The following is a 59482-nucleotide window of genomic DNA, read 5'->3' as shown; positions in this document are numbered from 1 at the left end:
GGCCCCATAGCAACCACACCCCCAACACCCACGGTAGTCATGAGCCTGCCGGGCACGCTGGGTAGAACTTTGACCCATTGAGCCTGTTCTGGGCTTTCAACTGGATGGATTTGAACAACATCACATAATGAAACTTAATAACTTGATGTTTTAAACCCGGGCACTTCAGCTAGTTAAGTATAAAGGAACGCGTGTAGTGTTGGACACATTTGTGCCCTTTCCTTAAGCAGGAAAAACTGCATCCATGGTCTTGTTTGGTGGAGAGATAGCCATATACTGAGCACCAGACAATAATGTTAAAGAAGCTGAACTATTGTAGTAGCAAAGACGCACCTCTTCAAGGTAATCGAACCATAAGGGACCCATATACCATGTCCCCACAAGTAACTGACTGCTGCTGGAATCAATAATTGTCCAACCCACAGGTGTTTTGCACTCAGTAGATCTTTAAAATGGGATATAGTCAGCATCCCGGCGTGCGGGATGCCCACGAACAAAATACCGGCGCCGGAATCCCGACCGCCAGCATCCCGAAGGTAAGTATCGGGTGTTAGGGGGAGGGACAAGTTTAGGCACTAGGGGGAGGGTTAAGGTTAGGCACTAAGGGGGAGGGTTAGGTTTAGGGTGCTGGGCAGGGGAGGTTAGGGTTAGGCACTGGGGGGGGAGGTTAGGGTTAGGCTCCGGGGAGGGGTAGGGGTAAGGGTTAGGTTTCTTACCTTATGCTGTTTGGATTCTGAATGTCAGTTTGCCACTGTCTGTATTCTGACCGGCGGCATCCCGGCGGCCTGGATCCCATACCCTTTAAAATAATGCAGCACTTCCTGAAGAATTACAGTGCCCTTAATTCTCCCAACAGTGGCTGGAACGTGGGATGGGATCATTCCCCTTCCTAACAGGAGTATGCTCATAGCTCCTCTTAACCTCAAGCAATCCTTGAGACTAAACTGGTATAGATGTGATGGTAAAGGAGGTCAGGTAACTGGTTTGCTGCAGTCCACGCTGGTGGGTGGTAACGTCAGTACACAGGCAAAGTTTAGCAAGGATGTGGCAATGGAATTGGTGCTATGCAGAGTTTTGCAAATGTGTCATTACACCTAATCTTTTGCACCTACTGTAGTATAGGCCTGGTGTAAGTGTGCACTGATCATGATAATGGCTATAAAACCTAGCATATAGATGAATGTGGTCTGGTCATAGACAACTCAGCAATGCAGGAGCAATTACTTGTGTTTAACTATGCATTGACTCCATGTTGTCCATTGACAGACCCTCCAACATGACCCATGCCATCAGGTACAAAATGCTCTGCTCCTGGACATCCCTATTAATTTATAATTGCAGCCACCTTTGTTGAAACAATAAAAAATGCAATAAAAAATATAGTGGTTGCTCACATCAGCTTAATGGTATTGCACAGGTGCTTGTAAAGGGCGGGGTTTACTCTGAACCACAGAAAAAAGGGTATTCCCTCCAGCACACTGCAACAATATCAGCAAAAATACTTGAACCCTACATAATAATAGGAATTCAGAGGTATTGGTTACATACATTTGCAAATATATGATTAAGCGCCGGGACAGCATCAAGGCTCATCTATACCGGCGTCCCTAACATTCAGGGGTTCACATCTGAGGCGCAGAGCACCCCAAAAGAATCCAGCCAAGGACCATCCCCAGGGCATCACACGAAAAAGGTAAAAAGGTGATAGTGAAGTGTAAAGTATAGATGTGTAAAGATAATCAATAAGTGTTAATATAGTAAGAAAGAATAAAAATTACATGAATAATAAACAAACAAATAAAAAGGTGATTTGAAAGTGTATCTATGTGAGTTAAGTGGTGATGCCCTTAAGAAGCCCAGCCAGATCAACCCCGGGCTCCCCACTCCTAAAACGCTCACCCCAAAATAATTCATGCTACCTAATAGTAGCACCCACTCTGGGTCACATAATTACATATTAATGTACTGCATAATAACAGCACATATAAAAAACACCCTTATCAATTAACTAGTTCAACATAGGTGACTGCAATCATAAATTAGGTGGGAAGTCCAGGAGCAGAGCATTTTGTACCTGATGGAAAGGGTGATGTTGGAGGGTTTGCATTTATGCTGCCTTATAACAAAAATACACCATTGTGCGCCACATTGGGGGTGTAGCCACATGTCATACTCCCATTGTATGTCACTGTGGGTGTGCCCGACGTTTCCGGAGCTGCTGGGAGGTCCGCAGCCTCCCTCCGTACTATTTGGATGTAGCGCGCATCCATTCATAAAGCGATTTGCCCACACTTCCAGAAGGGCAGTATTCTCAGAGTTACGTCAGACTATCAGCTGCCTTATCACCCTCCTACAGTTTGGAAGAAAACTTTGTTAACTCTCTCTCCGGATGTTATTATGTCTAAAGTAACCAAAACAATGATTGCTAAACTAGAAAGGGAGACTGCAATGCTGGGTACAGAGGAGAACCCTGCAACACAACTATATAATCAAATTCCATTTTCTGACAGGACTCCAGAGGAACTGAAGACTGACACTTCGTGTATCAGGATCTGTACAAGAAAGATGTAACATTTCATGTACATACAGTAAGAAGATAATGAATACTGAGGGGTCCATTCAATTAAGCGCAAATGGGGCAGGTTGCCATTGCAACAGCTTTTAAAAAGCGGCACAGTACCTTCTGTCACCCCCCTTCTGGGCCAGATCTCACCCCGAATTTGTGCATTTTTGTATACAGCCCTATATGTAAATCGACGCGATGTACGGCTGCGCACATATTTGCCCATCACGGTACCCTCGACACCACTCATATTCCTTCACACCTCTATGGGGTGTGAGTGAAAAGTGGCGATGTAGACTGACAGATTAAAGTTTACTTTTATCTATTATCTTATATGGCAGGAATTCGGGATCGGTATGAAATAACCGCTGGACCTATGTCCAGCGGTTCAAATCCCGACGCCGCAAGCCCGGCACCAGTGAAGATCCTGACTGCGCTAAAGGTAGCTATTATCTAATCTACCCCCCTAACCCTTCTTTAGGGGTGCCTTACCCTAACCTCCCTCCCTAGTGCCTAACCCTAACCCCCCTCTAAGTGCCTAAACCTTACTTCCCCTTCCCCGTTGCCTAAACCCAACCCTCCCGGGGGAGTGCCTAACCCTAACCTCCCACCGTGGGTGCATAACCCCCCCTTCCCTTAGCCTAACCCTCCCGGGGGGGGTGCCTATCCCTAAGTCCCGTCTTCCCCGGGAGCCCCTAACCTAACCCTCCCCCCACGGCTGTTCGCGCCAGGCTTACCTTCGATCGTTATGCCGGGCGTCGGGCTCCCGGCGTAGGTAAAATGACAGGCGTCGGAATCTCGATGCCTGTCATTAGACCCCTGCCGGGATTAGACAGTTGGGAAGCCGGTGGTCGGCATTTCGACCGTCGGCTTCCTGACTGCATCCTCTGGAATTGAAAATATATAGCAACTGGGGAATCTGCCTTAGCTATGGAGGATATTATGGATATTAGTTACTGAAGATATTATGGAGATAAGGAGTCCATAATTTGAGGGTATTTCTGATAAAGAGTTCTGCTAAACATGGTGGAACAATCACATTGGGACAGCAGTCTGAGAAATGTCCCTTAATCTCCTCTACCAAGAAGTGCAGGGCACCACAGTTCACACATTGCACGTCCATAGAAGCCAAAGAGTAGTATTGTGGGTGAATATGTCATGAGCAATGCAAGCAGCACATCAGTTGATCTTGTTATAAGTTTGGTTGTGACAATAATATTCTTGACTGTCAGATTTTTGAACTGCATGCTCTGGGCGACCTATAACCCTGAACCTAACTCTCCCTCCCTCCCCCACGTCAACGTCCTTGAGGCCAGCATGGAGAAATGAATAATTAAATAACACAGCAGTCGGTGACTGAGGTCCTCGCAAGACGCACTGATATAAGTGACTGCAAATACCTAACACAGGCCCTGATTCAGAGCCAGACGCTCTGACAGAGCGCTTGCTCTGAATCAGGGCAGTCCCTGCTCCTTTTTGGAGCGGCCTCCTGGCCGCTTGCATAGCTGATGGGTGGCCACCCACAGCTATAGCGAGCGGCCAAAATGATGGTCGCGATGGTCAAGACCATCGCGACCATCGGGCTTGCGACAAAACCCTGCGGTAGGGTCTCGCTGCTGCAAGCCCAGGAGTGCTTTTGGCTCTATAAGAGCCAAAAGCACTCCCACTGACATCACTAGTGATGTCAGTGGGGCCGGACCCACACGGTAGGCGTTCCCATGGGAACGCCTCCGTCTGGGCAGCCACGCCCCCGGCACGCCCACCAAAGGGGGCGTGCTGTCAATCACCATCGACAGCACGCCCCCTTTTGGTGCGTGACCCTTAACGACGGCTTGGCCATCGTTATTCGGGTCTCGCGCATGCGCACGATGGAGCCGCCTCCGTCGTGCGCATGCGCACTTAGGCACCGTCGACCCGCTTGCGAGCGCTCAGCGCTCGCAAACGGGTCAGAATCAGGCCCACAGTTCCATTACCAGAGAGCAGGTCACATGTTCCAGGTCATCCAGCAGGTGCACAGGGAGAGTTCACCAACATCACATTTTCCAGAGCACAATGGTGATGTATTGTGAATGGCGGGCGGGCGGACGTTTTGCCACATAACTCTGAAACAAAGCAACCAATTACAACGACAATATTCTTCTGCAAATCTACGGACCAAGGGCCTTATTCAGATTAGGATGGAATTGCAACACTGCTCGCAAGCAGCTTTCCAATTCCATCCTCGCAAGTATGGGAATGCAGCAGGAGGCATCACGCCTTCTGTGGCATTACTTATCTGAGCTGCATTGTCCAATGCACCATGAGCTAATTTGCTATAAAATCGGCAGACTAAGTGACCCATGGGGATACGTGCACTGCTGAATAATGCCCCAAGACCTTTAATTTGGTATATGATGTGCCCTGCTCAGACAACGGCATCATAGAAATATGTCACTCATAAAAGTCATCCTTCTGCTATAAATATAGACAAATGAAAACTACCTTACTGGTGGGTGATAGCTCCACTTGATGTATAAGCTGACTTTATGCAAGTACAGGTAATTGTAGACATGCACTTACATGCTGAGACAGCCATCAATTTCCAGTATCAGTAATGGCCTCCATAGCCAATTTCTACCGAATCAAGAGAAAATTCTTTTAACCCATTTCATTGAAACTAATGTCTCTGTCTGTTTTGCCCATAGCTAAAATGGCGTGCCCTGTGTCGGCCGGTGACGTCATATTGTGCGCTCCGACTGCGGGATGACGTGTCCGTACTGCTTCCACGGTCATGGTGTGCGGCGTGGATGGGGCTGTGCTTTCTCGCTAAGTTTCCAGTTTCATTTCTCCGGCTCCCTGTCACCCGCCACATCCACCTCGGGCCCCCCGCCGCCATGAGGAACCACCTGCCGGACCGGTGAGTGGGATCTGCGGGGCCGGGGGCACAGCATGGAGGGTTCAGCCTGGAGAGCAGACATATCAGGGGGTGATGGCCCGTTGGTGGGAGAGAGAATATGTGCTCAGGACCCCTCATAGGAAGCTTGGGCAGGACATTCGTCATTATATACTGTATGTGATATATAGAGCATGGAGGGCATATATTTAGAAGTCGCATATGCCTTGTTTTTTCTTTTTGTACATTAATTGCTGTCGAAAGCTATAAGAAGAATCTTGCTACTTACTATTAACCGTTTCTTCAGGCTGCTTATTAATGATTTATAATTCTGCATAGTCTTGTGACTATGGCAACCACAGTCACAGTGAGCAGAGAGTCTTTGAAGTGCTCCTCTGAGCGCTGTGTGCTGTAAAATGCCCCCTTCCCTGCTCGGTGTACTGTAAAATGCCCCCTTCCCTGCTCGGTGTACTGTAAAATGCCCCCTTCCCTGCTCGGTGTACTGTAAAATGCCCCCTTCCCTGCTCGGTGTACTGTAAAATGCCCCCTTCCCTGCTCGGTGTACTGTAAAATGCCCCCTTCCCTGCTCGGTGTACTGTAAAATGCCCCCTTCCCTGCTCGGTGTACTGTAAAATGCCCCCTTCCCTGCTCGGTGTACTGTAAAATGCCCCCTTCCCTACCCCCTTCTTCTCTCCTCAGATGACATGATGGGAGCATGTGTTACTTGCAACCATAGCTGTTTTTTTGTTTTGTTTTGCAACCCCCAGAGAGATTTTAAAAAAATGTTATGATTTGTAGGATAACAGCTCATAAAATGACATTATATTTCATGTGCTATATAAAGGAACCTATGGGGGATACTGGCTGCTTTAAAATAGGAATATGATGATAATGGTGGGAAATAAGTAATTCTGAACATCTGTGAGCAAATTTTGATTGTTAAGAATAGAGCCAGGTAGGATGGGGCTATTTACAATTGTAAAGCGCAACGGAATATGCTGCACTATATAAGAAACTGTTAATAAATAAATAAAATAAATAAATTTATTTTAAGATGTATGTTTAAGGCAAGGTTGCACATAATGTAAGGATGAAATTAAGTTGGTAAAGTGAAAATCGGGAAGAACTGCTCCTGGTTGAACCCCAGCAGATTTTTCACAAGATGTAGTAGATATAATTCTAGATTATATTCATTCATAGGAGGCAATGTATAAATGCAGAATAAGAGAAATCAAAATGTGCTGACTTATTTGCGGATTTATTTTTCCATGGCGGATCAGGTTATGGAGGTAGGACTAAAGCTGGCCACACATCTAAAGATTATCTGTCCAACCAGCCAACTAGTTGATTGGTTGGAATGAAAATCTGGTAAGGAGTTAAAGCACATGACAATCAGCAATTTGCTCCCAAACGCTGGAAAATGGACAAAAACTGTTGTTTTGAACAAATAGTTTAGATCAAACATTTAACAAACTTGTCTGACGACCATTTTCACCTGTTTCCTGTCATTTAGGAGCAAATTGCTGATAATCAGTTACTCCCATACCTTACCAGATTTTCATTCCAACCAATCAACAAGTTGGCTGGTTGGATGTAAGTTGGTCTAGTGTGTGGCCAGCTTAAGTACTGGTCTTGCCTATTGAGTATGAAAAAGGATGGGGAGGCGGCAGAAATGATCACAGGGTGCATGGCATTCAACTTGGAGAATGTAGAGGTGTGTACACACTGGGCGATATTACTGAGCGATTACACGATGATGTAATCGTGCAAACACTCAGTAATCGTGTACTATAAAGACAGAAACGACCAGCGATGCGCGCTCCCGCTAGTCGTTCCCGACATTGTCCATCGCCTGAACATGCAGGCCAATTTGTCGATAACGACTGATTGGCCATGCTCAGGAATGATGGAGATTGCCTACACTGAACGACTGATCGTTCAATGTAGGCACTACAGGGGATCAGGAACGACTGTACGATTACGATGTCGCCCCAATGTGTATGCACCTTAAGTCTTGTTAAATAGATGGGTTGGGTACAGGATTCCGGTGCTCGGGATCCCGACTGTCAAAATCCTGACGCTGGTATCCCGTTAGGGTTAGGATACCGACACTTGTCGGTAGGTATCCTAACCCTCACTGCACCCTGAACCTAACCCACCCCCCCTAGTCCCTAACCTAGTACTTACCTTCGGGATGCTGACGCCTGTATTCTCAACATCGGCATCCCATGTGCCGGCATATTGACCGGATCCCAAATAGATAATGGGCTACAAGTGAATGATAGAGCAAACTAATATACCTGGCGTATATGTCTTACTGGTTTGCTTTTATTGTAGTTGGACAGAGTACGTACCAGTTGGAAAACGTATACCCGGAACACGTTTCATTGCTTTTAAAGTTCCTTTGAAAACAGTAAGTCCTGAGCTTTTTAATTCACATCCACTTATTACTTCTGATGTAAGTGTTGTTGTGTAGTCAGTGTCTTCTGCTCTTCATTTTCAGAAGTATGATAACAAGCTCGAGCCCCGGCAACGGTTTTCACCTACTGATCTTATCACAGAAATTGAGAAACAAAATGAAGCGCTAGGACTGATTGTGGACTTAACATGTACCGATCGATATTATTTCCCAGAGGTAAAACATAATTGCTATTAATTAAATATGCATTATAAAGCACTTAAGTACATTTGAAAAACATTACATTGTAACATATTTTCTTCATAAATCAAAACATTTAAGTTTTCTTTTCTAAAGGAGACCATTAGGGGAGGGGGGTGGAGTAGGATGTGACTTGTGTTTTACTACAGCATCAAAGACTTAAGCCAGTATCTTGAATAAAGTTAATTAAGTATCAAAGAACCCTAATCCTATAGAAAAAAAACTATATTAAGCTATTATCTATAGGTGAGTCAGTGCACTTTACCTACACTTCCAAATTGTTCAAGACACTTTTTTTAAAAGAGGTAAGTAGGATTATATGGGAATAACAATACTTTTTTTTTCCTTCCAAAAAGTAAATCTTTCAGGTACAGATGATGAGATCGGCTATTTATATAGCGCATATATATTCCGCATCGCTTTACAGAGAATATTTGGCCATTCACATCAGTCCCTGCCCCAGTGGAGCTTACACTCTATATTCTCTACCACATGTACACGGACACACTTCATTTTTTGTCAGGAACCAATTTACTATATGTTTGAATTTTGGAAGGAAATTGGAGTACCCAGAAGAAACTCATATAAGCACAGGGTTAATATACAATCTTCACACATTAAGTCTCTTTTTTTTTTTTTTTTCTCCTTGGCAAGTAAAGATGGTTGGCAGGAGGCAAGAGTGCCACCTGCATGCCATCGCAGCTGCCCCTTGCCAGACCCAGTAATATTACATATTGGGCAGGCCCAGGGACATTTCTATAACATTTACCACTAAGTCATATCTAGGCACAGAACTACATTGTGTATACAAAAGAGAAGGGAGATTCCGCACAGAACCTTAATATATTGATTAAAGTAAATCAACCATCTATTATCTAGATACTTATTGTATCACCATGTTATGTTCGTGGTGCTCCCAAAGCCCAGTTTAATACATACATTAAACAGAAAAAAGAGGAAGAGAAGGGCTAGTTGCTGGGGCACTCTTCATGGATATTCATATAAATGTTAAAATATATCCTTTTATTATGCATCTGTAAAATTATAGGGGACCCATACAAAGTAAATGCTATCAAGTTTTATGTATTAAGCACCTGCAGCAAAAGGACTTATATTCCATAAAGGAGCCTTTCGGCAAACTATTATTAAAACTACATTCCACTGGGTTTCAGTTGATTTTTAATTTGGTAAAAAATTGACACTTCACATGTATACTATTTGCACAGATAGGTGGTTTTAAAATGCTCTGCCATGTCCATTCTAGTCCCAATTACACTCTTTTGACCTACAGCACCTGGTATTCCCAAGTGGTCTCCCATCCAAGTACTGACCAGGCCTATTACTGTTTAGCTTCCAAGATGAGACGAGATTGGGCAAATGTCATTAAGCTGATGTGAGCGACCACCATACTTTTTGTCCCCCCAATAGATGAAAGAAAAAAAAAAAAGGGGGAATTTTGTCATGCCTGTAAAATACTTTTTAATTTTTTTGCGTCTGTGCAAGACACTGGGCGCCCACCCTCCCCTACCTGGCTGACTGGAGGTTTTGCCGTTCCGGCATCCAGCCTATTACAAGTTGGTGTGTTAGGAGAACACACACACGCACACTCTTCCGTTCCTGGTCCTTGGGCTTGTTAAGTATAACTGGCTTTCTGGGCTTCAGACTTGGGTATAGGGGAGTAGTCTCTGCTGCTCCCAAAGAAATTAACTCTTTGGTGCCTAGACTTTCAGCTGTACCTATACCCACAGTCTCGGTGTCCACCATGGACTCAGAAGAGATGTTTTACAGGTAAGACATAATCCCCTTTTACACTTTGTGGTCTTCATCTTTTTCTTAAAATATGCATCTTACAACACTAATGCAACTAAAGTATGATGCAAGGGTACACCGACTACTGGGGCTGGCAATATATTTACTTCTGTGGGCAACCAAGTCTCAAATCTGGGTATAAAAAAGGCAAAGACCGTTCTGATAAGAGTGGCTGTGCCATGCCTCGTGCAACTATCTGTGCCTTCATACACACTTTAGTACTTTTTTCGCAAAGAAATTTGCATAATCTAGGGTGCCTGGTACACTGAGAACAACTTTATATGCGGCTATGATGCGAATAAGGACACAATTCAGGAAAGTGCAATTCGCTACCCATGGCTGAGCGTCTAAGTTGCTACATACATCTTGCGTCATATATCGCAAAAAAGCTAGGTGAATGAGGACACATCTGTATATCTGGTATGGACAATATTTCATAAAAGGTCTCCATGCACTGCCTGGAATTTCTGTGGGCCTGTTATCTGGAGTATTTTGTGTACATGGGGAACGTCTTGAAACCGGTCATATTAATAACATTGGAGGTAATAGTCTTAGCAGGCAAAGAGCCACTTTACGTGTTAAATTATAGACGGTACAGAGAGCCCTAAACTCTTGCCCTGGCATTGTGATCTGCGTTTTATAAGAGGGCACCAACTAGCAATGGGCAAATGTTACGTTTTGTTTGCCAGGTTTAATGTCACAGCTGAGCTGGTCGGTGGAGGAACCCCAGACAACCTCTAGAACACATGGATGACATTGGGTAAAGAATAGTGCCTTGCAATTTGTATTTCCCATCATAAGTAGTTATGACCTGCCAGAGAATCTGGACCGTGCGGAAATAAGGGACATGTAGACGTGGACAAATTTGTTGGTACCCTTCCATGAAAAAAGAACCGCCCATATTTTTATCTAAAATAACTTGAAACTGACAAAGTAATTGTCATCCATCATTGTTTAATTGAAATCCGACTTGGATGGGTCCCTTCTTCAGACCTTACGTTTCAGTTATTTCCATGGATGTTCAATAGGATTCAGGACAGGGCTCATAGAAGGCTACTTCAGAATAGTCTAATGTTTATTTCTTATACATTCTTGGGTGCTTTTAGCTGTGGTTTGGATCATTATCCTCTTGGAGGACCCATGACCTGCGACTCGGACAGAGCTGTCGAGCACTGGGCAGTATGTTTTGCTCCAGAATGCCTTGATAGTCTTTTGTTGTGCCTTGCACATATTCAAGGCATTCTGTGCCAGATGCAGCAAAGCAATCCAAAAATAGAACCACGCCTCCTCCATGTTTCGCTGTAGGTATGGTGTTCGTTTCATTAAAAGCTTAATTTTATCATCTGCGAACATATAGCTCCAATTTTGACTTGTCTGTCCAAAGGACATTCTCCCAGAATAAGTGTCTTGTCAGTATTCCTGTCCTAGCTTTTATGGTGTGTTTTGGAAAGTGGAGTCCCCTCGGGTCTTCTAACATGGAGGCCACTGTCGCTCAAAAAGTGTCAGATGGTGTGATACTGCTGTACCTTAACCTTGAGTTCAGCTTGTATCTCTTTGGAATTTTGCCTTGGCTCTTTTTCTACCACTTTCACTATCCTACTGTTTTTTAGGGTCTATTTTTTATTTTATTTTTTTTCCTTTTGTGACTGCGTCCAGGGAGGGTGGCTACAGTCCAATGGACATTAAACTTCTTAATATTTGCAACATGCTTGTCTATAATTTTATTTCTCATCTCCTCAGACAATTGTCTCCTTTTTTGCTTTCCTTGGTTCATGTTCAGTGTGGTGCACACAATGATACCAAACAGCAGGGTTATGCAGAGAACAGAAAATGCAGGTGCACACTCTAAGCACTAATACTGATCATGAAAATTGTAGAGATTACTACAATCGTTTTGAGTATTAATAAGGTTTCTTGAAAAGTTAGGCCACAAATGCATTGCCACATACCAGGTCATGGTGAGCCTCATCAGGTGGGTCCCTAAACTAGACTTATGGTACTATGCAAAAAAAGAAAATGCAGGTGCACATCCCGCCATCCCATTACCAACTACTTTTCTCCATTTTAATAGGCGGACTGACTAGATGATTGAAGACACGTGTGATGCAAATTCAAGAAAGCAATTAGTTTGAAATATCACTATAATTAAATTATAGCATTCCCGCTAGGCTAAAACAACCTGCCGGGTGCCGTCCCCACCTGCGGATGGGAAAAACAGCGGTGCACTGGTCACCAGCATCTATTCCCTGACACAGGAGAACTTGGGGGCAGCCAGGCATGTCCGTAAGTGCCGGACATGCCCTCATGTGATGAAAAGGGGGCACATCTTAAAAACTCACCTCTTTTCTTGTGGCCATGCCCCCTTTTCGGGTCGAGGAGTGCACCTTTCTAGGACCAGCGCTGGACCTAGAATGAACACTAAATAATTTTATTTCTGGGGTGTACCAACAAATCTGTCCAGCCCATTTTAGAATATATTTAGAGAATAAGCAAGAATTGTTGTTTTTCACAGTATTTTTGCTTTATATGACATGACCTACCAAAGGCATGCAGGTACAATTGCTTTTACTGTAATCCGTTTTCAGGTGGAATGAACCATTGTTTCAGTGATTTGTAAGGGCACCAGCTAATCAACTTCTGTAAAAAGAGTAAAGGAATGGCCATGACAGATGGAGGATAATCTAGGTTGTTACATACCCTGGGGATCTAAAACATTCTTGCTGTCCTGTATCCAGGCCCGCTCAAGGGTGTTCTGATAAGTTTACAGTTTTTAATCAAACAGATCATTTGGTGTTATTAATAGAATACTGGCAAAACTACTCCCTGAATCTCCATAAACTGCGTGATCTCAAATTAACAGTTTATTTCCTGGCGCACGTTTTGAGCTCCTTCTCTCTCTCTTTCAGGAGTTGCCTAGAACAATAAAGTATCATAAAATCTTCACAGCCGGACAACAAATACCCAGCGATAATGTTTATTATGAGTTTAAAAGTATTGTGAGCCAGTATCTGAGACAGAACTCTGAAAACAGTAAGTCCTTTTCTGTTCTGTTTGTTCCAGACCACAGATAGCAAACCCTTGTTCTGCTCTCCTCCTTGCCAAGCCTATAATGCACCACATAATGATATTTTTCCATTCCTCTCATTTAAAGCATGGGAAAACTGTTCACAGGTGTGTGTATTTCTTTTTCTCTCCCTAAAAAAGCTAACTGCTGATAGAAAATACAATGACACGTCCAACCTAAAGTGAATGTCGCGTGCCTGACTGCTTCCAAACTAAATTGAGAATGAGAAAAACTTTATTTATTTATTTTTTTAGCATTTGTTACTTTGTAATCCGTTGTTTCTCAGACACAGACTGCAAATGTTTTACATATACAGAGTTGTTTCTGTCAGTACTTTCTTTATCGAGGTCCACAGGGATACCATGGGGAGTGTGGTTGGAGTGATCCAGTTACCAAAGGTCAAAGTTTTAGCTCCCAGGATGCACCGGTCCAACTCCACATATACCCCACCACAGGCAGACAGGTTTATGTTTGGTGCCGGCAGGACCTTTTAGAGTGGGGGACTTCTTCGGCAGCCCCAAGCTTGATTGTTATGAGTTTATTTTCTTTTTTTTACATCAGAGCAAACCGTGCTAGACGTTCTGATGGGCGCCTGCGCTACTGCTCCATCTGCCCCCGCCGGTGCCGCAACACTGGTGAGCGGTCCGGTGATTACGGCAGGCGCCAGCGGAGCTCGGCTAGCTGCTCCACTGGATCCCAGGGCTGCAGCCGGACAAACGGGGAATACCGGTAAGGCGATTCCCCGGTCGCGTGTTTATGCAGTCCTTACCTCCGGTTGTGGAGACCAGATGGAGGACGCTGTAGTGGGGCGTCTAGTTGGTCCGCACACCCCACTATCGGGGCAGTTAAGTCCTGGCGTCATTTGATACAGCAGTGGGAAAGTAGACGCTCCCCTGGCGGCCCTTCCCCCAACCGGGAGCGCGAGCCCTCACAAGAGGTTTCCCGCCTATGAGCTTCTCCTCCTCCCTGTTTGAGACGCTCAGCAGCCATTACGCAGGGCTTTTCTGAAGCTACAGGTCTCAGGATATTCAGGTCCAGTCTGTCCTGGCATTGGAGCCTGGGGATTTTATGGTTTCTCTGGACATTCAGGATGCTTACCTGCATGTACCTATTACTCCAACCCACCAACTGTTCCTACGGTTTGCTGTCCTGCAGTAACATTACCAGTTTCGGGCGCTGTCCTTCGGTCTGTCAACAGCCCCTCAGGTCTTTACCAAAATAAATGGCAGTTATGGCGGCTCACCTCAGGCATCAGGGAGTCAGAATCCTGCCATACCTAGACAACCTCTTAATCTTGGCGCATTCACCGGCTGTGTTGCAACGCCATCTCCAGCTGACTGTGGACTGCCTGCAAACACATGGCTGGCTCGTCAATTGGAAAAATTTCCCCCATCTCTCTATCCGATACAGCAGATGGTACATCTGGAGACACTCCTGGATTCTCGAATACAAAAGCTCTTTCTGCCAGTGGACAAAATTTCGACAGTCCACCTGTGTGTGCGCAACTTGCTTCACAATCGAAGGGTATCCATTCAATTGGCAATGCAGGTCTTGGGGTCCATGGTATCCAGCTTTGATATGGTGGAATATGCCCAGTTCCTCTCCAGGCCCCTTCAACAACTAATTCTCTCCCGGTGGAACGGGCAGTATCATCTGATACGGTCCTCCTCTCTGGAGGTTCGGCTTTCCCACTCATGGTGGCTGCAGATGTCCCATCTGAACAAGCATTGCCCCTTCAGGATTCCAAATTGGGAGCTTCTCACTACAGATGCCAGCCAGGGTTCTCCGAAAGTTCAAACAAGAAGGCGGCACGGTGATACTAATAGCCCCAGCCTGGCCCAGGTGCTGTTTGTTCACCGACCTACAAAGTCTTTCCATAGACTCTCCTTTTCCACTTCCTCTACGCCAGGATCTGTTAGCGCAGGGCCCTTGCCTGCACCCGGACCTACCTCGTCTGTCTTTGACTGCGTGGCTCTTGAGTCATCCCTCTTAAGAGCCAAGAGTTTCTCTCACTCTGTGGTCCAGAGGATGCTCAGGGCGCATAAGCCTTCCTCAGCCCGCATCTATTACAGAGTTTGGCACTCGTACTTTCAATGGAGCTCCCCCAGAGGCTATGACCCTACAGTTTTTAGGGTCTCCCCCAGTGCTTGTCTTTCTCCAGGCTGGGTTAGACCGGCTTCCGCCTGGCATACCTTTAAGAGTTCAGGTTTCTGTAGTATCAGTCTGTTCCAGCAAAGGATCACTCCCCTGTCTGATGTTAGAACCTTTTTTCAGAGTGTTCTCCACCTTCAACCTCCGTATGTTCCTCCGGTGGCCCGTGGGATTTGTCCTTTGTTCTCCGGGCTCTACAGGCTTCTCAGTTTTGAATCTCTGGGCATAGTAGACCTCAAGTGGCTGACGGCGAAGACACACTTTCTCCACACTATCTCCTCTGCCCGCAGGGTATCTGATTTATCAGCGCTCTCCTGTCGCTCCCCCTTCTTGATCTTGCATCCGGACAGAGCGGTCCTCCATACCCAGGCTGGTTACCTTCCTAAAGTGGTATCCCGGTTCCATTTGAATGAAGAGATTGTGGTTCCGGCCTTCCAGTCCTCGTACCTCTCTGCGGGTGATGCCTCCCTGGATGTGGTTCACGCTCTTCGGATCTACGTGGATCGTACCAATGCCTTTTGGATATCAGATTCTCTCTTTTTGTGTTGTACGGCTTTCTCAAGCAATGCTGGCCAGCTAATACTCTCTGGCTCCGCGTGACAATCTCTCAGACCTACACGCAAACTGGTCTTCTTGTTCCAAATAGGATTACAGCACATTCTATTCTGCTTATGGGACCCTCGTGGGCAGTTCGATGTGGCGCTTCTGCTGAACAATTGTGCAGGGCGGCCAGGTGGTCTCCCGTCCACACCTTTCTCAGGTTCTACGCCTTTCATACTTTTGCCTCTCAGGTTGCTTCCTTTGGACGTCTGATTCTCCTTTCTGCTCAGGATCGTCCCCACCCTAAGGGGAAACTGCTTTAGGACGTCCCCATGGTATCCATGTGGATCCCTATGAACCCTGAAGAAATGAACTTATGGTAGACTTGCCTTTGTTAACTTTCTTCGAAGTCCATAGGGTCCACAGGGCACCCACCCTGTCTCACCTGGCTTCAATGGGTATTTCTACTTCAGGGTCCATAGGGTATCCACAGGATACCTTGGGGTATAGGTGTGACGTCAGTCGCAGGGCACCAAAGAGTTAAGCTTTCAGCCTCCCAGGATGCACTAGGTCCCCCTCCTATACCCCGCCCCCGGGCCAAGGCACCTCAGTTTAGTTTGGTGCCCGGCCGGAGTCGGGTGCACCTGTTGGAGTGGGGTCTAGAAGAGCCCCTGAAGCTTTTTCTTCATGCAGCTGTGGCTGCACATCTGGATGAACAGCATGGACAGTCAGTCCTGACGTCCATGCTGTCTTCCCTACACCCCGCCGGTACCAGAACGCCGGTACTGATCCGGGGATGCTGGTGGGCGTCTGGGGTCACAGCTAGCGGTGACCCCAGATGCTCCGGACCATGGCCGGATTCAAGGGGGACAGAGGTAAGCAGCGGGGTCCCGCGGTGGGTCCCCGCTGATCACATGGTCCTAAGTCCCCAGGCAGGGGGCTCCCTGGGGACTGGCTGCAGCGTGGAGCCAGGCGACCAACCTGCGCTTCCACTACCCCCTGGGACAGCGGACCGCAGCAGAGCGGTAGCGCTGCGGCGTCCCAGGGGTTAAATGCATGCCAGGGGAGCGCGCCTTCCCTGTCTCACAGCCGGCGCCTCCCCCGCTGCACACAGCCCTCTCTGCACTGTGCTGACTGGTCCTGTGTCAGCGCTCCTCCCCCAGGCCAGCTTCTCTCTGCTCCTCGACGGCCATCTTCTCTGCAACGCATGGTGAACGCTGCTGGAAGTCTGGAAGGAAGCATCGTGGTCTGGGTCCCCCCGCATACCTCTCCTCCGCTGTGGCTCAGGTCTGTGTATGCAGCGCTGTGTCCTACCAGGCCCTGTGTCTGTGTAGTTGAGTGATCAGCGCTGTTAGTGCAGGAATTGTTATTTCTCTGCATTGTATGTGACTGTGCTAGCGCTGCCTGTAACTTTTCTTCTCTAAACTGTCAGCTTTATTACTGTCCCTGTTCTTTCTGCTAAAGCCCTTGCGGTGCGGTGCTGCAGGGTGGTCTCTCGCCTATTTAATACTTAATTGGTGAGAGAGGTCACATACGTGGTGCCATCATGTCTGAAAGTGATTTTCCCCTCCGGCTACAGTGTACCACGTGCAAAGTACCGTTAGCGGAGGGGGAGGGTAGCGCGGAGGGCCTTTGCCGGCAGTGTTGTCCATGGCGCGGCCTATTACGGTTACAGCACCGGTACAGGAGCCGCCCTGGGCTTGTTTCGCTCAGGCGTTACCAGCTTTAGTGGGCCAGTTAGCTCCGCAGCCCGCGTTTACTCCGATGGGTTTGTCCCAGCAGTCTGTGGTGTCGTCACCCATGCAGGGGTTCCCACGACAATTGGTGGTACCCCACAGTCTCCCTATTTCCCCGCTCCCGGGTTCTCAGGAGCCAGCGTGGGTTAACTCCCTGACGAGTTCTTTACAGCACTTGTCGGATGTATTGCAAGGGGAGTCTGTGATGCGGCCTCATAAAAGGCCGGTGGCGTCTCTGTCCGCTCCTTATGAGGATGACGAAGGGACGTCTGATGATGGGGAGATTCTGGATCCTTACGATCAGGAACCTTTCCATACTAAGGACGCTGATGCTAAGTCCAAAGTATATATTCCTGGACTTATTCGGGCGGTCCGCACAGCCTTGGTGATTGAGGACGAAGTTCCCCCAGCGGCTAAATCTAAGTATGCCTTTTTCAAAGATGTGAAGGGCGATGCCACAGTCTTTCCTCTTTCGGGTCAGTTGGTGGACCATTTAGAGGAGGCGTGGAAACAACCTGGCAAAAGATACCAGCCGCAGAGACGCCTGGCGGTGGCTTATCCGTTCGCGGATAATTATTTTGCTAAGTGGGAATCCCCTCCACAGGTGGATTCTCACGTGACCCGTCTTGTCCGTAGTGCCACATTGCCGATGCCATCCATGTCCTCCCTTAAGGATGCTACGGACCGCAAGGTAGAAATCTGCCTGAAGTCCGCTTATTCCCTTGCAGGGGGGGCAGCACGGCCGGCTATGGCCATTTGCTGGGTTGCCAGAGCGATGGAGCGCTGGGCGGATTCATTAGAGGCTTCTTTTGAATCCGACTGTCCGGCCGAACAAGCGGAGTTGATTGGCAATCTCCGTGATTCGGCCACCTACATCAACGAGGCGGCTCTAGACATTAGTACTCTGGTGTCTAGAATTTCTTCAGCAGCGGTAGCTGCTCGTCGCACCTTGTGGCTGCGATCCTGGAAGGCGGACGCAGATCCAAGAAAGGTCTGGAAGCGTTGCCGTTTACCGGAGAAGTTCTCTTCGGTCCGGATCTGGATAAGATTGTGGCCACGCTGGCGGCAGCCAAATCTGCTTGTCTCCCGTCGGCCGCTGCTCCTTCTGGTTCTGGACCATCGTCCTTTCGGTCATCTAGGGCCCAGGGCAGGCCCAAACCACAGTCGTTCCCTCGACAGGCTGGCCCTAAGAAATCGGTCAAGCCCCGGAAACAGGCATGGAGTACCAGACGTCCGGCCCCCAAGCCAGATGACAAGCCTGCGGCCTGACGGTCCGGGTCTCCCCTTGGGGGATCCCAGGGTGGGAGGCCGCCTGCTGCAGTTCTCCCGGTGTTGGTCGTTCACTACGACAGACACTTGGGTTCTGGAGGTGGTCTCTCACGGGTACGCCCTCTCCTTCCGGCACAGACCCCCGGCTCGATTCTTCACCACGGGTCTACCATCAGACCGGAACAAGGCTACGGAGCTGCGGAAGGTATTGCACACTATGCTCCAGGCTGGAGTTATAGTGCCTGTTCCATTCTCCCAGAGGGGCCAGGGTTTCTATTCAAATCTATTTTTGGTACAGAAACCCAATGGGTCATATCGTCCGATTCTCAACCTCAAAGCACTCAACAAGTCTTTGCGGGTCCCGAAGTTTCGGATGGAGACCCTACGGTCCATCATTCTGGCGCTGGAACCTGGGGACTACATGGTGTCATTGGACATACAGGACGCTATGGCGGTCATGGCGGCTTCTCTGCGGCTGCAAGGAGTCCGCATGTTGCCGTACTTGGACGACCTGTTATTGGTGGCAGGATCTCCAGAGCTCCTGTTACACCACTTGGACCTGACCATTGCACTGCTGCAACGGCACGGCTGGCTAATTAACTGGCAGAAGTCCACTCTAATCCCGTCTCGGAGGATTCTGCATCTTGGAGCCTTATTGGACTCGGGACAGCAAAGGATCTTCGTGACGGAGGACAAGATCTCTGCTTTACAGTCAAGGGTGCGCAGTTGTCTGCACAGCCGCCGGGTGTCCTTACACTCGGCGATGAGGTTACTGGGCTCCATGGTGTCGGTGTTCGACATGGTGGAATACGCCCAGTTTCACTCTAGACCTCTGCAGCACCTGATCCTGTCCAAGTGGAACGGGCTGCCTCAGTCTCTGAAGTTCCAGACGATTGTGCTCACCCCGGAGGTTCGCCTGTCCCTTGCGTGGTGGTTAAAGATGACCCACCTCAACAAGGGACGTCCGTTCTGGGTTCCAAATTGGGTCCTGTTGACAACGGACGCCAGTCTTCGGGGCTGGGGAGCAGTTTCGGGTCCACACTTGTTCCAGGGCAGGTGGACACCGACAGAAGCGGAGCTTCCAATAAATATCTTGGAACTCCGTGCGGTCTTCAATGCTCTCCTGCAGGCACAGCGGTTTCTCCAGGGTCACCCGGTGCAGGTCCAGTCGGACAATGCTACCACCGTGGCCTACATAAACAGGCAAGGAGGAACTCGCAGTCGGGCGGCTCTCGTAGAGGTCTCTCGGATCCTGGTTTGGGCGGAGCGCAATCTTCCGGCCATATCAGCGGTCTTCATCCCGGGAGTGCTAAATTGGGAGGCGGACTTTCTAAGTCGCCAGGACGTTCATCCAGGGGAATGGTCCCTGCACCCGGACGTTTTTCAACTACTGGTGGACAGGTGGGGTCTTCCAGAAATCGACCTCATGGCGTCCCAGCACAACAACAAGTTGCCGGTGTACGGGTCTCGCACAAGAGACGAAGGGGCGTCTCTGGTGGATGCTCTGTCCGTCCGGTGGACGTTCAGGTTCGCATACCTGTTCCCTCCGGTCTCCCTTCTTCCACGGGTAATCCGGAAATTCAAACAGGAAGGAGGGACGCTCCTGTTGATAGCTCCCGCGTGGCCCAGACGGCACTGGTTCTCAGACCTTCAGGGTCTGTCCGTGGACAGTCCTCTGCGGTTGCCGCTACGACCGGACCTTCTGTCTCAGGGTCCTTGTCTTCACCCGGACCTGACTCGGCTGTCTTTGGCGGCGTGGCTGTTGAGACGGCCATGCTGAGGTCCTGGGGGTTTGCCAGCTCTGTGGTGTGTACCATGTTACGAGCTCGGAAACCGTCTTCCGCGAGGATATACCATCGCGTGTGGCATACGTTCTTCCAGTGGTGTCGACCGAGAGGTTATGCACCGCGGGAGTTTCGTCTGTCTCGGATTCTCGCCTTCCTGCAAGCGGAACTAGATCATGGGCTTCGCCTTGCTTCTTTGAAGGTACAGGTTTCGGCCCTATCTGTCTGGTTTCACCGTAGGATTGCTACAATCCCGGATGTGCGCACCTTTATGCAAGGTGTTCTCCGTATTCAGCCGCCCTTTGTTCCACCTGTGGCGCCTTGGGATTTGGCTGTGGTCCTGAGGACTCTCCAAGGACCGCCGTTTGAACCACTGGGCTCAGTGGATATTAAATGGCTAACAGCTAAGACTGTTTTCCTTCTGGCCGTTGCTTCAGCCAGACGTGTTTCTGAGTTAGGGGCTCTTTCTTGTAGACCCCCTTTCTTGGTTTTTCATGGGAACAGGGCAGTGCTCCGCACTCGGCCCGAGTTTCTTCCCAAAGTTGTTTCCCAGTTTCATGTTAACGAGGAAATAGTTGTTCCGGCCTTTAACTCACCGGGTCTTTCCGTGGGTGAGGCCTCTTTGGATGTTGTGCGGGCCTTAAGGACTTATGTGGACCGCACTTCTTTGTTTAGGAAGTCGGACGCTTTGTTGTCCTCTATGGCTTCTGTAAAAAGGGTTGGCCTGCTTCAAAGCAAACTTTGGCAGCCTGGATCCGTATGGCTATTTCTGAAGCTTATCTTCATGAAGGCCTACCGGTCCCTCCTTCTCTGAAGGCTCATTCCACTAGGTCTGTGGGTCCTTCGTGGGCAGCTTGACGTGGTGCCTCGGCAGTTCAGATCTGCAAGGCTGCTACGTGGTCTTCTGTCCATACCTTCGTGAGGTATTACAGGTTTGACACCTTCGCCTCTCAGGATGCTTCCTTCGGGCGGCGGATTCTCCTTTCTGCACAGGAGCGTCCCCACCCTTAAAGGATACTGCTTTGGGACATCCCCAAGGTATCCTGTGGATACCCTATGGACCCTGAAGTAGAAAATATGAGATATGGTAAGAACTTACCCTTGTTATCTCTATTTCTACGAAGTCCATAGGGTTCCACAGGACTCCCGCCCTGTCGCACCTGTGCTGCAGATGGGCTTTGCTCTGGTCACCGGTTTTCCGTCTCCCTCTGGTGAGAATGTGATTCTTGTATGTGTCCAGATCTTTGTTCTCTCTCTTCCTTCTCCTCCTCCGGCCTATGGCTTGGTAACTGAGGTGCCTTGGCCCGGGGGCGGGGTATAGGAGGGGGACCTAGTGCATCCTGGGAGGCTGAAAGCTTAACTCTTTGGTGCCCTGCGACTGACGTCACACCTATACCCCAAGGTATCCTGTGGAACCCTATGGACTTCGTAGAAATAGAGATAACAAGGGTAAGTTCTTACCATATCTCATATTTTTCCTCTTGGTCACGGATTCCTTCTTCTTTTGAGTGTGTTTCTTGTGTATATTATGCTTTCTCATCTCTCCTGCCTGGGGTGGGGTATATGTGGTGGAGGACCGGTGCATCCTGGGAGCTAAAGCTTTGACTGTTTGGTGCCCAGATCACTCCAACAACACACACCCCATGGTATCCCTGTGGACTTCAAAGAAATTGTGTTAACAAAGGTAAGTCTACCATAACTCTTGATTTTTGTATTAAAGTATTTATTATTTTGTATACCTAATATGACTAAATTGACAGCAGCTTGGTCTGTAGGTTTGACGGTACCCCCAAAAATCATAGTTCTGTTTGATGTATTTGCTGTGCTGTACCTAGGGATGGCAATCGATGGTACCATCAGTGGTTGACATCGATAAAATGAAACCCGGCTGGCAGCGATCACTGGTTTCATCCACCGATGGTCATCCCTGCCTTAATTACCCTACAGTGGGCCAATCATGGAGTGGGGAGCGGCTTAGTGGCCGATGACGTGGGCGGAGCTACGCTCTGCATCCCGACTCATGAGACAAAGGAAAAAAATGCGTTGCTCTGTACCTTCGATGGTGGAGAACAATTGGATCTCCTCCATCGATGTCAAAACCATTGACCATTGGTGGTTAGATATCAATGTATTTGTTAATAGTCAATGGCTATCCCTAGCTGTACAGTGTTCTCCCCAGAACTTTTTTTTCCAGTCGTGTGGCATCAAGAAGTAGCTGGGTGGTGGCCTTAAGTCCTGACTTTATAATAATTTAAGCTTGGAGTACTATCCCTGGCTCCAATACGGTGCATCCCTGTACAACCTACTGCCTGGCACTTCCTCCCACCCCAATGCACCACGTTCAGTCGTCCAGAACCCTCACTGTGTCCTTTATAGCCGGAAGACACAGATGCCAGGCGCACTGAGAGCCAGGGGTGTATCTAAGGATCCCAGAGCCCCTGGCAAAGTAAGGGACTAGCGCCCCCTCCCCACAAATAAATTAGTTGCTCCCTTTCCAATCACATATAAAAATAATGATCGATAATGAAAGAGGCTGGTGCCTTTTTTTGGGAGACAAGGTATGTAGCAGACGTAGAGCAGCAGCACTCGCAGGACTTCCAACACAATAGAGGTTATATACACATAAAGCTATATCAACTTTTCAGTTTAATAAGTCTGCCAATCATTATGCTCTGCGGCCGCACTAATGACCCAGGGTCCCTCTCCCTTCAGCAGTAGCACATCACCTTCGGATCACATCATTAACGAACATCGGATCTCCGACACACTGCTGGCCAGGGTGTACTCTCCCTCTCCTAAATCCGACTTTACCTGCCATCCTTTTTTTATGAGATACCGCTGTTTCACACAGAGTCCAGAGCTCTGCGCGGCTGTCCTGATTGACTGCAGAGACTTCCGCTTGGATAGGTTGCAAAGACTTCATCCCACGAAGGGGGCGTTCCCACTGGTGATAACTGGCTGGCAGCTCGGCGTCACATCTGGCATACGTGTCTGTGGCAAAAAGGACATGTTGAGGGTGACAGGGGACACAGCACATTGGGGCAGAAGGGAGTGCCAAACGGTGGGCTGTTTCTGCTGGGCGATGCGCCCAAACAAAACAGCCTGGGGAGAACACTGCTGTACCTCTTTTTGATCTGTTCAATTATATAATGGTTATAGATGTTACTTTTTAATGTTCTAACCTTTTATCTCTGATCGGGTGCTTTGAATACAGAGCTACACACTCAAAAGATTCCAGTACTGAGGCTACAAAATAACTTTTTTTTTTTTTTTTAATATATCTTTGGTAGCTATTCTCCTGAAATGTATGTGCGTAGTTTATTAGGAAGTGGCGTTTTGAGTCTCCAGGTGTTCCACTGCTTAGCAAGGAGAAATTCTAGTAAAAACAGACTAACTTCTGTACTGATTTAAATGATAGAATTGGCTTTTATTTCTCTTAAAGTCTATTTGTGTTTCATTTTTAATTAAACTGTGCTTGATTAGGAGCTGTACTTCTAACAGCCGCAGCTGTTGGTTAATTACTCTTGAGTGGATAAAGAATTCCAAGAATGGCTCTATATGCCAATTTTTACCCTAGGCTCTGAGATTACGGAAATGGTAAGATTTCATCGAGGTTTGGCAATCTGTTATAAGGCTTGTTTTGCCTTATAACTGATTGCCGTTTTTATCTATAGCAGCAAACTCGCTGAAATCATCGGATCCTATTCCATAACCCCCATGTGTGCATATCTTTGAGAGAGTCTCGTACTAAGACACAGCAAGTCAGTTAAACCCAAAAGATGTAATTACGGGGGTGAGACTGACTTTTTATTTTGTATCGGCTCCTATTAATCATTATTCTCTTTATAAGTTGACATTATTGGGCACTGTGGGGTAGGTCATGATAAAATGACAGGAAACTATTTATTATTTTTTTCACTCCCTCTCCATAATGGTGCAAAGGTATCTGGTTAGATGGTTGACAGTAACTATGTCAACATGGTGCCTGTTGATATGTTGACATGTACCATGTTAATATACTCAGAATGTCGATATGTTCACATTGTTAACAGGCTGTGGGGGTGGTTAGGGTTAGGCTGCGAGGGAGAGGGGGGTTTAGGGTTAGACATTAGGGGGAAGGTTTGGACAGTAGAATACTCACTGGAAAGCCGTTGCCACTGGTGCTTTTCTTCGTCATCAGCTGAATGTCCTGGAAATAAGCGTTTACTCTAATTCCGTTCCTGCAGGCCTATTACACTGAGGAATTTACTTTGCGGTGGGCAACAGCATAGTATGAATGACAAATGTCCAACCTGCTCTATTAGTTCATCCTTCTTTTTAAATTCTTATCTCATAGATAAACTCGTTGGGGTTCACTGTACACATGGATTGAACAGGACAGGATATTTGGTGTGCAGGTGAGTCTGCATGTAATGCCTATTTTCAGTTTCATAGATGACAATAATACAATTGGGCATATCCTATTACAGGCAAAATCTAGAAAAACCCGGCGGCTAGCCCTAGCCCCAGAGTAGGTCTAAAAAAAAAATAAAATTCAAAATCTCCAACCAATGATGGCCTCAAATTAGCCAGAATGTTTAGTTCATTTTTGTACCCCCACGTTTAATTAGAGCATTTATTCAGACTAAATGCTTTTTATTGGACTAGAATAACCTCAAAACCATCTGTTCTACAGTCTGTACCCTAAAAAAAAAATATTACTATCCCAAAGAAAAATAGTTGTTTTTTTTTAAAAGGCATTAAATGATTGATTTGAGTTTTTATTTATGTGGGGGTTGTGTTTTTTGTTTTTTTTTTTATCCGTAAAAAAAAAAAAATATATACTTTTTTCATTTTATTACAAATGAAAAACATGCAAAAAAAAGTAGAAAACAACCCAGATTTTATTGTCATTTTAGGCTAATTCAAAAATATAATAAAGCAATAATTTTTCATTTAAAAAGTGATTTGATCATATTTGGGGTGCAAAAATTTACGAAAAATACTAATTTGGGGTAATTTGAGGCCATTATTGGTTTTAACCACCAATAATGACACATAATTATCGGTCCAGTTAGGCTAATTGAAGACTTCCTATTGCTTAGTCATTGGGGGTCCAAGGAGTTCTGAAGGGGGTACCCGACATTTTTAGCTTAAAATAGGGATTTACACTTCTTTTTTCTTTTTACTTGCTCTGGGGCTGCGAGAAAATAGCTGTGGTAATATATCTATAGAAATGACTGCAACTGATGTTATATCCTGCAGTTGAATAGGAAAAACCTTGCAGCTGCAGGAAAGACCATCACTGCAAAATGTCACCTGCAATTAGGTATGCCCCTTACAGTTTCCTTCCTTGTCTATAAACCACTTCTGGGACTTTATTAATTGGAAACCCTCTAATTCGAAAAAATACCATTCAATTGGAGGAATTAGAGTCCCTCACAGCTCTTAAGATCACTATGGACAGATTCTATCTAGTTCTGTGGCTCTTATAGGATATGATGGGACTGAAGGAACACTGCCCATTTTATTTTTAATTAAATATTTACATCGCTTTACACTTGTATTTCTTTTTAATCATGTACACTACATGGTGATGGTATTACAGCTAGCAAGTGTGCCTGCAAATGCCATTTATTACAGTATGACTCCCATTAAACTTTGAAGAAGTGTACTCTGGCCCTCCCACAATGGCATATGTGATAAACACTTCTGCTGTCACCTCATGCTCTTTATGTAAACCATAAAACAGTCCACTAGGAAGATGAAAACGTTAACTGGAAGGGGGAAATTTGGTGGTTTGATGGGACATTTAAAACTTTTGCACAGTGCATTTCCTCAAGGTTTTTCATCTACTCTGCAGATCGAGGTGCACGGTTAGTTTGTACAGATAAGTATTTTCATTATGAATACAACTACTGTTGTCCTATCTGCCTGTTTAAAATGCTGGTTGTTATTTTTTTAAATTGAGTAGTTTTTATTGAAGTTACAAAACTTACAGCCAACATTAATTTAAAAGCAATTAAACAATTAAATTGAGGCAGATGTGGAAATCCAATATAGCAGACTGTGGGCAGAAGCCTATAGCAGTGTGCTTAAGAGTAGAATATGGTACATAAATAACAGGATATATTGAGTACTCAACATATAGATTTAAAGGGGAAAAAAAACTTGAAGGCGCCATTCAAGCACATAGATCTGGCGATAAAAGAAGTACAGTAAGCAAGCGTAAAATGTAAACAATACAGATACCCCACCACTACCAACCTAAATAAAAGGATCACATATCAAAACAGAGAATATAAAAAATAAGAGCATCCGCATCTATCCATATATCAAAGCTAGGTTAAAATCCTAAATTAGGTTAAACCAACTCTCCCACATTATAAAGCGAAAATGGCGTTCCTCCCAAATATGATGCTTGGTACCAAACTAACATAAAAATCAAACAATTACTTAGAGAAAATGACCAAACATTAATGGAGAGCAATAGATTCAAAAATATTAATCCAGGCCTTAGCCACCTGCGAGAATGTATGAACAGTCCCATCACTGACTCTCCAAGAAAATAAAGAAAAATCCACACAAGACATTAACAATAAATCCTGAAGACTCCCGACCATCCAAGGACGCACAGAATATAACAAAATGTTCTTAGATGAATCCTGTAGCTTCAACCTGATTGGACTGATCTTCAAAGAAGTCACAAGAGAGTCTTGGCTCCCAGGAGTTGAGAAGGTATTAAGCTCAGGAGTGAGCACTGCCAGTGAACAGAATAAATCCAAAGATTGTGCCTTCATAGTAGCTATTTGATACAGCTGCTACAGAACACTTATCTTATGGGATACAGCCATCATGCCACCAAGCTTAATAAGAAGCAACTGAGTAGAGGCATTAATATCCTGGAGGAGTTGTAACAGAGAGTCATCTTTACTATTTTTCAGCAGGAATATTAACTGGATTACATGTATGGAGCATAGCATAGAAGCTGCCAAACTTCAGAGTATTGGAGGTCCAGCACAACAGGGACAGTAAAAGATCAAGTTGGAAGGTGACAAGCGGCAAGATTTGCGGCCGCTAGCACACCAGCAGAGCTCACCCATGGATGAATAGGAGGCAGCAGTTGTAGAGAAGAAGCAACAGACAAGATGACCGATGAATCAAAAGACAACAGAGCAGCACAGCTGCAGCACCAGTGATGACGAGCAAACAGGAAGAGTCTGTCACTGGACCAGGAGTACCAAACCAGCAGGAGGATCCGTACAGCAGCTGAGGAGAACTTCAGCATCTTGGCGGAACGCAACCAGCACTCCCCAAACACTGCAACAGACGAACTGGATCTGTAGAGGAGGTGGACGGCAATAATCTGCAACAGGATCTCAAAGGGTGCAGCCAGAGAGCAGGATGAAGTCTTCAGGTAAGTGCAGCACATGATATAGCCTCTGGAGCTGGAGACAGGGACGCCACACACCACAAGGAGAAGACTTGGCCGCAGAGAATATAAGGGATATATCGTGAGAGGTACCCAGCAGGCTTCCACCTCCGAGCCCCTGATATGCAGGAGAAGGTACATCACAGTAATTGGCAGCTTGGGGAGGAACAAACCAGTAATAGCAGGATAATTAAAAGGATATAAGCGGGGGAGAGACGGCGAAAACGCTCCCTTCTCCTAGCTACTCCAGGCCACACACCACCAATGCTGGCTGTCATTTTACATAGTTCTTTAAAATGCAGCACCTTCCTAGATCCATTTTCTTACCTGCTTACCACCCTACCCCTGCTTTACTGTCAATGACCTAAGGCAGTGTTTCCCAGATTCATTCCTCAGGGAGGACTGTCTTCTCAAAATCACAAGTCAAATAATTAGCTCCACTTAGCCAATAATGAATACACCTATGAACCAAATAAGGAAGATGGAAACCATGCACTGTTAGTGCTTCCTCAGTGCTTCTACAGACAGTCAGACTCCAACTTCACAGCTTTCCATGTTCAATGAAAATCGTCAGTAATTTACCTTGTTTTGCCATTTATGTTATTGTTGCTGTAAATATGTAGTTGAAATCCCCAGAATCGCGCTGATTCTGAAGACTCTGACCCTATTACATAACCCCTTTATATCCTCCAGCTTGTTGTCTCCTTCCCAGTTCTTGCTGGTCTGTTCATGCAGCATTATTTTACACTGATCACATATGGCTGCTCCATTGTACAGAACAGGATCTTGTATATCACTCATTTCACTTATCTCCTTTAGATTGTAAGTTGTAACCCTCTAACCTTCTGTTTTGTAATACTGTTTTGCTAGTGATACAAAGCACAGCTTGGTTTATAATTTAGATTTTTAAGCTGTCTTGGAACATTCATACCACTACCATTCTTCTAGGTATCTGATCGATGTGATTGGAGTGGAGCCCTCTGAAGCTATAGAAAGTAAGTATACATGAACTACAGGACAATTCCACTGCAGTGAGAACCAACTTCTGTGTGTTTGTTTAATTTTTAAATGTTCTTCTTATACAGAGCTGTACACCTCTCAAGATGTGTACAACCTCGCCTATTGGTGAAAATTCACAATATTTACATGCATTGTTGTTTTGTTTTTTTTTATTGGATTAAGTGTGCTGATTTTAAGACCAATTCTGCATCGGGCCCTAAATTTGTTTTCCTATTTGCCCAAAATACAAACCCCCCCCCCCCCCCCCCCCCGCATGACGTCACCCCTGTACCATGGAGCCCTGACCTCGCTTGTAAAATCACACAAGTGGACAGGCATTGATCTAACAAGCTCTTCATCTCTACTTCAGTAAACTTCCTACGCATACAGATGTGTCCACATACATCTATCCTCCGTTCACTACAAGTCGCGTTACAGAACATGAGTGCCGTGTGTCTGTAGCGCCAAGTGTCTTTTCATTACTTTTTACCTTCAAATGCGTCTTATTCGCACAGCGATGCAAATCGGTCACACAAGCAGTTTCAGCTGATTAATATTTGTGGCATGCCCGTATTCTATATGCGTCTGCGGGTGTATCTGAATGCGAAATGCTACGTGTCAGTGGCTGTGGCACTGTAACGTAGCGTTTCGCATGCAGATGCATTCGCTCACAGTATATAGACATGCCGCATATCATTTTAATCAACAAAGCTGCCTGTTCATCTTATTCACATCGCTGTGCGAATAAGACTCATTTGAAGGTAAAAAAAAGTTGCACGAAAAGCCGATCAGAGTTAGTCATGGCGCTACTAGAAGGGCTGTTTAACGATTAAGGAAGCTAGATGTACGAGGACACATCTGTAAGTGGCAGCAGGTAGGATGCAGTCAGGCAGGGGGTGGAGGTGACTTAAATTTGTATACAATTTTTATTGTTTGTTTGAATATTCTATGCTTCATTCTCACACTCTATTTTCATTACCACAAAGGTGGAGTTAGAACTCTCTCTGCATGTGCACAAACTTTTCTGTATGTGAAGTGCGAAGTAGCATAGCAATCGTTACCGAGTACTACTCCAGACTAAACTGCTCTGTAAACCTTATTGTAGTGAAAAAGCTGCAGTCTTACAATGTGAAGCATGAAATGGGTTGATTGTATACCATATGGTATCTTATTTTTTTTTTTATTTTTTTTATATTTATTTGACTTAGTGAGTTTTTATTTTTTTTTTATTTACAGAATTCAACAAAAGCCGAGGACACTGCATGGAACGGGAAAATTATCTGGATGATCTTTTGCGTTGCAAATCTAGAAAGTAAGCTATTGCCTGTCATACCGAGGTATAATCCAGTAAGGGGCAGGTTAGCTTTATGTTCAAGGCATGTGAGTACTAGGTTATCCATTTTTTTTTTAATTTATTTTGAGTTGCCAGCATAAAGCTGGAGGTTCTAGCCACACTTCTGTGATCGGCAATCAGCCAAGTGCCAGCAACTTTATAAGGGGGGCCTGTATGGTTAGCTGAACTGTTACGTAGGTAAAGCAATTAGCTTGGATGGGCTCCTTAAAATAAAGGTGTTTCATTCTCTATATTGTGTTAACTTTTATTTCCATTTTGAAAGAGAAGATCATTATTCTATATAAAGTACATCTGAAATGTGCCATTATATGAATTTGGAACACCTTTATCTAATGGCTCCACACATTATTTCTTAAGATTGTGCTGTAGGTACACTAGACTTAACACTGAAATAAGCAAAGGTTTGTCTGAGACTTGTGAGCCGCCCCATGTCGTATGTGTTTCCCAACTATCTGACTACACCTTTATGCTGACTTTATATATTTTTTTTCCTTTTATAATAAAAGCAAAACTGGATTAAGCAAACGTTCAGTACCTCATGCCAGCCATCCACACCACATCCCAAAAAGGAATTTCCATTCAGCGCCTGGAAGTAGACCATCTCAATGGCAAGAGGAGCAGCCATGGTTTAATGGGTAATTTCTATATACCAATAATAGATGTGTATTTTAGGGTGGTCGGTGCCCTGACAAGTCTGCCACTTGCTCCGATCTTTATTTTTTTAGATTTATTTATAAAACTCCCATTTGCTCAATTTACACCACGTCCTCCTATGTGTAAACGAAAAGAGCTATTCTGCCAGTAATTAAAAACTCTCATTATGGGTTCAGTTCAATCACGCTCAAATTTACAGTTGCGATATGATAGGAGTTAGAGGTTCTCATATACTTGTTGATGATATTATTCTTATTTATTTATATGGTGCTGCAAGTGTTCCGCAGCACCTTTCAAAGTACATGAACAAATAAGTAACCAGTGACTTACAATACAGTACAAAGCAGGACATGTATTATAAACAATGCTATATTAGCGACCTTTACACCCACATAAGCAGCCGAGTGTTGGTTGCCCTAGTGGGGAGTAAGAGATAAATTAAATTACAGTAGGGAGAAGCACAAGAGGGTAGAAGGTCCTGCTCGAAAGAGCTTACATTCATATGGTTATATACGGAACCCTCTAAATCACGGCTACATTGCTGACCTCTATGAGAACAAACTGTAATCTGCCATGTAGTGGTGTCAAGGTGTGACGTGCATCACGTTCTGGCACATCGCAACTAATTGACTTGACCCCCTTAGTCTACCTGTCTTCCCTCTAATTCTGCTGCGCTAGACGGAAGGTGGTATTTGGGCAACCTGTAGGGCTCTGCTCTTATTGCATCGTTACTCCCAGCTCTGTGAATTTGCAAACACTCTGTAAGGTTGTAGGCATAGGCGAAATGTTCTATTATCAAACATGGCATTAACATTAAGAATGGATGCCTCTTCCAGTTATTACACCAGTGCAAAAAGGGAGAGAGAACGGTTTTCCTTGTGAACTTTTACAATTAACCCAGTAAAGCTGCTGACAGTGTCCATGATTCATAGACTAAATTACACTCCGTCTCTGACGTGATCACGAATGTCCTTTGGGGGGGTGGTGGAGCAGATTTTTTTTGTTTAGTGTATATATGGAGCAACAAAATATTTTATATTACTTCTTCTGCAGCCATACTAATGCTAATTCAGGCGGTGGAGCCTTGCTACCTACACCAGTGTACGCCCAGCCACCTAGGTACCATTTGCCAGGACCACAGCACAGCTTTCCACAGACCGGTGGTAGGCCACCTTGGTGAGTGCTTTACTTTTTAGCCAGTACAGTCATTTTGCTGTTGTGCTAGTGCCCCTCCACCTTGCAGAAGCAAATAAAACTTAGTGACATTCTCTTATGTAGTAGTGATCAAGGTGCTTGATCAAAGATTTGAGGCATTGAAAGCATAAACTGTTGGGCACAAACAATCATAATGAAACAAAATACATAGCAATAAAAAAAAGACTAATGCAATAACTTAAACTCTATTATTATGTAAAGGGTCCTTTCACTTGCAGCTATATTGGCTTCTCCAAGAAGGTCATGGCCCATCAGGAAAATGGGGAACAAGGTCAAAATTTGGCAATAATATTTAAGTGTGAATTCAGATATTTTACACAACTTATTAAACGTCTTTTTGATAGTTTAAGGAGCCCTCATCTGCAGGCAGTACGGCAGTGCTTTTGTGGGTAGCACAGTCATGAGCAAATGCCAATCAATTTGCTGTGAACTAGTGACTAGATTAGGTCATCACACAAAATGGCTTCATGCGTGGAGGTGACAGACTAGTGCAAATGGGGGAGATAGTTAGCAATACTTTAACAACCCTTTATGTGTGTGTCTGCATGGTTATACCTTCAGGATAAAAGGTGTTTTTTTTTTTTGTTTTTTTATGTTGTTGTTGTGTGTGTATAATGGTTTATCACCAACAAAGTAGAAAATAAATGAGCACTACATTTTAAATGAACTATATATCATCTAACTTATAGAGTTATATAGTGTTTTCATAATGCTTGGCGGTATATTTACTAAAGTGCTTGTTTATAGTAGTGGAGATGTTGCCCATAGCAACCAGTCAGATTCTACTTATTTATCTAGCACCTTCTAGAAGATAATAGCTAGAATCTGAAATGTTGCTATGGGCAACATTACCACTTATATAAACCCGCAGTTTAGTAAATATACCGCCTGGTGTAAGTTAAAGGCTGATATTGTAGGGTTTAGGTTACACATGTGATTTTACTCATAATTATGTTGGATGCACACTGCAATTGGCATCGAACTGGGTGAAACATGAGTGAGTGTTTGATCTCATACAGTGGACTGTTGACCTTTTATATGGACCGCTCCGAGTTTTGCAATGCGATATCGCACATTTATACTGCAAACTGCTTGTGTCTCAGTATTTTTTCGAAACTGCACGAAAGCACATTTAATAGACTGCGAGTGCATGGAATGTGTTTAACCTTTAATTTACATAATTTTGCTATGTGTATTGTTTATTTTATAATTTAAAGCTTCTTGTGCGTGTTCATGATATGGAGCTATTTGTATTTTACCCTTCTGCAGCCCTACTTTTGTAAATCCTGTGCCTGCTCCCAAGATACCTGCACCAGGTTTTCCACATATGCCAGTACCCAGGCACAGCTTCCTGCAGATGGAAAGTAACCCGCCTCAGCAAGCTAGGTACCAGGATTTTTGTTCTTTAATACAGCAGCTGTATGTAGTCTATTTTCAGGCTCTGACACTTTGGCATATCTGACTGACTCAGGCATTGTGTATTTTGTAATGCACACAAACCGAGCTGTTGATTTTTTATATTAAATGTGTGCATTATTAATGTATATAATTTGAAAAGGAACAGGGACCGAGGAGCAAAATATGTTCCATGGGAAATGCACAAGGGTTCTGCAAACAAATAAGTAGTTATATGCTTCGTTAGGGAATATAGCTTAATTTCTTATGAAAGCACTTCCATTTGGTGGCAAAGTACTAATAGATTTATGCTTACTACTATCAGCAATATTGGTCTAATCTGATATTACATGTAGCATGCTTGTCACCATCCTATTGGGGTCAGTGGGACATTGGAGTGTAGAGGTCATGGACAGGGGTTTGGACACAGACTAGAACTTTTATATATTCTCTCGCTAACTGGGAGTCAACTAAGTAATACGTGCCCACTTTAGGGCATTCCCGACGGTCCTTTCATTCAGGGCAGTGGCTAGCCTGTTACTCCAGACTTACCTTTGTACAAGAGAGAGAGCGTCTATTTTCCTCCTTCAGCTCAGCTAGAAGATTTATTATGAGGCACAGATCAAACTGGAGAAGCAGTACACAGACCCCAGATCCTTTTATCCTTTCCCTAGCGACAGTAGTGATAAAGCAGTCCCCTTTGAAAGGTGGATGATGCCAAGACACGCACTTGTCAAAGACCACAAGTATCACGACTCCCAATGCTGTACTCTTAAGAAAGGTACGGTTTAGAAATACACAGTCCACATATTTTGCTGCTGGGGCCTCACTTAGACTCATCTTAGTATAGCTTTACGTTAACAAGGCATTGGAAAAGCGTTTGGAATAGCTTCTGCTAAACCAATGAATCAATTGATCTTGGTTGAGCACATCCGGGAGTTAGACTATCTGGGCAATGCTGCTGTTGATACAGGAGTAATGTGGTTAGGGTTTCAGCCTTCTGATGTATTCACTAGCTTAAGGCTTTGGAAGCTGACGCACTGTTAAAGTACTTTGAGTTCCTACGTTTTGCAAGTAATGTCTTATTAAGCCCTGAACGGAATAACATTATAAGGCTACAGCAGGGTGCGTTCCCTGCCCGTTACTGTTCCCAAGCCTAGAGGAGTTGAGCTTCAGTCTTTCCGCTTATCTGGAAAAGCTAGGGGTCCTATATCCAGAGGGTAGTTCTCTGCTCTACATGGATGGCAAGAAAGTGGGGAACCAGCTTGGTCCATTAAGTGACCAGCCTCCTATCTTTCTGAAAAAGTCAGATGGTCTTTCTGCCAGCATAAAAGCACTTAGGGGTATATTTACTAAAGTGATAGTTTTTAGAAGTGGAGATGTTGCCCATAGCAACCAGATTCTAGCTATTCTCTTCTAGAAGGTGCTAGTTAAATGTTAAGTAGAATCTGATTGGTTGCTATGGGCAACATCTCGACTTCGAAAAACTCTCACTTTCGTAAATATACCCCTTTTATAGTGGGAGACCACCTACTTCTGAGTGAGCCGAATCCTCAAACTTACTACAGGATCCAGGTGCAAGGGACAGCCCAGACCTTGGATTCCCATTGGTGGTTCATTACCCATGGGATGGTTAGGTGTGCCTAAACCTAACCCCCCCTCCCCTTCCCTGCTGCCTAAACCTTAAGTCCCCCGGGGTAGGGGTTGCCTAACCCTCCCTTCCCCTAGCCTAACCCTAAGTCCCCCCCGGGAACCCTAAACCTAACTCTCGACTCGTTTTCGACGCCTGTCATTAGTACCACGCCGGGATTAGAGAGTCTGGATGCCGGCTGTCAGCATTTAGACCGTCTGCTTCCAGACTACATCCCAATTCTGTTTTTGCGAACGCCTAAAAGTAAAGCCATATGTTCGTATTTGCATGTATGCATCAAGGTTTCAGAAGTGATCCAAACTAAAGACAATCCAATGGAAAATGACCAGCAAGAAACTGCACTTATGCAATTAATACAGACTCTAGTCATGTAATATCAGTCTTAAATGCTCTAGCCAGAAGCCATAAACTGCATAATTTGGGAGTGCCCAATAATATAATCGTCCTTGTTATGCTCATTTACACTTTCTCATTACTTTTCATTTGGGAATCCGTTGAATCCTAAAATATGGACATAGTGTAATGTTGGTTTCCAGGTGACTGAATAGAGCAGTGGTTCTCGAACTCTGTCCTCAGGACCCCCACACAGGTCACGTTTTGCAGGTCACCCAGCAGGTGCACAGGTGTATTCATTACTAACACATTTTACAAGATCCACAGATGGAGCTAATTATTTTACATGTGATTCTGTGAGGGCACCTGGAAAGCAGGCACTGTTTGGGGTCCTGAGGACAGAGTTTGAGAACTTGTGGAATAGAGCAAAAGTCCCTTAATGCATTTATTTTGGCATCTGCTTTTTTTATCCAACATAACTACAATCTTATGTGGGGTACACCCTTTGCAGACAGAACTCCCGACCAGCCGATTTTTGAAGTATACGGCTGTGTAAACACACTTAACCAATATGTCTGGTCGTGGGAACCAGCTGTGACATTGTCGCTGATTCTTGCGGCCAGCCTTCGAGTCAGTCGAACGCCCGTACACGTTGACAGATGTGCACAATAGATCTCGTGTGTATGTGTATATATATTATATGTATATATATTATATGTATATATATAATTAAATAAATAAAAAAAAAATTATATTATAATTATCTCTGCTGTGCAGTACGGTTGACACAATATATCTGAACAAATCGTTAAGATATATTGTGTGTACACACCTGCCAAAAGTTGTTCATCGGCTATACGAGCGATCTATTGTCCAGCATATTGTATTTCGTTACATGGTGCAGAATGACTTTAATATTGGTATGTTTTTTTTTTTTTTTTCTTTATTATTATTTATAAACTTGAAGACTTATTATTAATCCCTTCCTTTTCTCTCTCTTGCTGCAGAGGTGGTCATTATAGACCTAAGCATCATCGTAACAGACAATCTTCGCCACAGGGAGGCGCCCATTGGGCACAAGTGTCTGATTCGAGCTATCCTCAGCAGAATGGAGTTAATTCGGTGAATGGCGCTCCAGTAAAGGACTTTCCACATCGGTTTCCTGGTAAAAGGAGTACAGCAGCGTGGTCCTCTGGCTCCCGGCATCGCGGGCATAGCTGTCCTTACCAGTGGTAGCTAGCTCTGGGCTGCAGAGGGAACATTGAGGACAGTGGCAATAACAAGTGATCTTTGTTGATCAGATTGCCTGGGACCGATCTGTTTCTTGATTTCAGATATGGTTTTTCTTTTCTACATTTTAGGCTTTTATTGGAATTGTGGACGCAAGTATGTAGCAGCTACTTTTACAATGGGATTTGGCAGAATAGACTGTAACTAAATGCATTACCTAGAGTTTCTGCTAATTTGTTACTATTTAAGGATTGGCGTTCTGTATGCTTTCCGAGCTGACTGGCATCTGAAGGAAGATTCACCAGGTTGGCTCTCCCCTGGGTACAGTGGGGCTGTTTGCAGCTCACCAGCATAGAGCCGATGTTCCAGGAGCTTCTCCATACCTGTAATGTTGCATCTGATTTGTGCTCCTGTTCAAAGATCTTGCAAAGTTATTTCCTACTTTATATATTGCACAAGTGTATGTCTATGCTAAGCTACATCATCAGTGACTCCAGTAAGGTTCGTCGGTGTGATGGTTTTATAAAGTGTGTACGTTCAGGAAATTATTTCAGGTGCAAGTACACATTATTGTAACCCAGGAAAGTAGCTGCTGTGTCTTCTGCTGAAATCACCTTGTAAAGGCCATTTCAGCCAAGTAGTAACCACAAAGGGGGGACAGACAAAAATGGGGCTTGCTGCTTTCCAGATGATCAGAATATAGTGGGGAAGAGCGGGTGCTCATAGACATGTAAAGTAATGCTGTAACTTCTATATAGTGCCGCAACCTTGTTTCCTAGTTTATTTTACCTCCCCTCTTTGTACAGTGTACTTCAATGTGTATGCTGTCATATCCTACCTATTGCCTACGCGCATTAAAGGCTGCCATTTATGGACTTAATGAATACTCATGAGAATGCACCCTTGTCCATGTACCAGGAGCTAGTGATGTTGCCGAGACTGATTTTATTTGCTATTGGTATTTCTTCCGTATTTGGGGCCTGATCTTTTATAATTTTTTTATGCAATTTTATGTACTTGTTTTAGGAGAGACAGATGTTTTGTTAATTGTATTAGGCTGTTCGTATCTTAGTATAAATAATATATATGTATGTTTTCAATCAATATACATATAGTATACACAAGAATACATGTGAATTATTAAAGTGAACACTGTGCCTTTTACAAGCTTGGCAACCATTGCACAGTAAGACTTCATATGGTAATATCTAAAACTGTGTGATAAGGGAGGTATTTGAAATTAATGCTATAGTTGTCTTAGTAAAGTGTGTTATATGTGTGCCTTATTTGTTTCTTATACTCTTAGGGGCTGAAAAGCAAGTCACTTTACACTTTGGCTAAACCAGGTTGCACTGCAGGTGGGGCAGATTTATAATGTGCAGAGATTTAGATGTGATAGGAGTGTGTTAAATCTAAAATTGCAGAGTAAAATAAGCTGCCTAGCATTTGTGGGCTACATATGCAGGAGCAGCTGTTTATTTACCTTGCATAAAAAAATATATATATATTTGCAAAACTTGTATTGCAACATAGTTTGTCCAAATACAATTTACATGCTTTTCTTTGCTTTGCTACCAACAGTCCGTCCCTAGTATGTAGGAGCCAAGCGTGGGTGTTCCTTATGTTCTAAATAGAATAGCAACATACCCACATAGGACTCGATGGTATATAGCAGTGTTTCCCAAAATCATTCCTCAGTGGAGCTCTCAGGGTGGGTACACATCAGACGATATGTTGTCCACTCCCGCAGATTGGAGCGACACATCCTACATATGTCTGCTGTGTACCTATGATTTGCGCGCTCCTGCCCGCTGACATCGGGGTACTCACATCTGCTGTCCTGCACAGTAGATGTGACGATCTGGTGGCTGACTGCATGCTCCTGGATGTGGCCACTGAACAGTAGAGCGCTGTGTGTACGGGCAACCAATTTATTGTATTATGTAGGTCGTCCTGTTGGCCATAATCCAGAATAATCTGATGTGCACCCAACCGTACAGTGCATGTTTTCCACGTCTCCTCACAGAATCCCAAGTGGAATAATTAGCTCCACATGTGAATCTTTTAAAATGTGTCAGCCAATAATGAATACACCTGTGCTCCAACTAGGATAATTGGAAACCATGCACTGTGGAATGAGTTTGGGAAACACTGGTATAAAGGAAACCATTAACCATTAATCATAAATGAATTTCAAAACCCAACGTTTGCACTGTTGGACAGTGACCAATATGCAGTCGCCTTTTAGCTGCTCTCATGGTTGATTAAATTAAACACCGTAGAGAGGTACATTTGTGTACACTAAGCACTGTCAAGGTTTTTGTTTTTTGTGTATGTGTTACAGCGCTTCCTTCACGTCCATGTTGTGGAGACAGTGTGCGGGCTATCTACTAGGAGCCAGTCACGCTTGTCCTGTTTCTGGGATGATGGTTCCTAGTAGATTCATGGGATTCATTCGTCTGAATATTTATTTAGATCCAAGATGGCCACCTCCACTATTTGTAGACAAAAGTGCTTTTAATAACTTAAATGAAGCAACCATTGGGAGTATAATATGTGTTTGCTGGTAGTAATTGCAGAGTGAAAATGATAGTGCTTTTTACGACACAAACACCCTGTGAAAACTGCTTACAGTTGTCTAAAGCAACCAACTTCATAGCAGTTACTGACTTGTTTTGTGGGCTAAACCCTTTTTCACTAGAGTGCAACCTAACAACTCGCTAAGAACAATTGGCGTCACTGCCTCGGTGATGTCATTCATGCCCAGAGAACTGATAGGTTTAATAGGGTGCAGGCCACAAAGTTACTGCCTGCACCTCAACCATCAAGAGTCTATGGGGCAAATTGCATTAGCTGCGGGTTGTCCCGTGGTCTCTTCTGGGTATAAGTGCAAGCAGAAATGAAGGATAACAGCTGCCTTGAGGCCTCTCACAGATCTCTAATGTTTCCAGGCAGCTTTAAGGAGCCCTTAGATCTTCCGGTCGTTTTTCTCTGGTTCCCAGTTCTGATTGAAAATTCAGATCCGTGGCCATTGATGATCGCCGCTCCATCGTGGAATCTGTGAAATCCTTCACGTTAGCAAACCCCGATTTGCTGGTCACAATCATATTTTCATTGTGATCGGCAAATCTGTGAAATCAAACATGTTGGATTTAACTCAGTGTTGGCTAACCTTGACACTCCAGCTGTTGTGGAACTATATATCCCAGCATGCCCTGCCACAGTTTTAGCATGCCCTAATAGCAAAACTGTAGCAGTGCATGCTGGGTTATGTAGTTCCATAACAGCTGGAGTGTCAAGGTTAGCCAACACTGATTTAACTGATGCCCCGGTGTCTGGGGATCGGGTAATGAGCCCAATTCATCGCTGATGTATTGGGGGGCCTGTACCTGGAAGAATAGGCTGCAGACACTACCTGGGCTAATTGATTCTGCCCATATGTGTTTCCCCCTTCATTTTTCTTCTACCGTAGGTGTTAGGAGACCTGCATATAATCCATAAGAAAATACTTGAGAAATTAATGCTCAGGTACTTTAAGTAAAAATATTGTATGTATATTAAAGTGTAACCGGTGCACATCTGTTCAAGCAAATGTAATTGATTTGCTAGATATGTAAGATAAGCCTGTGACACTGACAGCATCATATGTACAGTCAGTATTTAATTTTATAATCTTATTTCTGTAACCAGTACTTTGAGGACATGGTGGGAGAAAACCTTGTAAAACCTCTTTTCAAAAAGTATTTTATTTTAAAAACCACCCAAAGTGTAACGCAATACACACTTATATTATTGAAAAATAAAGAATGTGGGTTCCCGTTATTGGTACAGGCACGTTTCCATTTGTCCCTTTTTTTTTTCTTTTTTTTTGTGTGCGCCGAATTGGTCTGTTACTTTCTATGTATATTGAAGAAATTCAAACCTTGCACAGCACACAAACATAACCTCATGCCTATGGCCGGCTATGCCTTTTTCTATCTAGCATATATATGGTGTGGCCAAATATGATCTATCCAGGGCTGGACATCTTGATCCAACAGGGCCCTATAAACACAGTCTGATAACAGTCATAGGGTTTAGGGTTACCGGAGGGGGACTTAGGGTAAGGCACCCCCACGGGAGGTTAGGTTTAGGCTAGGGGAAGTTAGGGTTAGGCACCCCCCGGGAGAGGTTAGGCACCCTCCCAGGGGACTTAGGTATAGGTGGCGGGGAAGGGGGGGGATTAGGGTTAGGCACTTGGGGGGGAGGTTAGGGTTAGGCACCCCTAAGGGAGGCTTAGTGGGTAGAATAGGTTAGTCAGTACTTATCTTTCGACGATCAGGATTTTTACTGCTGCCGGGATGCCGATGTCGGGATTTGAGCCGCCTGCCTTGTGGCTTGTGGTCAATCATACTGAATCCATACAGAAGGCTGTAAGTGGCCATGAGAAAAGTACTGTAGGCTAAATGGTGCCAAATGGCTGATAGTTGGACTTTCTATTAATGGTTGCAAAATGATAGCAAGCAATTGTTTTTACAACAAATTAAAGTTTCTTCTTCAGGGTCCATAGGGTTTCACGGGGAGACATTGGGGTGTAGGTGGGACCTTGAGGACCGTACAACAGCAAAGCTTTTCAGTCCTAGGATGCTCAGGTCCTTCCCCCTATACCCTGCCCACAGCCTGAGGGCACTTCAGTTTAGTTGGTGTCCGGCAGGAGCTGGACCACAATTAGAACAGTGGGCTGTATTCAACAGATAGCCGTATAGAAGCTTGTCATAAATCTATTTACTCTCTTACAGGAGCAATTACTCGTCCTGCTAGGGCTACTGCCTGGCTGACAACAGCTATTGAGAGTTGGACAGAGGCCCTGATGCTTCGAGGGAACAGCTGTCCTAAATATCTCACATTAGAGATGCAGCCTCCTACTTGGTGAAGCAGCTATGGATACGGCTCTCCTGGCCACCAGGATATCTGCCACTTCGGTAGTGGCCCGACGTATCCTTTGGCTACGTTCCTGGAAAGCAGCTTCAGAATCAAAACTGGCTCTACAGCCATGGCCAAAAGTTTTGAGAATGACACAAGTATTGGTTTTAACGAAGTCTGCTGCTTCAGTTTTTATGATGTCAATTTGCATATACTCCAGAATGTCATGAAGAGTGATCAGATGAATTGCAAATAGAATTGCCATGACAATGAACTTGGGGCCTGCTTCGTTAAGAAGCGTTCGCACGCAGCCAGCCGATGTTTGCATTTTGCATACACATTGCAGTGCCCGAACCAGTCCGAGCGATCGGGAATTGCTCGCTGCGCATAGACTGCCCGTCTGAATGAGTGGCAGGAGAAGCTGTTTGTGGGTGGTTACTGGCTGGCCACTAGAAACGGGGGAGTGGAGATGTGAACGCAGGTGTGCATGAGCGTCTTAACGCCGCTTCAGAGGCGTTCATAATTAACATGCAGCGTCATAGTACCCCTCACTTGGCTGAATTTTACACAGAACCGCTCGCAGTGCTTGCGGTAGGGTATGGTCAACCACAAGCGCTGCGTATGCATCCGATGATACTCTGTTACCGATAGTTGCATACACTTCCTGGAGATGACGTACGCAAGTGGGCGTCTTAAGACAAGACTGGTGGGCGTCTGCATACACAGGACAGTCGCACGCCAAGACATAGTGGGTGTACTAATGCCTTGCTGTGCGATTGCCTGCCTTGCCTAATTTGCATATGCATCTAGCAAGTGGGTCTGAATCGAGCACTTAATCCTAAAAACATTTCCACGCAATTTCAGCCCTGCCACAAAAGCTGACATATCAGTGGTTCTGTAGTTAACACAGGTGAGTGTTGACTAGGACATGGCTGGAGATCACTCTGTTATGCTGATTGAGTTATAGTCTCCATACACCTACGCGATTTGTGCACGATTTTCGACTTGCCGTACGATCGAACTTATAAGAAACGTGTGCCTTTTTTACTATGAAATGATACGATGCGCACTCCCGCTGTTCGTACAATCCCTTCTTCTGATCATATGTGCAGCACATTTTGCCCATCGTATCCGTATGCGGATCGTGTGTTGTTTTACAGCATCCGACGAATTATGCGTCCAAACGTCCGAATTCCGGGACTTGACTGACAAGTTCCTGTGTACTCCCACTGCGGACGGAGACCCCGAACGGACAGGAGCAGCATTGAATCTGGAGAGAAGATTGTGTGTGTATGTATGTATGTGTATATATCTATCTATCTGGCCACAAATGTTTTTTTTCTACTTGGGGTATAGGTTGGGAACCAAATCCGGGCACCACGCAGTTAAAGCTTTTAGCTCCCAGGATGCACTTGGGTCCACTCTCCCTATAACCCCTCCCCCAAGCCAGAGACACCTCAGTTTAAGTTGGTGCCCGGCCGGAGTCGGGTCACCGTTACTGCAGGGGGGCTGCTTAGCAGCCCCTAAGCTTATAATTTATTTTAAAGAGTTTTATTTTATTATTTTTTACTACTCTTCAGAGCGGCAGCATCAGACTGTCCAATGGACGTCTAAGCTGCCGCTCCTACACCCCGCCGGCGCTGCGACGCCAGTACAGATCTGGGGATCGCAGCGGGACCCCAGAGTCTGTACTAGCCGGGCTCTGGAGGACTCCCTGGGCTGCTGCCGGATCGACGGGGACAGGTAAGTCGCGTGGTCACCGCTTGCGGTGACCCGCGTGTACATGCAGCCTTATGCCTCCGGTCTCTGGGGACAGACCGGAGGCGCTAGCGGTGGCGGCGGGCTCCCCCTCCATGGAGGAATACCCCGCGTGTCCACAGCCCACCAGGGATTATAGCGGCAGCAGGAGCCGGCATCCCGGGGGGTTAATTGCTAGCCAGGGGAGGAAGCCTTCCCTGTCTAGCGGCTCCTCCCCTCAGCTCAGCGCGCCTTTCAATACTACAGTCTGGCGTTGCTGAGCTGCTTCCTCTGCGGGCCACGCTTCTTCTGAGGTCTCCAGCGGCCATTATCTCTCGGTGGTGCTGCAGAGCTCCTAGGATGACAGTGAGCCCAGTCCTCCTGCGTACCTGGCCATTTTGGGTGAGTGTACAGAGCGCTATAGCCTTCCCAGACACTGAATCTGGGCAGTTGAATGTAGCGACATTGTGCAGTATATTATATGTCATGCTTATGTATGTACAGTATATATGTCTGCATTGTATGTGACTTATGCTAGTGCTGACTGTCTGCTTTTTCTCTCACCTGTCAGTGTATATCTATCCCTTTTCTTTATCTGCCCTTATACAGGTGTACCTGGGGTGGTTCTGAGACCTCACATATATATACTTGTTAATATTTGTGAGGTTTGTCACATACTGTTGCGTGCTGCACGTTGCCATATTTTAGATGGAACTGTGTGTTGCATACGCTGATAATGGGTCCCTGCAGCTACTCTTAGCGTTAGTCAGGACCGGTATGGCGCTGCTTAATATTTCCGTCAAGATAGTCAAATATATCTGACCAGGAGATTGCACACGATACTGCACCCATTATTGCTATCCTGCAAGTCATAGCCTGCAGGAATTAGTGCGGAGGATTTTAACTCAGAAAGGTTTATGTATGCGGCGCCATCTGGTGCCGGGCCCCTTGCACGACCCCCTTAAAGGGCGGTTTATTTCTCAGGATCCTCTCCTTTTGAGGATCGCCGGGCGGGCCCCATTGTCGTCACTCGCTTGGAGTTACTTCACCATACTGCCCTTTTGAACTCGGGGTATCTCGCAATTTCTTGCAGTTTACCCCGGTGTCACAGACTATCGCTCCCTGCCGGGGTTTTTCACAGTACATGAATTACCTCCGATACCACATCGGTCTGTCATTCCCCTTGCAGGGATTACCACAATGGCCACCCTGGTGGATGTCGTTTTCTACGAAATACTAAATGGCGTGATATACGCCCTGTGGTTACTTCCCAGTGGCTCTGCCGTGAACTGGATGGTGTATTTAGCTCTTTCCCTCTCACATGGGGGGAGCCGATTTCAAGTATTATTACTCCTGCTTTGGGGCTGGTAGCCAGGTTCATTCTGGATATAGAGAATGTCGATCCTGCACCTGTATCATACATTTCCCGTTTCTGCCCAGCGGGTGGATCTCATGGCGGGAGTCTGGCTGTCGCCAGATACGAGGAGTCACAAAGGCCTCCTGTTTCCCATTCCCTGAGGGTCCTCACAAGTAATGGAATCTCCTTCTGGGGTGGATTTGTATGTTCATCATCGGATTACAGGCATTAATACGCCTCCCATCCCAGCCTGGACGGATTTTACGGATCCGTAGGTGATAGCTTTGCCTGAAATCAATGTAATCGTTTTCAGGGCCTGTTGCCCGTCCTACAATGGCCATCGCATGGTGATGCTTTTGTAACGTTTTTCCCCTCCAACACGTCTGGGGTTCAAATGTCTTTTGCCGCTCACATAAAATATGCAGTGGTCATGTGGGATTACCTACATGGGATGCCGGTCTTCTAACTTTCAGGGTTTCGGCTGCGACTGTATCAGCCGCAATACCCTATGGCTACGTTATGGGAAAGCAGAGGTGCAGACTCCTTCCATGGGGAAGATCTTGTTTGGTCCTGACCTTGACAAGATTGTTGCATCATTGGCAGTATCACTAATGGAGAGATACTGTCTTTAGCTACTCCCACTACATTCGGACTAACTCTGTTAAGTCTTTATGTCCTCAGGGTCAGCCTAAAGGCCTGTTTTTTCCTAGGCTGTCGGCCTCCACGGGGGCCACCATATCCAGTACTGAGCGGTCCTGGACTTAGACGACCCTGCTTCTACGCCTGAGGATAAACCTTTAGCCTGACGGGACAGGTCTACATCTGGGGAATTCCAGAGTGAGGTACTGATTCTCAACGCCTCTCATTGCTCAGGCGGCCTCCTCACAGGCGTTGTTCCACGGGCCCTTCTTCAGACGATCAGGGCCTTACATTCCCAGAAAGCTATACAGTCTTGGCGGTAAGCAGAGCTATTTCGGCCAGCCTCACTATCTCAGCGAGGGACTGGTTGTTCTACTTTCTTTCTGGGGCAGTGACCGATTGGTCCTCATTTGCCTATACTCTGTCTCAAATCCCTGAATCAGATTCCAAGGGTGCCTGGACTCAGGTGGAATCCTTCATGCTCCATCATCCGACATTTGGAACCTGGGGATTTTACGGTATATCTGAGTATTCAGGATACGTACCTACGGGTACATACAGAGCCCTCTCATCAGCATGGGTTCAGGTTTGCTGTGCCACAGCAACATTTGCAAGTTTCGGGCTCTGCCTGTTGGGACTGTCCTCAACTCCACCGGGGTTTACAAGCTTTATGGATTTTCTGACAGTTCACCTGTTCAGTGTATCCGAATGCTCCTTTATCTGGGCGGCCTCCTGCTTTTAGCAGGATCACCGAGGTACTTTACCGCTAGGTCAGGCTAACCGTGGCTTCTTCTCGGCACAGATAAGTAGTCAACGGAGAAAAACTCCACCCTGCATCCCTCACAGGATATTCTTCATCTGGGAGCACTGCTGGATTCTCAGAATCTTAGAATTTTTCTGGCGTAAGACAAGATCTCAGCTCTTCAACTTGGAGTGTGCGGATGTCTACGCAGTCGACATATGTCATTACTCTTGGTGATGCGCGGTCTACCAGAGTGTCTACCTTTTGGTAGGGTGGAATGTGCTCAGTTACATTCCAGGCCTTGCCATAATTGACTCTCCTCCGGATGGATCGAGTTTTTTCCATCGGATCGCTGTTCGCACGATGATGCTCTCTCTGGAGGCGAGTCTGTCTCTGTCCGGGTGGCTATGGCCATCTCGTCCAGGGTATTCTTTGCTACAGACGGTGTCTGGTCCGCACTCGTTTCGGGGAAGCTGGACGTCTGTCGCTTCCGCCCTGCCACTTAACTTGTTGGAACTTTAGGCTGTCTTGGGCCTTCACTCTGGCCTAACCCATATGTCACGGAGAACCTGAATAGGTTCAGTCCGACAGTGTCACAACAGTGGCTTCCATCTAGGCAACACTGGTAGTTTGGTGGCAGTGACAGGAATGTCATACATTCTGACATAGTCCAAGGGTCTTCTCCTGGCCGATTCTGCAGTGTTCATTCCGGGAGCTCTCCGTTGGGAAGCGGGCTTCCTCAGCCGTCACGACGTGCATTCCGGGGACTAGTCTCTTCTCCAAGACAGGTTTCAAATCCTGGTGAGCAGAGGGGGCCTCCCTGAGGTGATTGATCCTTATGGCCTTCTGACTCTATCACACATTGCCGGTGTTACAGTCCAGCTCTAGGAGTACTGAAGCTACCTTCAGTGACTCTGTCACTGAAGGTAGCTTCAAAGTGGTCCTTCCACTTTGTACCTGTGTCCTCCGGTCTCCCTTCTTCCTCGAGGTCTTCGGAAGTTTAATTGGAGACTGAAGGGCTTTCCTTCTGGGGGCTCCAGTTTGTCCCAGACATCACTGGTACTAAGATTTTCAGAGTCTCATCGATGCTCCGTTCCTACTGCTTCACTATCTGGACCTGTTGTCTCAGGGTCCTTGTTTTTCCCTAGATCTGGATCGTTTGTCTTTGACTGCGCCCCTACTGTGGTCCTAGGGCTTCCCTGGCTCTGTCTTCATTGAGATGTTTAGAGCAGATAGGTCAGACTTTGCTGGCATCTGCCACGGACTGTGGCATACATAATTCTTATGGTATCGTACCTGTCGATACGATCCTCCGGTGTCCAGGATTTCCAGATATTCTGGCATTCCTTCCGGCTGGCTTGGGTTTCACCCTCGGCATGGCCTTCCTGACAGTGCGGATCTCTACACTGTCAGTATGGTTAAGATGTGGAATTGCTCCACTCTGGTATCCAGTTCATCCTTTGGAGTGTTTTTCTGGATTATGCTTCCATTTATCCTCCCTAGGGGCTCCTTGGGAGTTAGTAGTGGTTCTTCGTTCCCTCCGGGGACAGTCAATGGAACCGCTGGTTGTGATAGCCATTACATGGTCTATTGCTTTGGCTCTCTCTTTCTCTCAGGGTGTTTATATCACCCAGATGAGTGTCGGAATTGGGAGCGTTCTCATGTGGCTCCCTCTTCTGGAGGGCATCATGTCAGGGTGTGAGTTGCTCTCACCCTGTGTTTCTTCTTAGTGATTTTTAGGTTCCATATTATTCTGGAACTTATGGTACGGCCATTCAGTCCCCAGTCCTCTCGGCTGGTGTGGCCTCATTGACTGTGGTCCGGCCTCTGTGGGTTTATGTGATCCGTTCAAGTTCCTTACGGAAATCGGACTCCTTATTGGTGGTCCTGAGATTTCTGGTTTTAACAGGAAAGGATGGCCGGCCTATGGCCAAATGTTGGCTGGATGGCCTCGTATGTCTTCTTCTGGGGCCTACACATGGGTAGGCCTTTCTGTTGTTGATGCTTGTTTTTTCTCGGGCCATGTAACCCTTGTGGGCGGCTCGCTGTGGCGCCTTGGCTGTTATGCCTTGCTAGGTGGCCACGTGGTCTTCTGTCCACACCTTTTTTTTTTTTAAGGTTCTAGGCATTGGTTTCCTTTGCCTCTCAGGATGCTTCCTTTTTGGCGGCGGATTCTCCTCTCAGCACAGGAGCGTCCCCACCCTTGGTTGAACTGCTTTGGGACATCCCCACGGCCAACCCTGTGGACCCCCTATGGACCCTGAAGTAGAAAACAAGAGATATGGTAAGAACTTACCTTTGTTATCTCTGTTTCTACAAAGTCCATAGGGTCCACAGGGCGCCCGCCCTGACGCACCTGGCTTCATATGGGCTGTGTTACTGGTCACCGGTTTCCCGTCTCCTTTTCTGTGAGAATGGTTATTGAGTGTTCCAGTTTTCTCTCTTTTTCTCTCCTCCTCCGGCCTTTGGCTACTTACAAACTGAGGTGCCTCTGGCTTGGGGGAGGGGTTATAGGGAGAGTGGACCCAAGTGCATCCTGGGAGCTAAAAGCTTTAACTGCGTGGTGCCCGGATTTGGTTCCCAACCTATACCCCAAGGTCAACCCTGTGGACCCTATGGACTTCGTAGAAACAGAGATAACAAAGGTAAGTTCTTACCATATCTCTTGTTATTGAAGCATAGTGGATGCATTTCCCTGCACAGGCTTGTGTGTTTACCCAGCAATGGCCACACCCTGTTTGCCCATCCCTGCTCAATGCCCACCATCTACCTATTTTGCCCCCCACAATGGCCACTGGCAACCACCAATGTTTATGCATAGTGCCCATCCCTGCTCCATGCCCACCTGTGCCTAGCAAAGACCTTTGTTTTTTGATGACCATCGCTCAATCAAGGCTTCACCAGCCATGTTTTCCAAATGTAATAATGTTATGTTCATATTTATTTTGTAATTTGGATAGATGTTTACCCACGTACATCAAGGGATTTAAAAATGTGATCCTCCACTAAACATCTCGGCATGCCCTGCCCCCATTTTGAAATTACAGCATGTTAAAAAAAACTGTGGCAGGGCATCCTGGATTCTGTAGTTCCACAGGAGCTAGAAGGGCATTGTTTTAAAGACCACGGGCAAAAAAAAAATGATGCACAATTGATAACATATATACATAATTTTTTTATTAACCTTAAAAGAATCTGTCAATAAAAGGCCACCGGAGGACCCCATAGTTCTTTGGGCCACCCCCACTGTTGGGGGTTGCCACATTACAAGTCCACAGGGGGCCCCCATAGTTCTTTGGGCCACCCCCACTGTTGGGGGTGGGCTTAATGAAACTACACAATGAATATGTCCTTTACATTATTTTCTCTAATTTTCTCCATAGAAATGTATCTGGATCGTGAACCAGAATTCATTACTGGATTTATCGAGGTATACCGACATGAGTGTCTTTGGCGTACAAAGTCAAAAATGTACAACAACCGGCCAAAGCGTACCCAGGCCTTAATGAAGTTGTCGGAGTATAGTAAGCCATATCATCATGATGCATCTTCCCTAGTGTGGGTGCGTCAAAAGGTACAGAATCTACGTACTGCCTTTGTTAAACAGCACAAGAAGGTGAAGGACTCCAAACGTTCAGGAGCTGGTGCCGAAAGCATATACACCCCAACGCTATGGTATTATGAGATGATGATGTTCCTGATGCAGCAGGATCCCGTGAGACTTTCTCTAGAGGGGTTGGCTGAGACAGAAGACTGCAGCCTGCTGGAAGAGGATGTTGGTGGTTCCTTGGAGTCATCTATGGTAAGTCTATTTAATTTATTAAATTGACTGTTCTTGCCACTACACTGCACCCTCCCCATTAAAATAGGCTATATATTCTTCTCTGACCTTTTTGGCCAGAGTAGAACCGGCTTCCATAACCGCTGGGACCGCCACAGAGGAGAATGAAGCAACATCTTCCGGATGATCGGGGTCTTCAAATGAAGGTGTGTCCAATGACCTTTGCTGAGTGGCTTTCTTGCGCAGGATACAGCAAGCCATGACCACCCAGTCAATCTTCTCCACTTTTAAATTTATGGGGGTATGCAAAATCCAGAATTGATTGCTCAAGATCCCAGAGGCGTTCTCCACAATTCGCCTTGCACGTGATAGGCGGTAATTGAACACCCGCTTATCATGGTCCAAGGCCCTCTGTGGAAATGGCTTCATTAAATGTTCATGAAGGGCGAAAGCCTTGTCAGCCACAAAGACAAAATTGAGGCCATGTTTTGTTGCCTCTCTGGACGGCAAATGTAGGGTGTTAGTGGTGAGCCTCTCTTAGAATGACGTCTTCTGAAAGGAGCCTCCGTCAGAAGAACGCCCATTCTTACCCACATCGATAAACACGAACTCGTAATTTGCGTTCACCACAGCCATCAGAACTATACTAAAGTAGCCCTTATAATTATAGTAGTAGGATCCACTTTTGGCAGGTTGGTTAATCCTTATATGCTTGCTGTCGATTGCTCCGCCGCAGTTAGGGAAGTGCCAATGACTCTCAAATTAGGGAAGTGCCAATCACTCTCAAACTCCTTCCCAATGGCAAGCCACTCTTTTCTGTTGTTGTTGGGAACTGTGAAATAAATTTTAAATTACATTAAACGCTTATTTTTTTTATTGTTCTCTATTTTTAAACAGACATCTGAGAACTCAAGCACAGACCTATGAAGAGAAGTTCATCCAGTTGACATTCCAACCACCACAACACCGATTTCCAAAAATCAAAAGAGGAAAAACAAAAATGCAGCAAGGGTTGAAGACCCACTACTTCTACAGGCCAGACATGGCCTTATTGAAGCCACTCGATCAATTTGACAACTTTGCGGCCTATGTCAGTGCAGCAGTCCGAGAAATGGTCCATGAGCAACGGATTCAATTTGAAAGACTGACATCAGACCTTATTTTTAAAGCTAGACGATGTCTACTGAGGTCAGAAAGCTACATCATGACTCCACCAGTCATTCCAATCACCTATACCTACTATTCCAGACAAACATACCATCCACCAACGGTAAACTACCCACCCTACCAGCCAGAAACCCCACCTACCACCACCTACCAAACTCTGCATCCACATACCTCTTTCTACCCAAATCCAAACCAACCATCTTCTTCCTACCTTCCTCCCCCTCACACCTACCATCCTGGCCCAGCAAACACCTCCTCCAGTCAAACAACCCAGCCCCCCCCAAAGCACTTCCTCCTACCAACCTATTCCTCCACCCCCAACCACCTACCATCCTGGCCCAGCAAACACCTCCTCCAGCCAAACAAATCAGCCCCCCGCCCCCCAAACACCGCCACCTACCATCCTACACCGCCAAACTTCTCATACGAAAATATAAATCCAACGGCAACATCATACCAAACAACTTCTAGTCCACCCTCTCCACCAAATTTATTTGCACTATTACTTGAAGAAAATTATATTTTATAAAAATTGATAGGTCTTTGACCATACCGTTTTTTGTAATTTTTAAAATTGCACACTCCCTTGTAAGTATGGTGCGGAATGCAGCATGGTGATTGGGCCCCAGACTCTCAGGTGGCTTGGACACATGCTGGAAGTGCATGACAGTGGGGCCGGGACCACTGATCAGCATGTGTTTGCGCCCCTGGATTCTGGGGAACAAACACAAACTCATTCCGCAACATACTTACCAGGGTTTGGGTAAATTGCTGATAGTTTTAAGATTTTACCCATGTTTATATCAACATATATAGATATTTATACATTTCACATAAGAGTTTGTTATTATGCTAATTTAAGTCACCATTAAAAAAAATACAGAAAGTATTAATAAAAAATTTCAGAGATGTAAAAAAAAAAAAAAAGGCTGTGTGTGTTTTAATTGACCTTACAGTAACGGAACTGCAGCACCTTGACAATAGCCTTGCACGTGTCCGGGATAATGCGTCCCAAAGCTTGAGCCAAAATGCGGGTCCCAAACTTTAGGTCCTCAAAGGAGCGTCCCGTAGCCAGGTACCTCAGTGTAGCCACAAGCCTCTCCTCGGCTGTGATGGCCAATCGAAATTTGGTGTCCTGCTTCCGGATATAATGGGTCACCAGACGCAGCAATTCCTGAAAGGTGGGGGTCATCCATCCTCAGGAAGTTGCGGTAGTCCGTTTTGTTTTCCCTCATCTCCATCAGCATGGGCATGTAGGATCAACTCTCCCTCTCCAGCAGCCAATCCTTGGTCCAGCAGGACCTCATCCTCCTCGTATGCTGGGCCCTCTCCCTCTCCTCACTCAACTTGACCACACCATAGGACAGCAGTGCTCTATAACGGCAGGGATCCATCATCACAAAAATGCAGGAAACAGACCGACCACTGTAAATAGAGCAAGAAGTACTTTGTAAAGCCAGGCAATACAAAGTAATGCACAGTAGCTAGCAATGTGGAGCATTCAGCAGGGTAAAAACCAAGCCTCACTAATCACAGAGCAAACAGGAGTGCACAGAGCTGAAGAGGCAGGCTGTTTTTATACCCCCAGTTAAGCACAGCCCTCTATTTAAATTTATACCCAATCGATTGCATGATCGCATGGTTTTTGAGGTGCACACGATTACACGATCCGTCGTATAGTGACGCAATGATCTTGCTATTTTTACACACATTTTTCATGCGATCAATCGTATCACAACAGAACGACTTGACTTGTGTTGATTGAAGGGAAATCGTATGGTGAATCAGATCTTATGTGAATCGTTTAGGTGTATGGGCCCTATTAGAAAAACAGACTGGAAGCTTTAAAAGGAGGGTGGCGTTTGAAATCATTGTTCTTCCTCTGTTAACCATGGTTACCTGCAAGGAAACACATGCAGTCATCATTGCTTTGCACAAAAAGGGCTTCACAGGCGAGGATATTGCTGCTAGTAAGATTGCCCCTAAATCAACCGTTTATTGGATCATCAAGCACTTCACGGAGAGAGGTTGAATAGTTGTGAAGAAAGCTTCAGGGCACCCAAGAATGTCCAGCAAGCGCCAGGACCATCTCCTAACGTTGATTCAGCTGCGGGATCGGGGCACCACCAGTGCAGAGCTTGCTCAGGAATGGCATCAGGCAGGTGTAAGTGCATCTTCATGCACAGTGAGGCGAAGACTTTTGGAGGATGGCCTAGTGTCAAGAAGGGCAGCCAAGAAGCCAGTTCTCTCCAGGTAAAACATCAGGGACAGACTGATATTCTGCAAAAGGTACATGGATTGGACTTGGTGAGGTTATTTTCTCTGATGAATCCCTTTTCAGATTGTTTGGGGCATCTGGAAAAACGCTTGTCTGGAGAAGGCAAGGTGAGCGCTACCATTAGTCCTGTGTCATGCCAACAGTAAAGCATCCTGAGACCATTCATGTGTGGGGTTGCTTCTCAGCCAAGGGAGTGGGCTCACGCTCACAATTTTGCCTAAGAACACAGCCATGAATAAAGAATGGTACCAAAACATCCTCCAAGAGCAACTTCTCCCAACCATCCAAGAACAGTTTGGTGGCGAACACAGCCTTTTCCAGCATGATGGAGCACCTTGCCAAAAGGCAAAAGTGATAACGAAGTGGCTCGGGGAACAAAACATTGACATTTTGGGTCCATGTCCAGGAAACTCCCCAGACCTTAATCCCATTGCGAACTTGTGGCCAATCCTCACCACGGATGCAAGCCTCCTAGCGGGGGGCGCAGTAACCGGCCAGCACTCCTTCCAGGGCCGAAGGTCCCCAGTCGAGGCATTGCTACCAATCAATATCCTGGAACTTCGAGCCATCTACAGAGCTCTCACTCTCTGCTTCAGAACATTCTGAATAACAGGCCAGTACAAGTACTTTTCTGACAATGCCACGGCTGTGGCCTACCTCAGTAACCAAGGGGGCACTCTAAGTTAGTCAGCAATGACCGAAGTGTCCCGCATTCTCACATGTACCGAACACAATCTCCCAGCCATCTCCGCAGTGTTCATCCCAGGGATTCTCAATTGGGAAGCGGATTTTCTTAGCAGTCATGACGTGCACGCAGGAGAATGGTCTATACATACAGAAGTCTTTCAGCTTCTGGTGGACAAATGGGGTCTTCCAGAAGTGGATCTCATGGCCTCAAGACACAGCCACAAACTTCCAGTTTATGGAGCAAGAACGACACCGACGCGGCCTTCATAGGCTCCTTGTAGGTAAAATGGAACTTCCAGTTGGCGTATCTCTTCCCTCCATTATCCGCGCTTCAGAAGTTCAGACAGGAGTGGGGTACAGTCCTGTTAATAGCTCCGGCTTGGCGCAGACGTCATTGGTACTGCGATCTTCAAAGGCTCTCCATAGATGTTGCTCTTCATCTTCCTCTACGAATAGACCTGTTTCAGGGTCCATGTCTACATCCGGACCTGACCCGTCTGTCTTTAAAGGCGTGGCTCTTCTTCGGATACAATCTCCCTTTGTCCCTCCTGTGGCTTCATGGGATTTCAAGAACCTCCATTCGAACCCCTGGAATCAGTAGGAGTCACATGGCTCATTTCTTCTTGCTATAGCGTCTGCCTATAGGGTATCTGATTTAGGGGCGCTTTCCTGTCACTCCCCACTTTTAATATTTCATCAGGACAGGGCTGTTTTTCAAACACGCCCAGGCTTCCTTCCCAAGGTGGTTTTCTCACTTCCACCTGAATGAGGAAATTGTGGTTCCGGTCTTTAATTCACCAGACCTTTCAGCAGGTGAGGCCTCTTTGGATGTGGTCCATGCTCTGAATATCTATGTGGACTGTACTACTTCCATCAGAAAATCTGACTCCCTCTTTGTCTTATATGAATTCCATAAGAAGGGATGGCCAGCTAACAAACAAACTCTGTCCAGAGGGATTTGCATGACTATCTCACAGGCTTACAGGCAGACGGGCCTTTCTGTGCCTACTACAGTCTTTGCTCATTCTACTTGGTCTGTGGGTCCTTCAAGGGCAGTCCTTCGTGGCGCCTCAGCTGAACAGTTTTGCCGGGTGGCCACCTTTGTCTTCTGTTCACACCTTCTTTGGGTTTGTTAACAAAACTGAAGTGCCCTCAGGCTGTGGGCGGGGTATAGGGGGAAGGACCGGATCATCCTGGGATTGTAAAGCTGTTTGTGGGTGTAGGTGGGACCTGGAGGACCAGACACCAATGTCACCCTGTGGACTTCGAAGAAAGAGTTAACAAAGGTAAGTTTTTCCAGCATTTTGTGGTACAGGAAAATGTCTGTTTAGTCATGTTTGTGTTTTTATACAAGTTTGTAAAAAGTTGGAATACTTTTTAGCTCTCCTCTGAGTTCAAAAACTCCTCTCCCATATATACAACACCTCCCACATACCTGTCCCACATGATTTACACCCCCACATACCTGTCCCCCCATCATTTACACCCCTACGCACATGTTCCACATCACTTACATCCCCACATACCATGTCCCACATAATTTAACCAATTAAGCTTTTTAGAAAAAATAACCTGAAAACTGACATATCTTTATTGGCCAAATTATGCTATTGAAACCCCTCCAAGTGCATTAATATTCATTGGAAGGCACGTACCAGAGGTTCTGCACTACACATGGACAGTTTTTTACCTTTTTTAAAATAAGGATTTTCTACCTTTTTTCTCCTACCCAGGTGTGTGCACACAAAGAGAACCTATTTTTCCTCAGAAAAATCAATGTGTGGTTAGAAGTAAATTGCAAATGCAATTTGCAGTGCAAGTCTGGCTCGCAGGACCCAACTTACGCCTAATTGAATTGACCCCGTAGTCTGACATCCTACCTTCTGAACTGATTGTTCTCCATCTGATGTAAGATTTTGCCAAATCTAATATTGTAGAATGTATGGGCACATAACAGTGACCAGTATACCTGAAAATATTGTATACTATACAGCAAATATAACCAGGGAATTCATATTTGGAATGATTATAATTTATGTACTGTAATTAAAGTTGGGATGGCTGTGCGAGAGAGAATAGATTGCCTGCCTGACATTGTGCTGCTTGGTGCCTAGAGTCTGAGTAAACTCCAACTCTGCAAGGGGGGCATGCCTGGGATAGTAGTGATGCCATTTACCTGATTTCTGATGTAGGGATGAAGTACATGGATATTTCCAGGCATTTATGGGGGGGTTCCAGTCTAAAAGTTATACTGGCCATACACTGTGCAATTTTCGGCAAGATCAGCCAATTACCGTCTGATCAGGCCTATAATTGCAGAGAGTATGGCTGCAGCTGAGCACCAATTATCGTTCGGTTGGGCATGAAATATATTCCCATCAGACCGACAGATCAATTATCTGACAGTGTATAACAATGTCAGAGAATTGGTCTTTCAGCCTCATGGTGACTCTTATCTGACAGTGACAAGCCGCCTTTACTCTCGAGACAGCTGTACCTGTTCAAATGCCTTTTGTGAGAGGTGAAAGAAAGGGCAGCTCTTTCTGTGAACAAAATGGATAGATGTTTTTGATGGCCTAGATGATGCTAGAGGGCAGACGTGTAGCACTGTGTCTTAGTGTGCATCGCTGGACACCATTACAACCAGCAAGTGGGCAATATCTGCGAGAGTCTTTAAAAATGTGTCCAGCCAGATCACACTGCCCTAACCAGGGTACTTATTAATGCCCCACAGCTGCCCAGATTTTCTGGGGAGAAAGCTTTAGGCAGATGAATGAATAACTGGGACAAGTCCTACTGGCCTCCGTAGGACTTAGTGTAATATGGACCGTTGCAACAGAGAGGGTTACTAGGTGGATTTTCCAATCAGGAAATTTAAAGCCAGACTGCTAGTTAAAGTGAGTAATTGGGACTCTAGTAAATAAAACAAATGGACCAGTCTACACTGTTCTGTCTTTCAGTTATATTGGGATTTGTAGTATGAGCATAGAATTCTGCAGTTTGGTCCAATACATGATTGCATATTGCAGAAAATACTGCTTTTAATTTTTTTCTGATGGAGGCCAGACTCTAATGGGTAACTACAATTATTGACCTCTACATAGTGTCGAAGCTGGATAATTGGCTGAGACAGAATCTGTTTAAAATGTAGTCTGCACAACGCCATTTTGCGACTGGCTGCCCAGTGCCATTTTAGCGAATCTCACATTAGTACATACGGCGATGCTATTATTTAGCGTTGTGCGATTCCCACGCAATATAAAGATGTTAAAAGTCCTCATTATATAAATAGACAGTTACTAAAACATATAATATGATCAACCCTGCAAAACACGTACCACGGTGTACTCCACAAAACACATAGTCGCACAACACTAACTAGCGTCTTTTCTCAATACCCCAATACTTACACACTGCACACTTACATAAAAAGGTTCCCTAGCATTAAGGTTAATATTTAAGGTTTTATTCATTATCAGTAATGTTGTGAAATACATGTTATTTGATATCTAAGATTTAGTGCATGATAAGCAGACCGTGCTTGGTGTCATTCTAAACCACTGTGTCTTTGCAAATTTCTGGTTCCATCGGGGAAGAAATTGCAACATGTGTCTGCAAATTATGGATCATAGTTAGGCATTAAAATGTATCTTGTAATGCAGCCAGTCTAATTTGTTATGCAGCGGGAAAATGGACACACAGAGCTGTTGGAGGCTGGAATGTGACCATATGAATTGACCTATGAACTGTACTGTAACAGCGTGTGCATATGTAACGACTGTACCTTGTGTCTGTATAATTTGTTTGCGCTAATTGTATTTAGATCACAGCGTGTAACTATCTGTTTTTATGGTGAATAATAACTTTTTGTGCTTTGGAACCACAATCAATGTCTGAAAGCAATTATTTCTTGTGCGACTCATAACGCTAAACAGCGACAATTTTACAATGTATAGATAGGTAGGAATCCATAATAGCAATAAGCACATGATCTGCTTAAAGACCCTTATAAACTCTTCCTCAGGTAATGAATTATTCTCCTAGCTTCTTGGTGCGACCAGTTTTGTATTTTTGTTCTGTGTGTGGTAGCACGGTGACGCAATAAACCCGACTGTGACCCTCCCAACTATCATAGGAGGTAACACTTCACGTCTGCGGGGATACTATCCGTGCTACCCCGGTCTGGTATTATCAGGAGATATACAACACATGCTGCAGTATAGCGGGGACTTTCTTTACTGCACAACATTGCAATACATCTAGCGGCTTGTTCACTGCTGTCTTTACTTACTGGGGTGGAGCTTATAAGGGTACATTTTCAGGAGGTGGCCTTTTGTCCCTACATTGGACTAACAAATGTCAGTACTCCTACAGGTCATAATTATCGGATATATGTACAGTGCATTTGTTACAGAATTTTGGAAAACCTATCGGAAGGTTTCTTCTTAATATAGTGCTTTTAAAAGCCAAGGAAGCCCTGTTCTATTATTATATAGACATTTTTATTAGGACTTTTAAATCGAGTATCTGAATACTGGTTAGGAGTTGTGGAATTCCAGGTTTTTTGAGCAATATAAATATATTGCATCTCATACTGACACTGTGTGGCATTTTTAATGTTTACATTGTGCACATATTGTAACACATACAAAATGGAAACAAATTGATCTTTAATGAACTGCAGTTTAGTCTATATACTAAAGTTGAATAAATGTTTACAACAACTTTTGGGGTCATTATGTGTTTATACTAGCACATACATCTTTATTTCTTTTATATTCTCTTTTTGGAGGGCATAGACAGAATCCCTGCGGTTGTCAGCTGCGAGTATGACACAGGTCAGCCTTTATCTACAAGTGCACCAACTTTTTTTCTATTGCACATTTTAATGTAACCATGAGTGATATCCTGTATCTTTCTGTATCTGTTTCCATTTTCTATTGTAGTACCTGGTCACCCAGGCTAAACATAGCCTGCGTTCTTTGCAATTTGTGTGCTCCAGCTAGAGCCAGTGATCTTCTGTAATGTCACATGATGATGATAGAAGTCCTGTGGTTAGAGTACCAGTTTGATGTGATCAAATGCAACATCACTCAAACGATCATTGGTAGTCATGTAGCATTCATTGTAATCCTGATATTCCTGCTTAAATACAGGTGATACAAACCCCTGGGATGCAATTGCCTTACATTGCACACTTTTCCCACTCAAATTTACTTTTGCCATTTGTAGTGAATCAAAGAGCATTTTTATTGATTGGAAAGTCTTGTTATGTTTTGTTAAGCAGCCCTTCTCCATGTGGTTTCCAATGTAATGGCACCTATACATGCTGATGCATTTTTAGAACAATTGTGCAGCAGTTGATCAGATATTGCAGCATTTTGTGTGACCATAGTGACCTGACTAATCTGTTTGAAATAAATAAAATAATTTTCAATCATTATTGCACATGTTGGTAAATGAGGACTGCTGGAGGCCTCAGCCTGTTTTTGTGGTTCTTTAC

The 59482-nt window shown here is 45.4% G+C and overlaps 1 protein-coding gene across 1 annotated transcript; it reads left to right on the top strand.

The window, feature by feature from the left end:
• The first annotated feature begins 5284 nt into the window (after positions 1-5284).
• DUSP11 (dual specificity phosphatase 11) lies at positions 5285-39927 on the top strand. The gene is made up of 11 exons (XM_088470848.1): positions 5285-5459; positions 7773-7848; positions 7939-8070; positions 12810-12933; positions 24784-24844; positions 28807-28853; positions 30094-30169; positions 30718-30846; positions 31919-32041; positions 33350-33466; positions 36467-39927. Exons 1-11 carry the CDS (start codon positions 5350-5352, stop codon positions 36693-36695), a joined length of 1224 nt encoding a protein of 407 aa, XP_088326974.1. The 5' UTR covers positions 5285-5349; the 3' UTR covers positions 36696-39927.
• The last annotated feature ends 19555 nt before the right edge of the window (positions 39928-59482 follow it).

This window comes from Taudactylus pleione, unplaced genomic scaffold, assembly GCF_031769625.1.
Source record: "Taudactylus pleione unplaced genomic scaffold, aTauple2 ptg000105l, whole genome shotgun sequence".
NCBI lineage: Eukaryota > Metazoa > Chordata > Amphibia > Anura > Myobatrachidae > Taudactylus > Taudactylus pleione.
The sequence above is the reverse complement of the archived record's forward strand: the minus strand, read 5'-3'. Positions and strand labels throughout refer to the sequence as shown.

What these genes read in the sequence shown, in the direction of transcription:
- DUSP11 (XM_088470848.1), top strand. Translation starts at nt 5,350, where the DNA reads ATGGGGCTGTGCTTTCTCGCTAAGTTTCCAGTTTCATTTCTCCGGCTC. An exon ending in ATCGATATTATTTCCCAGAG is followed by an intron (nt 8,071 to 12,809) that starts GTAAAACATAAT and finishes TCTCTCTTTCAG; the next exon opens with GAGTTGCCTAGAACAATAAA. An exon ending in GAGACAGAACTCTGAAAACA is followed by an intron (nt 12,934 to 24,783) that starts GTAAGTCCTTTT and finishes CTTATCTCATAG; the next exon opens with ATAAACTCGTTGGGGTTCAC.